General features: G+C 44.2%; 2 protein-coding genes across 5 annotated transcripts; one reads left to right on the top strand and one right to left on the bottom strand.

Annotated features, from left to right (window-relative positions):
- Positions 1 to 17,754: 17,754 nt before the first annotated feature.
- Positions 17,755 to 41,186, bottom strand: ABHD4 (abhydrolase domain containing 4, N-acyl phospholipase B). 3 transcript variants are annotated; one of them, XM_030318666.1, is made up of 7 exons: positions 41,134 to 41,186; positions 26,874 to 26,962; positions 25,490 to 25,862; positions 25,178 to 25,332; positions 23,115 to 23,226; positions 20,052 to 20,238; positions 17,755 to 19,316 (listed from the first exon to the last, which is right to left on the bottom strand). In XM_030318666.1, the coding sequence occupies exons 2-7, from the start codon at positions 26,911 to 26,913 to the stop codon at positions 19,227 to 19,229; spliced, it is 957 nt and encodes a 318-aa protein (XP_030174526.1). In that variant the 5' UTR covers positions 26,914 to 26,962; positions 41,134 to 41,186; the 3' UTR covers positions 17,755 to 19,226. The 3 variants fall into 3 exon arrangements, with proteins under 3 accessions (XP_030174526.1, XP_030174524.1, XP_030174525.1); XM_030318664.1 differs by lacking the exon at positions 41,134 to 41,186 and adding an exon at positions 30,385 to 30,478; XM_030318665.1 differs by lacking the exon at positions 41,134 to 41,186 and adding an exon at positions 30,274 to 30,371.
- A 164-nt stretch (positions 41,187 to 41,350) lies between these two features.
- Positions 41,351 to 61,970, top strand: DAD1 (defender against cell death 1). Of its 2 annotated transcripts, XM_030318668.1 has the most exons (3): positions 41,351 to 41,633; positions 50,838 to 51,012; positions 61,728 to 61,817. In XM_030318668.1, the coding sequence occupies exons 1-2, from the start codon at positions 41,423 to 41,425 to the stop codon at positions 50,966 to 50,968; spliced, it is 342 nt and encodes a 113-aa protein (XP_030174528.1). In that variant the 5' UTR covers positions 41,351 to 41,422; the 3' UTR covers positions 50,969 to 51,012; positions 61,728 to 61,817. The 2 variants fall into 2 exon arrangements, with proteins under 2 accessions (XP_030174528.1, XP_030174527.1); XM_030318667.1 differs by lacking the exon at positions 50,838 to 51,012 and having other exon boundaries at positions 61,728 to 61,970.
- Positions 61,971 to 70,735: the final 8,765 nt, after the last annotated feature.

Raw genomic sequence — 70,735 nt, 5'->3', positions numbered from 1 at the left:
CATTGAGGACATTATTTAAGCTTTACTGCCATAAAGCCATTGAAGTGTTTTCCCCAAACAAGCTAACAAACACAGTCTAGTCCCCAGCTGAATTAGAAAATTACTGGTAAGTTTAAAAATAACTTGCCCTAGCTTCTGGTCATTAGATTTAAAAAAAAAATATTGTGGTTCAAGCTCATTAGAACACTCTGATACGTTTTTCCCCCTTTAAACATGTTTCATATCTTGTAGAAATAAGCAGAATAGTATAGCATTTAGGAAGAGAGTGGTGGTATCACCCAAGAGATGGCCTAAGGAGATCTGTCCTTCCCCCTTTTTAGAACATTTTTTTAATGTTCATTCATTTTTGAAAGAGAGAGAGAGAGAGAGAGAGAGAGAGAGAGAGACAGCATGAGCAGGAGAGGGGCAGAGAGAGGGAGACACAGAATCTGAAGCAGACTCCAGGCTCTGAGCTGGCAGCACAGAACCCAACTCAGAGCTTGAGCTCATGAACTGTGAGATCATGACCTGAGCCGAGGTCGGATGCCCTACCGCCTGAGCCATCCAGGTGCCCCTGTCCTTCCTTTTTGAAGGCCTAAAGTGTTTCTGGGGGTCGGTGGTTCATGTTTGAGAGGGAGTCACACTAACAAAAATGTACTAAAATAACGAACATTTCAGAATGACATTTTATTAATCTTTGTAAGAAATAGGACTAGGAGGCCAGAAATGCTCTGTCCAGTGCATTCACTCCCCCTGCCCTCTTCCTTGTCTAAACCACTCGCTGAGATATCTTTCACCCCTCATAACAGAGAAGAGTGTTCTTCCATCCCCAGTCTGTGTGCGTTTAGTCTGGAAAAGTCTCAGGAAACAGCCAGTACCTTAGAAAGAGAATCAAAATATGCTGCCCATCAGGGAGTAGACAGTGGTCTGCCTACCATATGAGCCCAAAGGCATCCAAAATTTCAGGAGCAGTCACCTCCTGGATAAAACTATCCTTCCTGGGGCTGAGCCCCTGGGAACCACGAGTCGACGGCCATGATGAGATGTACTTCCCTCCTCTACCGCCAGGGGTCTGCCATGAGCTGGTGAGGAAGGAGTCAGGAGCACAGCAAAAGGTTAGAGGACACTCAAGAGGTGCTGTAAGTACTTGGGTACTTGCCAAGAGCTCAGAAATGAAGGAAATGGATGGTCCCAAATCACTGGTTTTTAACCGTTTTGAGTCACAAATCCATTTGAGAATTTCCTTTTCCCCTTTTTCCCATTTCCCCTTGCAATCTATATAGATGCACTAGTTTGCATGTAATTTAAGGGATTTCCCAGAACACCCTGAAGTTCATCTATGAACCTTCTGCTCTAGACTATTAACTCTTGGAGGGCAAGGACTGGGCTTGTTCTCGGATGTGTGTTCAGTGCCTGCTAAAAGTGCCTGACATATAGGCGGTGTCAATAAATGTTTGTTAAGTGGTAAAGAATGGAAGCAAACCTGCACTTGCCTGTCAAAGGCCAGTCTGGGCTTTGCAAATGCCAGTGGCATCAGCACCTCAAGAGGCTTTTGTAGTGACTCCCTGTCCCTATTCTTGCTATGAAAGCCGGGGCTGATGGAGTGTGAGCCTTTTGCTTCTCTACCCTCTGATCCTGACCTAGTCTGGTGATCTGAGACATGTAGAGTCAATGGTGATTGCAGGAAAGAGGTGAGAAGTGAGACTTTCGAGTGTTCTCACAGTCCTACCCAGTTTTTACCATTTATTCTAAATACTTCTCTGAAGCCAATCTGAAGTTATTTATGCTTGCTGCATTTACTGAACACTTTAGGGTCTATTGTGTTGGAGGAGGGTTCTTGATAGATGTTGAAGTCTTTGAAGCTAAATGAGCATCTGGGGCGCCTGGGTGGCTCAGTAGGTTAAGCATCTGACTCGATTTTGGCTCGGGTCATGATCTTACAATTTGTGAGATCGAGCCCCGTGTGGGACTCTGTGCTGACAGTGAAGAACCTGCTTGGGATTTTCTCTCTGCCCACCCCCTCAAAAATAACCATTAGAAAAAATTAGCATCAGAGTTCCAGTCCCTTTTCGCCCCTAGGAGAGTTCTCAAATTTATATACACACTGATCTATGTAACAGATATGAGGGGGCACTTTTTGCCTCTATTTGTTGCAGAACTCAAGGCACTAGTGTAAGTGGGTGCTCTGAGAAATGGGTTCAGGGGGCATGCCAATGGTTCCAGGCTGGTGATGGATGCTCTCTGCTCTTCCCAGCTGCACTGGAACCCCAATTCCTACCTGGCCAAAATATGTGGCTAGTCCAGCTTAGTGGTAGACATTTTGCTCTGGTTATTTTTTTTTTTTTTCAACGTTTATTTATTTTTGGGACAGAGAGAGACAGAGCATGAACAGGGGAGGGGCAGAGAGAGAGGGAGACACAGAATCGGAAACAGGCTCCAGGCTCTGAGCCATCAGCCCAGAGCCTGACGCGGGGCCTGAACTCCCGGACCGCGAGATCGTGACCTGGCTGAAGTCGGACGCTTAACCGACTGCGCCACCCAGGCGCCCCTGCTCTGGTTATTTTTTTATAATTGCTCAATGATTTTTTCTCTGGTTCTCGTTCTTCATAACCTTTTCATATATTGGAACTACTGACACTCCTACCATCTTGGATTTTTCCTCCCCTGCTTGCTAACCCTGCATAATTCTGTTTCTGCTGCTTTGCTTTCTGACTACTCTTCTTGTTCCCTGTGGTGACACCTTCTTCTGCCTTTTAACTGAAGGCCCTCACTGAGGTTCCATTTTTTTTTTCCTTCTCTACATAAGCTTCCCCAGAGTATACGGTTTCAGATTCACTTGCTTGCTCCCTTACTCCTACTCACTCACTATGGAGTCCCTCATGTCTCTGATATATTACCAGGCTTAGGGAATACCAACGTTAATAAAATCTGCCTTCAGGGAGTCATATAACTGAGATCCTGGCTCTTTCTGCATGCATCCCAATGCTCATTGCTTTCTAGTGAAAGACTCTAAGTTATTTAAGCATGCTCAATTTAAATCTCATATCTTCCATGAATCCTTTGCCTGTACCTCCCAACTTTTACTGGTTTTCTTTCTATAAACTCATCAGGAGAGTTGGCTTTTATTCCTTCAATACTTTGTTACCTTAAGTGACTCTTGACTTGTGTTGGGCTTGTGTGTAGAATGAGGGAGCTTGTAACACTAGGACCCTTCCATCTCCAAACTTCTATGTTTTGATGATCACATACAATTGGAGGGAGGTGGTGGCTAATATAAAACAGCGATTATATAAGCTAATGCGTTAAGAAAACAAACAAACATAAGTAGCATCCTCCTGCTAGTGCATCATAGAATTGTTTCTTTGGTCTGGAAAATATTTGCCTTTGTCACTTATTATAGTTAGCTTAGTTGTCAGAACCATTAACATGCTCAAGTATAGGAAAAGCAGGCATGCGAGTGGCTGGAGTTTAAGCAGGATAAAGTGGCAGCCTGAAACTTCCTGGAAGGATTATCCTCATATAGATAATGTTGTAAAACCATTGACCTTAACAATAATTTGTGCCTTACTCTATAAATTTATGAATGTAATTCATGTTAAATAAATTTCTGTAGAGTAAGAATTCTGCTTTGGATTAAAAAAAAATCACTTTTGGCTAAAAAAGTGATATTGTTTCCTCAGTCATCATACTTTGAATTTAAAAAACAGAGGCCCACTTAAGCTAGATGACTAAGGGCGTGCGTGTGTGTGTGTGTGTGTGTGTGTGCAGGTGTGTGTGTATGGCAATGAAGATAAGTCACAAATAGCATGGTTGATTTTCTCAAATATAAGGTTGAGCAAAGATGTCCAACACAAAATAATACATGCTTTATTATTCAATTTATATGAATTTCAAAGAGAAGCAAAACTAACCCATGGTGTTAGAAATCAGGAGGAGGGTTACCTTTGGGATGGGGGAGGCAGCTTGAAAGGGACATCTGGGGTGCTAGTCCCATTCTATCTCTTGATCTGGGTGGTGATTACATGAGAGTACTCACCTTATGGTACTTCACTGAGCCTATGCTGTATATGTGTTACATTTAAATAAAAAATATTTAAAGCACTCAAGTTTTACATTGTGGATTCCTGATTCCAAGTGCAAGAAAAGTATGTCTAAAGAGGGACAACCCAATTTAGGCTTCAGCAAGAGGGACAAGAGCTGGGCTCTGGAAATGAGGTGCATGAACACTTTCCCAATGGTAAGACACATGGGGGCACAGGACCAGTTTGGGGCAGAGTGAAGATAATGGCTAGATTGAAGTAAATGATGTGTACGGAGTGTGTAAGGTGGGAGCTGAGGTTGGGTGGTAAGTTTTGGAGAGACTAGGCGTGGGGTTCTTGAGTGCCAGGCTCAGCAGCTTGGATTTTTTTCTTTTGGAGAGTGGAAAATCACTGAAGATTTGGCATTTTGATAGCAATACTTTAGGATGTTAGAGAGGAGGGTAATGGGTAACATGGAGTGGTAGTTGGACTCAACTGTTAAAATGGGGCTGGAGAGGGGGCAGATGGAGGACAGTGCACTGGAAGATTCTCTGAGATATGTCTGGTGGTATTAATCTTGTGCCTACTCTAGTTCTTGCTAGTGTAGACATGTTCGGGTTTGCTTTCTTTCCTAAGTGGGCTTCAGGGGCATTAGGTTCAGGTAATGGCAATTCAGAAACAGCTTTGTAAATTGTGCCCCCAAGGACCCCCCACAATTGGATCCTTCTCAGAAAGTGCATGCTCTTACCTGAACCAAACTTGCCCCACTTTCTCCCAGTGGGGTCTAAGCACGGGACCCAAATATGAGACTTTTCCATAGGATTGCCCCTTGTGGTCCTGAGAGTGCAGAGCCTGTTTGTGGGAGTAGAAACCTCAGCATGACAGTGCCCAAGCCTGGGCTGCCCTGTGCACGGGACATACTGAGGGCTGGCCAGTCTGCCTCATTTAGGCTAATGTGAGTATTGCTGAGTCCCCTCTGTGAGAGTTGTTCTGAGTATTGCTGACCCCTCTGTAGAATGCAGATGGTGGAAGACAGGGTCGATTCCTTATCCCAGGAATCCTAGGCAAGCAAGGTTGAGCAAAATTCCCATGTAGAGAGGTAGCTTCTCTTTGTCTTTATTTGCAGTAACTGACTAAGCCACCCAGGTGCCCTTATCTTTTTAAATATAAATTTTGACATGTGCCAAAGAATAAATTTAACACGTTAAACACGCGGGCCTAAAATGGTGTGTCATTTAGATCCAATCCCCAAACCAGGGCTTGATACCTAATCTAATTGCAATTTCAACCTCCCCCAGAAACATAGTCTTAACCTATCATTCAGGAATTTTTCCATCAGCGCCAATGAGTCTGGCCTGTGAGTCTTCTCCATGGCTCTAACGAAGATGAGGTAATCTGTACTGATAAGACCCCTTGCTTTTCCCCCATCAGGAAAAGTTGCCTCGCCTGGAACAATCCTTTTATTTTGCTAATAACTTTCTTTCCCTACCATTCTTCTATAAAAACCTTCCATTTTGTGCATCTCCTCAGACCCCTTCTTGTTGCCAAATTCATGAATTGTGTATTAAAGACAATCAGATCTTTAAAATTTAGTCAGTTGTGGGGCGCCTGGGTGGCTCAGTCACTTAAGCAGCCGAGTTTGGCTCAGGTCATAATCTCACAGCTTGTGGGTTTGAGTCCCCCTGTTGGGCTCTGTGCTGACAGCTCAGAGCCTGGAATCTGCTTCAGATTCCATGTCTCCCTCTCTCTCTCTGCCCCTCCCCTGCTCATGCTGTGTCTCACTTTCTCAAAAATAAATAAACATTAAAAATTAAAAAAAAAAAATAGCAAGTAGATTGGAGGAACAAAATGGAGGATCCAAAATAGATCCCATTATGTATGAAAGTTTCTCAAAAATAAATAAACAAAAAATAGTTTTAGAAAATTTTGCTCAGTTGATAAAAAAGTAAATAAATAAAAATAAAATTTACTCAGTTGAATATTTGTTATTTAACAAAATACATACTGGAGTCTAAATTATAAAGCTTTCTAATATACTGACTCCCAATGAACCCACTACCTGAATCCCAAACTGAGAATTACCCATGTGGGTTCCTCCCCTAGTGTATGCCCTGCCTCCCACCCCGGAGATAACCACTGTTCAGAATTTTGTGTTTATTATTCCCTTCCTGACTATTCTGGGCTGACTGCTGCAGGGGTTGTAGCTTGGTTTCCTTGCCTGGTTGCTTCAGAGTTTGTGGGCCAGATTCTACCATCGTATATGGTCTGGCTATTGGCCATTTCTATATTCAGTGTCTCTGTTCTTACAGCATTGCAAGTTCCTGTAACATTTTACAACTTAAGTTGATCGGCAATCCTCCCAAAGCTGACACCCATATCCTGTGGGTAACAGATGATGAAAGGTGAGCTCAGGTAAGTGGAATTTAGTTGGGGGTTAGCAGGCCAGGAGTGGGAACTGTAGAAACTGAGGAGGCCTTGCATGTACCGAAGAGCCTGCTCCTTCTGAGTGGACTCAAGCTCCAAGATTTAGACCCTTTGGCTGGGAGGGTCTGCCCAGGGCATCCCTGGCACTAGAGGCAGCTTACTGTTGCAATGCATCTCAGAGCAGTTAAGGCTCTGAGGCCCACGAGATTAGAGACAGCACAGGTGTCTGGGGTCAGATTAGTGGAGAGAAGGAAGGTAGGGCCCTCTGCTTTCCTGTAGGGCACGCACGGAGAGGGCCTCAGAATCATGTCCCCTCTGTGGAAAGTTTCACCTAAAACATCTGGACGTTCATGAGCTGTCAGTTGTCTTTCTTTCCTAGCTCCAGAAACTCTTTAAAACACTGACCAAAAGTTTTCTGGGTTTGGATTTAAAAATAGCAACACATTTCTAAGTCCCCACTGGGAGCTTTTAGCCAAGCACTTACATTCTCAGCTCACTGAAAAACCTTCTTTCTTTTAGGCCTGTTCATTCTTCGTGGGTTTGGTGTGCTAGTCTGTCTTCCCCAAGAAGATGAGTGCCACTGAGGGCAGAAAACGTGGTGTTACAGGTTTCTGGGTCCCTGGCCCTTTTTCTCCAGGAACCTACATTAAGGTTTCTCACACTAGATATGACCAATAGATGTTTATTGGATGTCTACTGTTATTATTTTTTAACATTTATTTATTTATTTTGAGAAAGAGAGAGAGAGACAGCATGAGCACACAAGCAGGGAAGGGGCAGAGAGAGACGGAGAGAGAATCCCAAGCAGGCTCCATGTTGTCAGCACAGAGTCCAATGCCAAGCTTGATCCCTCAGATGGTGAGATCATGACAGGAGCCAAGATCAAGAGTTGGGTGCTTAACTGACTGAGCCACCCAGGCAACCCAAGAGACGGTTTTTCTGCGTGAAAACTTTGCTTCAGTCAGTCTATATTTACTTTCACTTTTGCACTCATTCCATTTCTTTCTTTTCTTTTCTTTTTTTTAAGTAAGCTCTAGGCCCAACATGGGGCTTGAACTCATTACCTTGAGATCAAGAGTCTCCTGCTCTACCGACTGAGCCAGTCTGGTACTCTATACACTCATTCCACTTCTAAGACCCAATGGGAAGTAGGTTTTCCCCTTCCTCAAATGACAGAACCTTAAAAATGGCCTGTCATCTGGTCCCAGAAAGCCTGGGGATTGGAGAAGTGTGTCCAAGTGGGCCCCAGCAGTGCTCTCCATTCATTGATGTGACTTCCTTTTCCTAAGGTATTTCCACTGCCCTCATTTGCCTTGGGTCTCCATGAGTCCTCCTCCCAGCCCCAGAGGGCTGCTCCAGGCTGCAGCAGACAGAGCCTGGGGAGCTCCCAGGCCTCCAAAGATGTATGAGCCCATCTGATCACTTGGCAGCTGTTGGGGAAATATAATTAAAAACCAAGTCCCCTGCCAACCCAAACAGCCTCTCCACAAAGGTAGAAGAGAAAGAAAACGACTTGATTATTAAGTAAGGATGAAACCAGAATGAGATTTTTTTTTTAAGTTCACTTATTTATTTTTGAGACAGAGAGAGAGAGAGAGAGAGGCAGAGAGAGAGAGAGAGAGAGAGGGAGAGAGAGAGAATCCCAAGCAGGCTCCACGCTGTCAGAGCAGAGCCCGACCTCAGGAACCACCGCAAGATCATGACCTGAGCCAGAATCAAGAGTTGGACACTAACTTACCGAGCTACCCAGGCGTCCCGAAACCTTAATGTGATTGAAGGAGGACCTCTGCTGCCTCCATTTTGACCTCAAATTTCTAGTTGGGTTTGTCTTTTCAGCCTGTCTCTTGGCTCAAGTGGAAGATCCTGAGGGCAAAGCAACCCCTGATGGGAACAGAAACCACCCTCTCAAGTAACTAGACTGCCCTGAGCCACAAGTCACAGCCAGTGATTGACTCTGAGACAATGATTGATTTGACCTTCACTGCCCACCTGCAAGTATCCACCCACCTTTGCCTCAGGTTTTCCTTATATAAACTTGGAATTATTTTTGGCACTTTGGAGATAGTCTTTGAAACGCTAATCCACTGTCTTCCCGGTGTTGGCCCGATGGTAATAAATCCTTGTTTTACCTTCACTGGTCTCTCTGCCTTTGGATTTTTTCAGCAGCAAGTGGCTGAACCTAGTCTGTTTGGGATCCCCTGAATCAGGGGCTCTCACACCCTTGAGCCCTGGCTACTTGATGAATATCCCAGGCAATCCTCTAAAGAGACTGTGAAGAGAGAAATAAATTCTACCCTTTTATATAGCCCAGTAGGTTCAACGAATTGCACATTTTGTCAAGATAAAGAATGAGTGGGGAGCCTGGGTGGCTCAGTTGGTTAAGCTTCTAGCTTCGGTTCAGGTCATGATCTCACGGTTCATGGGTTCGAGCCCTGCATCAGGCTCTGTGCTGACAGCTCCGAGCCTGGAGCCTCCTTCGGATTCTGTGTCTCCTTCTCTCTTTGCCCCTCCCCCACTCACGCTCTGTCTCTGTCTCAAAAATAAATAAACATAAAAAAAAAAAAAGATAAAGAATGAGTCCTCAAGAGAACTTGACAGCTCCATTTGTCATGCATAGTTCATCCTAAATTCACTTGGTAATTGGGGTGACCATCTGTTAGCTAACTGGCTTTAATAACAGGAGGTAGTTTGGGAGTGAAGGAGATGGAGTGCTGACTTTCTTGAAGATTACACTTCAAGGAGACGGTTTCCAGGTCATTAAGAAAGACATTATGGGTGGGGTGCCTGGGTGGCTCAGTTGGTTGGATGGCTGACTCTTTATTTCAGCTCAGGGCATGGTCTCATGGTTTGTGGGTTCGAGCCCCACAGGGGCTCTGTGCTCACTGCGCGGAGCATGCTTCGGATCCGTCTCCCTCTCTCTGGCCCTCTCCTGCTCGTGCTCTCTCTCTCTCAAAAATAAATAAATGTAGGGGCGCCTGGGTGGCGCAGTCGGTTAAGCGTCCGACTTCAGCCAGGTCACGATCTCGCGGTGTGTGAGTTCGAGCCCCGCGTCAGGCTCTGGGCTGATGGCTCAGAGCCTGGAGCCTGTTTCCGATTCTGTGTCTCCCTCTCTCTCTGCCCCTCCCCCATTCATGCTCTGTCTCTCTCTGTCCCAAAAATAAAATAAACGTTGAAAAAAAAATAAATAAATAAATAAATGTCAAAAATAAAAAAAGGCATCATGGTTTACAAAACTGGCCAGAGGCTCATTTAGATTTTTAAAAGATTTGTATTATATATTTCAAAGAGACAGTGAAAGAACTTACACGTCTTTTTAAAGTAAATGTCTAAGAAAAGGGAGAAGGGAGAAGTCTCTTGGTTGATTTTCAGCAGGGAAAATTAAGCCTCTTTCTTTCTTTCTTTTTTTTTTTTTGCATTTGTCTTTACATAGCCAGCCCAGGGAGCCCAGTCCACAGTGCTCTCTGCTTCCATCTGCTCTGTCAACCCTAGGTATGTATTTGTGCTAGACCTTGTGTAAAACAAGGCAAGCAGACCTGCTTCCAGCCTCAAGGAGCTCACCCCTGAAACCAACAACACGAATGTAAGTCAAAATTAGGATCACCTTTGACTGGAGAGCTTTTTTGTCTTTAATCATAAAAGTACACACTCATTGCCAAATTTCAGCCAGTAGAAAAGTGTATAAAGGGAAACGTGAGAGTCTCACCAGCCAATTCCACTCTGTAGCAGCAAAAATTGTTAAACGTATTTTATGTTTATGGGACATACCCATAGTTATTCACACACAAGTAGCTTTTATTTTACAAAAATGGAATGGTGTTACATGAACTGTCTACAACTTGATATTTTCAAATATCTTTGCATGTCAGTACCTATAAAACTACATAATATATTTTTATTTTTTTCCATAATATAATTTTAGATGTCATTTTTATAGCCAATGGACACTGAGATTCATAAATGGTTCTAACATTTATTGGCATAAATTTTGACTATTAGGATTCATGGCTCCTAGTATATGCCCATTTTATTTATTTTATTTTATTAAAATTTTTTGTTAATGTTTATTATTTTTGAGGGAGGGAGACAGAATGTGAGCAGGCGAGGAGCAGAGAGAGAGGGAAACAGAATCAGAGGCAGGCTCCAGGCTCTGAGCTGTCAGCACAGAGTCTGACACAGGGCTCAAACTCACAGACCATGAGATCATGACCTGAGCTGAAGTCGGACGTTTAACTGACTCAGCCACCCAGGAGTCCCAATTTTATTTTATTTTTTAGAGATTTTATTTTTTAAGTAATCTCTATACCCAACATGGGACTCGTGGGACTACACAACTCATAACCCTGAAATCAAGAATCACATGCACCCCACATGCCCATTTTAAATTTCAGTAGATTAGGGGTGCCTGGGTGGCTCAGTCGGTTGGGCGGCCGACTTCGGCTCAGGTCATGATCTCGCGGTCCGTGAGTTCGAGCCCCGCGTCGGGCTCTGTGCTGACAGCTCAGAGCCTGGAGCCTGTTTCGGATTCTGTCTCCCTCTCTCTGACCCTCCCCGTTTATGCTCTGTCTCTCTCTGTCTCAAAAACAAATAAACGTTAAAAAAAAATTTTAAATTTCAGTAGATTAAAAAAAAAAGCTTAATGAGGAAACAAAAGGTTTGATAAGAAAAATAAATAAATAAATTTAACTATGCTAGATTCTGTTAAATTGTCTATAAAAATGTGGTAACAGGGGCGCCTGGGTGGCTTGGTTGGTTGAGCGTCTGACTTCGGCTCAGGTCATGATCTCACGGTCGGTGAGTTCGAGCCCCGCGTCGGGCTCTGTGCTGACAGCTCAGAGCCTGGAGCCTGTTTCAGATTCTGTGTCTCCCTCTCTCTCTGCCCCTCCCCTGTTCATTCTCTGTCTCTCTGTGTCTCAAAAATAAATAAATGTTAAAAAAAAAATTAAAAAAAAATGTGGTAACAATTTCCTCTCCCACCATTATATAAAAATGCCCATTTTCTTCACATTTGACATTATATTGTCAATCTTAAATTTTTTTGACAATATTCATGTAAAAAATAGTATTTCATTATTATTTTGTATTACTGTATTACTAGTGAGGTTGAATATCTTTTCATGTGTTCATTGGCTATCTGTGTTCCTTTTGTGAATTGCTTTTTCATATTTTTTGTCCTGTACACAAAGATAAAACATTTATTTTTCTTCTGGCTTGCTTTCCCTTTTCTGATTGTTTGGTATAAACTATTTTGGGGCTTATCAAAAACCTTAATATTCTGCATACCCTTCAATTCTACAATTTTATATCTAGGATTGGTCAAACAGGCAAAAATGAATATACAAGGTGCTTCATGCATTGTTCATAATCTAAAAATATTCAGAAAGAACTCTAAAATCCAACAATAGAGAAATGAATCAATACATTATTGCAAATCTACACAAAGGACTACAATTAAAATAATGATATATTTTTTTACATTCTTTACTTATTGATGTAAAAAGAGATTTATAACAATGAAGTTAAGAAAACATTTAATAAAGCAATTTGTCAGTATGCTTTTATCCTGGTAAATATATATTTATATATAATAATGTGTGTGCATATATATGTATATGTATCTAGAATATAAATACACACATATATAAACATATAAATGCATAAATATTCCAAAATGTTTAATGTGGTTATTTCTGGATGGTATAATTATGGCCGGATTTTTTTTTTTTAATGTTTATTTTTGAGACAGAGAGAGACAGAGCATGAGCAGGGGAGGGTCAGAGAGAGAGGGAGACACAGAATCTGAAACAGTCTCCAGCCCCATGGCTGGATTTTTAAAAGACTTTTCTTTCAGGGCACCTGGGTGGCTCAGTGGGTTGAGCATCCGACTTCAGCTCAGGTCATGAGCTCACAGTCCGTGAGTTTGAGCCCCGCGTCAGGCTCTGTGCTGACTGCTCAGAGCCTGGAGCCTGTTTCAGATTCTGTGTCTCCCTCTGTCTCTGACCCTCCCCTACTCATGCTCTCTCTCACACACTCTCTCTCTCTTTGTCAAAAATAAACAACATTAAAAAAAAATTAAAGACTTCTTTTTCCACGATGAAAATGTTTTGTTCACATAAAAAAGGAAAAATGTGGGGCTCCTGGGTGCCTCATTCGGTTTAGCCTCTGGCTCTTGGTTTTAGCTCAGGTCATGATCTCACAGTTGCGCGAGTTTGAGTCCCGTGCCAGGCTCTGCACTGACCGTGTGGAGCCTGATTGGAATTCTTCCTCTCTCTCTGCCCCTCTCCCACTTGCGCTCTGTCTCTCTCAAAATAAATAAACTAATTAAAAAAAAAAAAAGAAAGAAAGAAAAATGTTCTCAGAGTTGAACCTGCACTCAGATCAGAGAATAAGGGGGCTCACTTACCACACATTGCATTGGGGTTTTGGGTGGCTTCATCTTTTACTGCTGTAAACTGAGTTTCCAGCCCACTAAAACCTTCGTATTGGTTTAATGTTTTCATATGAACTGTCCTTGCTTTACCTGTTTGATCCATTTTTTGATGTAAGAGATGTGACCTTCATCTCGGCCCACAGTTTGATCACATCAGAAGACAGAGTGTGCAGCTGTTTCCTGATTGGTGAAGCCCTCCTTCCTTCCTCAGCAGGATCCTTTGGGGGAAAACTACTAGAACTTCACATTTGAGAACTCTCTGTCCCTTTTTGAGCCCCTTAGGTAATTTTCCTTGGATCATTTTAAGATCTGACCTCTTGAAATCTGTAAAAATTATGTCTGGCCATCTTTCTTCAACATTGTAGCAAGTGAAATTGTTAGTGGGCCAAAAACTTACTAGGTGCTCTGCTTCCAACAGAAAGAACTGATGTCCTGGCACGGCCATATCCTGCCTTGGATCACTTTTACAGTCTGAATTAAAAAAGCATCACCCATGTCCTCTGTTTATTTTAACATCTATTCTGAACTCTTACCAGGTTTTATTTCCTGTTCGTTTCTTCTTTTATCCACATCCAAAGGCTTCTTTTCAGAAGGTTTGTGATTTCCTTTTTGACATGTACACTACTGTTGAAAACTGTAATTAGATCTACTTCCTCTGAGCAATGTTATCTTTCCAGGGTCATCCACCAGTCATGAGCTCCATATAATCTATTTATCTTCTTCTGATAAAATTCAAGTTCCTTTCCCAGTCTGGTCTTCTAAAATGTAGCACTTCCCAGACTTTAGGGTTTTACTAAAATTAATTAAAATTTCAGGGGAAAAAAATCTCCCAAATTAATGTGTTTGGCAACAGGAAATGACATTTCCTCCCACCCCCAAACAATCTTAGACTATCATCATCTTTTCATAGGAGAACAATAATTTAATCCTGAAAAGGTTAGAAAGGGCATAATTTCAGAATTTAAAAATATTGAAAAAAATATTCTTTCATTATAGACCTGAAATCCTTTGTCATGGACCAGCTCCAGTCCACAGACCCATGTAGGAAAACCACAGCTGTATTATATGGTTTTGCAGCTCTATTTGGAAATCTTTCCCTTTCTCCAACAATTTTAGGAAGTACATGATGACCGGTTTTTGTGTTAGTTACCTTGACATTTATCAGAGGCCCATAAATCTTCTGTCATAAGTCACAGCTGTCCCCCAAATCCCGATCCGTGACACTACATGGGTTGTCAGGTGCTCTTTCTTTTCCAAAGCCACTCTTCAAGTTGAAAAGATGAACACATCGCCTGCAGCCACAGTCCTTCAGTCCTTTTTAGTAACTAGCATGTCTCAGGTGTATTTTGCCTGTATAATTTATGCTCATATGGATCAATTAATATACAATGTTGCCAAATTATAACAAAGTCTTCCTCCTGCTTCAGAATACACTGGAGGAAGGAGCTTAATCATTAGCAAGGCCAGGTCTGCTGTGGGCTCCTCTTACCACCTTATAGAATTACCAACTGAGAGAATGAGGTCTTATCTTCCTGAATTGGGGGGGAGGGTTCTGTACATCCATTGGCATCAATGAATCCTTCTTGGTAATCTAAGAATGCATGATTCCCATGAAAGTCAGGTTAGGATTGTCTTTTCTCCTTATCCTATTGAAGAGTGCTATTTAGTAGGATAAAGACAAAGACTTCTAGCATAATAATGCTGAATTTATGCCACAAAAAGCAGTCAACATTAGCAAGAGAAGAGATGGTTTCTTTTGAGCTATTTCGCCCGGATGGGGTTGGGACTGACCCTCAAAATCCCATGTTTGGCTTGCCTCTGCAAGACAGACTAGGACTTTGTGGGGAGGGCAGAAGAGGGAAGGATCCCAGAGGAAAAAGACCTTCCAGACTCTCTCCAGGGAGAACTCTGTAGGAATTGAAAGCTCACAGGATGAGAAAAGTGATGTTTCTCACTGTTTATTAGACATTGTGCTTATTATCAGCCAACAGGATTGTTTTCTATCTGGTCATGAACTGCACTTGCAGTTGTGGGCTTATAGTGTGATATGTCAGACGGGAGAGAGGTATTCATCAAGTTTTCACCATCTTTTTGGCAATGAAAGCAGACTGCATTTTTAGCACACATATTTTGGTGTCTATCCCAAGAAGGCAGTTAAATTTAGCGCATTTCCTGCTAGCCCCTGAATTGTGCAGGACCGCCCCAGTCTTGAGTTTATGTCTGTCTGTGGAATCTCTCCTTGCAAACTGCTAGGTCTTTGGGGAACTCACATTTATAGGGTGAACTGGTACCCCAAATCCTTAGAACCTACCAGGAAAGGTGCAGTCTAGTGGTATATACATAGTGGTTTCTTAGTCCTAGCCCTGAGAATGTTAGGAGTGTGTGTGTGTGTGTGTGCACAGGCGCCTGCATGAATCCATGTGTGTGGGCCTGGGAGTGGAAACAGGGCACTCTGGGTGACCTTTCTCAGACTCTTACATGTGGTCATGAGGAATGTATCTGCATCGTGTTGGGTTTGAGAAAATCAGTCAGCATGTTATGCAGGTTCCCAGGGAGAAGTGGCTCTGGAGCAAGCAGGAAATGGAACCCCCAGGGCCATAGGCCATACTTCTCCACATAGGGCCTTCCAGGTCTAGTGTCAGAGACACAGATTCCCTTAGATCAGTGCCTGCGGACAGGAGGCATCATAATCTCTGAGGTAATGTGTTTAAATGCATATGTCGTGGTTGGACTGAACCAAATTCTGGCAGAGACAGCCCAGGAATCTGTGCTAAAAAATATACTGCGGGGGCGCCTGGGTGGCTCAGTCGGTTGGGCATCTGACTCTTGATCGGGTCATGATCTCATGGTTTGTGAGTTTGAGCCCTGCATTGGGCTCTGTGCTGACAGTGCAGAGCCTGCTTGGGATTCTCTCTCTCCCCCTCTCTCTTTCCCCTTCTCCCGCTAGCTCTCCCTTTCAAAATAAATAAACTTAAAAAAAAAAAAATACTGCGGGTTGTGTTGCTATGTGAGCGGGTTTGGTGACCAGTGCCTGTCTCACTCAGTTCTCCATGGGGGTGGTAGCATCATTCAGTGTTGACATCAAGTCCCTTTGATTTTATCTCCTAAGCTTTTCTTGCAGCTCCCTCCTCCCGTGTGTCCACTAGCCACTAGCCAAGTCCAAACCACCAACATGTCTGGCCCGGACTGCTGCAGTAGCCTCAAGTTTCCCAGCAGGGACACGCCCCCTCTGATCTGTACTCCACAGAACAGCCTGGGCAGCGGGTTCAAGTCACAAATCAGATCCTGTCACAACCCCCACTCCACCCTGGCCCTCACTCCAGTTCTTTCCTTCCACCACTGTTCAGATGAACACAACATTCTTCCAGAGGCCGGAGCACCCAGATTCCTACTTACTGCCCCAGCCTCATTTCAAGCATCATCCCTGCTAACAGGCCTTTGCTCTCTCCAGACGCTCCTTCCCCCTTTACTGCCTTCAGACTCAGCAGTGGTCCTTATCTCTGCAGAGAGGCCTTCCTAACCTCTCAAGGGTGGCCCTTTCAGTGGCAATTTTGTATAGATTTACATAATAACTTAATTGTGTCTCTGAGTAGAGTCTGATGTGCCATGAAGACACATGTAACCCTAGTGCTTGGCATACAATAAGCTCCAAACACCAGCCATAGCAGCGGTTGGCCATCAAGCAATCTTCAGTCACAAAGACACAGCATCCTGGGATGGATCAGAGCTTTGTAATTATACCCAGGAATTCCGTTCACTTACTTATTCATTCATTTATTCCTCATGACAAGTGTGGGCTTCTATGCTGTTTGCAGTGAGGAATTCGGAGACTTGCTGGAGCCTGCCAGCCTGCAGCAGGCACTGTTGGTAGTGATTTGAACCTGTTTTTGAGCAGTTGGCATACCTTGTTTCTCTTGGCTCAATCAGAACTAACACTTACTGAACATGAACTAGGTGCCAGATGTGCTCCTTTTCCTTAAGTAGCTTCTGGTCTACGATGAAAAGGCAGACAGTAAACAAGTGACAAGTTCATGGGTCTTAAAGAGGCAGTTGGGTACACCATGGAGACACAGAAGAAGGAGTCTAAGTCTAGTGTAGGGGGTCAGTCTCGGAAGCTTCCCTGAATAAGGAATATTTGAGCTGAGACCTGGAGGATGAGTAGGAGGTAGGAACAGTCCAAGTACAGGCCCATGTGGAGTGAACTTTGGAAGACAGGGCTATTTTGTTAAAAAAAAATTTTTTTTAATGTTTATTATTGAGAGAGAGAGAGACAGAGCATCAGCATGGGAGGGGCAGAGAGAGGAGGAGACACAGAATCCAAAGCAGTCTTCAGGCTCTGAGCTGTCAGCACAGAGCCCTATGTGGGGCTCAAACTCACAAACTGTGAGGTCATGATCTGAGCTAAAGTCCGATGCTTAACCGACTGAGCCATCCAGGCGCCCCTTGGCTATTTTGTTTTTAATTTGAGAGAGAGAGAGAGAGAGAGAGAGAGAGAGAGAGAAAGAGGAAGGGCAGAGGGAAAGAGGGACTCCTGGATCCACACTCAGTGCAGAGTATGATGTAGGGTTCGATCCCATGACCCCTGGGATCACGACCTGAGCTGAAATCAAGAGTTGGATGCTCAACTGACTCAGCTACCCCGGCACACCAAAGACAGGGCTTTTTGATGGGCAGTGGGGAAGCACCCAGTTCTCCCAATTCTCCTCCTGTGACTTGGGGCTTGGCCTGTCCACACTCCTCATCCATCCTCTGAGGGGCTTGGCTGACATGACCCATGCCGACCTGGGTGAATGATACATTAAACAGGAGACAGGTGGCATGTAAGCAGATACTTCTTGGGCCTTCTTCTCCACCTCAAGTACCATCCCAGCACTCCTATCAGAGCAATATTAAACATCGCTGCCACCAGTTTTCACTCATTTCTTTATTAATATAGAAAAGGAGCCCAAGGCAGCCGGACCAGTAGTACAAAGCACCAGGAGTTAATACTATTCTGGTGAAAGGGTTGGCTTTACAAAACGGGAGCAGACAGGAGCTGCCCTGGTTCCGGGGCCAGGCCCAGCCTGCTGCCCAGAACCTCAGAGCAGCACCCGGAACCAGCCCCTGGGAGACAGTTGACAGGTAGTTGGGGGTTGGGATGGGCTGGTGACAGTGGGGACAGATGGCAGGGATGGAGGGCCAGGCAGTGAGAACCATCCTGTGGCTGACGAGGACAGGGAACTGCTGGCTGGAGGCTCTCCACTGGACCGTGGGCAGGGGCTCACGGTGGGCTTTGGCCCTGGGGACAGTAGAAAAGCCCCGCAGATACTAGGGGGAGTGAGGAATCCAGACACAGCCCTGGGGTTGAAGGGCCTTTCCCTGTCTCTCCACCAGGGGCCACCTTTGCTCTATACTACAGGTGGGGCTTCAGGGCCCAAGGCACAGAGGGAGGCCAAGAGGCCTCCCAGTTGGGAGGATGAGGGGGCAAGGGAAGGAAGCCCTGGAGTGTCCCCAGCTCAGGCATCTGGAACTGAGACACAGGACAGGACAGTGGCACCCCTGCACAATGGGGCTAGAATGTGGGACAGGGATGGGCTCACCTATGGCCAGTGACCAGGACCAGACTCATGGCAACGGTGCCTGCCTTAGACTTTAGCAAAATAGAGTCAGCAATGAGTCCTGGGTGTCAGCAGACCTGGGTTCTGGCCTTAGCTCTCCTGGAGCAGAGCTGTATCACCATGGGCCAGCCATGTCCTGCCCTGGCCTGCTCCTCATCCACTCATGAGGGCTTTGAATAGGACTTCTTAGGTCATGGCAGGGGGGGGTTGGGGGGGGGTGGGCGGCACTCGGCAGGTCAAGGGAGCTCTGGGACCTATTCTTGGTAGTTGAGAAGTTAGTAGTTAGTTGGTAGTTAGCTCCCAATCAGAATCTGGACAAAACAGGCAAGGAATGGAGACTAGGGGGTGATGGAGGAAGATGTTTTTGCTTGGAACCTACCCCCACAAAACACTCCAGAGCTGGGAAAGGCTGCTGGCAGCCTCTCCTTCACCCAGGGGAAGAGGCCGCCCTCCCTTTGGCTCAGGGAGGGAGCATGACTCGTGCGATCCCTTCACAACCACCATCTGGGGAACACTTGGCATGGAGAGAATGGGTGGCACTATGCAACCCTTTATGTTCTTCCCCGGGGAGGGGAGCTCAAGGCCTCTCATGGCTTCTGCCTCCAACCCTTAGCATGGGCTCAGGAGTGCGCTTTTTCACTGTGGTCCTGCGCTGGGGACAGCCCAAGACTGCCTGGCTGGCACGTGTTAGTCGGTGAGGAAAGGACACAGGGGCGAGTAAGCGGACAGGGAGGCGAGAGCGACTCTCTGGCTTTCTCCTCTTCCTCTACGGACAGCATCTCAGTCAACGGAGTCACAGATCTCTTCTACCACAGCATTGAAGATGTGTGGCTGGTCCGCATAGACGTGGTGCGACGCACCCTCAATCTCCTATGGAGAGAGGAAGAGCCCGCCAGGGGTGGAAAGGCCCTTTGTTCGGGGCACCGGAAACTGGTGTCTCACACCGATTCTTTTTCCCTTATACCTGCTTGCCCATCACCTATGAGCACTTACCAGAAACATCGGTCCACCTTTCTCCTAGAATCTGGGCACTTTCCCATGCAGGGGGAGGGGTCCATGAATCCCAAGGTCCCATTCATTTTCTCCTCTGGTTATTCATTGTACCTCCTTCAATGCCAGCCCCACCACTATCTGCTCATTTCATCCACAGGTCTGATGAACCAGGGCCCATACGTGGCACCCAGCCTAATTAAGCACTCATTAGCAAATGGGGGTGGAGAGGGATAAGAAAAAGGGAAGGCAGGAATGTGGTGGGAAGGCTTGCCGGCAGCCTTTACTACTTGCTCTACTGTTCATGGCTCTGGTTTTGGGTGGGACAGGGGGTCTGGAGTGGCATCATGCTGTCTGTGTCTGGCTACTGAACGAGAACCGGTCATTTCCCTGGACCGTGCTAAGCAACAATGAAAGCCCCTGATGACGGTATTACTGAGTCAGCCCTTTCAAACGCACTACACCATCCCCATCTGTCCATTCCTTTTTCCCCCCGACTCTCTGATCACCCTTCTCCATCCCAAGGCTCATCCATGCCCAGAGCTAATCACTGTGTGCGGGGATTCAACGCACCACATTTCCACCTCAATCCTGTGCCTTGGCGGGCCAACATACCATGTCTCGGACATAGGAATCCGGCCGCTGCATCTTTACTTTCTTTCCTGTGCTGGTATCTATCCAGGTGTTGGCCCCGTAGATCATGGTGATGGGCACATCTTTTCGAATCAAGTGAATTCGCTCCAACATGGGGCGCCGCGCCCAGCCGAAGGACTCCATCATGGCTTTGAATGCCGTCTCACCACTGAAGGAGCAAAACACGGTGAGGCAGTTAGTAGAATAAGCCCTGCAGCATAAAGTGTCAACATGTTGGTCTCTTCAGATGCTGGGGCAGTATCCTTGTCCTGTGTGTCCCTCTCAGGCCCCAGCACTGGGCGCCTTAAATCTTGATAAGATTAGGAGGTAGGCCTGAATCTGTGGAGGCCTCCCAGCACAGAAGACAGTTAGGAAGGGACACACGTGTGAAAACCCCAGACACTGAGAATTGTCCAGAGATGCAATGGTTAACATTTACTCAACAAATATTGACATGTCATGCCCTGGGCTGAGTGTAGGGACACAGGAGTCAGATTCACGTGGTGCCGGCCCTGCTGGAGCTCACGATTATCCCACATTTTGGGGAGGCAGGCGTTAAATAGCTAATCATATGATTATTTAACATCAGATTTCCCAAGAATCATGAAAGGGTGGTGGAGCAGGAAGAGAATGGACTAGGGGCTTAGCTTGCTAGGGGTGAAGGAGAGGGGCAAAGGGCTCATGTTAGAGGGGTAGTGAAGAGCAAATACTATGGCAGTGCAAAGGGCTTCCTGATGGGATTGTTACCAGTCTTGTGAGGACCTAGGGGGAGCCGTACTTTGTGAGAAGCAAGGCTCATCTAATCTACTTTGCTCCCCGGCCATCTCCTTAGGCAGAGAAGGAGCTGACCGAGAAGGAGCATAAGGGGTCTGCAGGGCTGGGGAGGAAGCTGACATTCTGAGCTGCTCTGCAGCTTTTGCAGGAGGTAGGAGGCAGGAGGCGGGGTGCTTCAGGAGACTGCTGCCCGTCAGGCCCAGCCTGTTCAGGTATTGTGTCCCCCCTCCTTTGGAGCCCCGGAATGAAGGCGGGCCTGAGTTCTGCACGGGCCAGCAGAAACAGAGTTCTTCTTCAGACATAGCAGCATGGTGGAAAACTATGGACTCTGAAGTCAGAGAGACACGAGTTCAAATTCTGGCTGTATTTTCTTAGCAGGTCATGTAACCAGAATACATTTTAATGTTTTCATCTACAAATTGGGGAATTATATCCTCTTTATTCCTTCATTGAAGAAAATGACATGTACAGGGCCCCTCAGGTTAGGTGGAGCAGAGTAGGTAGCCCCCACATATTTCTTCCTGGCCAAATGTCATGTTTTCCAAGGGACTGGTAAGAGTTACTACGGGCCTGTCAGGGTAACAACTCAGAAACACTCAGGTGGTTATAAAAGTGAGTGATGGTGGGGCGCCTGGGTGTCTCAGTGCACTGAGCGTCTGACTTCAGCTCAGGTCATGATCTCGTTGTTTGTGAGTTCGAGCCCTGCATCGGGCTCTGTGCTGACAGCTCAGAGCCTGGAATCTGCCTCAGAATCTGTGTCTTCCTCTCTCTGCCCCTCCCCTGCTTACACTCTGTCTCTCTCTCTCTCAAAAACAAATAAACATTAAAAAAAAAAATTTTTTTTTTAATTGAGTGATGGTGTTAGGCAGAGAGGGCTATCACTGATGTCATCTCTGCTTTCCCCAGGACACAAAGGAGCTGCGTGATTATATATTCTGAGGCTTAGATTGGGAGGCCATTCATTGCACACAACTAGGTCTGGGACTGGGGAAAGTTGTGAGGAGGGAGCTGGGGTAGGAGACTGGCACTGAGCCCAGTGGGGGCTGACAGAGGGGTCGAGAGCAGGAAGCAGAGGGCTACCTGATTTGACTGCAGAGCTGAGTTTCAATACTGCTGCTTCAGCGGGGCCCTTCAATTAGCTGAGCTCATGCGGAATGCTGGCTAGACAGTTCCCACGCTGCCCCAAAGCCAGCTGGGTGTGAGGCTAATGCTCAGACAGTAATGCTGGAATGCAACCCCCCACCGTCTTCACAGCTTTGGGCTCACGACGGGTGACCTGGACAGGCCTGGCATGAGGCGGGGCAGTGCTGCTGCTCCGGTGACCTTGGCTTCCCCCAGATGCCCCACAGCAAGCAGGCTGAGGCCTCCACAGAGGCGGTGCCACCCACAGATCCTCCTGTATCAGCCACTCACAGTGCACTGCCTGAGAGGAAGATAACCTCCCTGACTCTGCCCTGGCTCTCAGGTGCCAAGAATGCAGATCAGCAGGTTTGTGGGGCCTGCTGTGTGAGCAGTCATAGATAGGAACCTCTCAAGATTCTGGGGACACCCCAAAATGTCCAAAAGGCGTAGAAGGAGTTCCTGTCCCAACAGTAAGCATTTCATGGTGTACAGAATTTAGGTTTTAAATCACACTTTTCCACCAGCCATTCTACTTGTAGGAATGTACAGATCTAGTCACGTGTGTGCAAAAGAAGATGTGCAAAGAAGTTCTCTGAAGCAATGTCACATAATATCTCAGACTGGAAACAGCAAGGAAATTTGAGAACTACAGGCTGGGAGGGAGAAGATTTTCTTTCTTTCTTTCTTTCTTTCTTTCTTTCTTTCTTTCTTTCTTTCTTTCTTTCTTTCTCTTTTCTTTCTTTCTTTCTTTCTTTCTTTCTTTCTTTCTTTCTTTCTTTTTTTTTTTCTCTTTCTCTTTCTGCCTTTTAAAAAATACCATATATTCATATCACTTTTTCAGTTAAAAATCTTTTAAAATGTTTTCCAGACTCTTGCCTGTCAGGCTAACTGCCTATCTCCAGGGGAGAGTAAGAGTCTTCCTCTAGAGATGGACAGCATGCTTCATCAATCTATTATCTTCTCCATCCCTTTGGGCCCATCCCTGGGGAGGTCTCTGGAAATAATTGAGCCTACTAGTGCCTGCATTCCCCTAAGTGAATGAGAGCTTTGTGCAAGACGCATTGCAACAAAGTTCTGGAGTTTTTCTACCAGCTGGAGTTTCATCTCCAAACCCGTGCACTCCGAGCTGGCTCTGGGAGCCGCCCTCACCTGGGATTCTGTGCATTGCAATGGTAGATATACTCAGATATAGTATCATCTTCAAAGAAGTCTGCAAACTTGCGCTTGAAGTCCGGCCGGAATCGCTGTACCAAGCCAGGCCCTGGAGGGGAGAGAAAAACATGGGAGTGGCCAGTTTGGGGGGTGGGGGGCGGGGGTGGGGGTGTGCAGGAAGACTTCTGTGTTACATTTGCTTGGACAACTTTACCGAATGTTATTTCTCTAGGGGTTTGTTTGCTTTGTACATTTAACTCGATAGTGGCAGACAGAGTGTGTGAGCTGTCGGGAAGCTCCAGATGAGTACAAATTGAGAGTCAGTTGGTTACCAAAGAAGGTAGGCAGTCCAATATCACTAAGGAAGCAGGTTATTTTCAGTTCAAGGAAGTCCCAAGCTCTTTTCCTCTAAGGGTCTCAAGCCCAAGAATCCATGGCTGAGATGCTTTTCTCTCACAGTATGAACTAAGTTCTTTCTCCCTGAGACTCTTGGGGCCTTTTTTTTTTTTTTTTTTTTTTTTAAAGTAATCTCTACACCCAATAAGGGGCTCAAACTCACAACTCTGAGATCAAGAGTCTCATGCTCTACCGACTGAGCCAGCCAGGCACCCTGAGACCCTTAGGGCCTTTTAATATTCTGAAGGTTGCAGATGAAACCACCTGCCAAGAGGCCTCTCATGTTTAGGTCTGTAACAGAATACGAGTGGAGAAGTAAACTTAACTCTGGCATGTCAGACTTGGGCTGCTGTTTTAGAGCAATCTGTTCCCTTCACCTTACTTTAGAGCACACACATAAGCAGTAGGGCACCTAAAACAGGCTAAAAATTGGGCCTGATGGTCAACTTCTGATCTCTCGCTCTCTCTCCTGGTCTTCTCTCTGCATCTGAGGATCAAGGTGTTGAGATGGAGGCACAGCCAGGATCCTCTGGGCCCTGGTCCTCTTCCATGGCTGCCAGCCAACTGCCCAACCATACTGGCTCTGAGGCCCATGCGTGAACCTGGCCAGATGCAAGTCGAGAAATGGGGAGAGTGGTTAGAGCAGGACTTCTCTCTGGAAGAGGGCTACAGAGGGTCTGCTGGAGTCCAGAGTGCTGGGAACTCTAAGAGGGTCAGCTCTCTGCTCATTTACTCTTCTTTTGCACCTGTCTCTTGATATCCTTCCTTTCTTCCTAAACTCCTACCTCTACTCAAATGCTCATTTTTCTCTTTTATCCAAAGTCATTCTGTTTCTCTTGAAGGGCGTAGAGAGACAACTCTTATTTAGTCATTAGCAATCAATTTGTAGTAATTGGCAACTGAATATTACTATGTGTACATAAGCCGTCACTGCAAGATAGGGGGTCCACAATCTTTTCTACAGAGGGAATCTGCTTGTTACTTCATCAGATTAAAAAGCCCCCCAGAAAGGAAGGGTGCTGGCAGGATGAGGTCAGAAGGCCGAGACCTACGAATTTTACTTACTATGGCTGGTTTTCCCCAACTTCCTTTCCTCTCCTCACCCATTAAAATTTGCTGACAACTTCTAAGTGGGGAAGATGTGATACCTCACTGGAGTAGGCCATGGTTTAGAGGGGCTTGCCTGCCACTGTGGGTCATGTTGGAGGCTCTGGTTCTGACATCTCCCTCCCACAGGTGCTGGGTGAGCTGCAGAGATGGTATCCAGTGGTGGTTACCATACCGAATCACCAACATGTGATTGTATGTGCCACATACTCACATATGTAGCATAAGAACTCAGCAGAGGAAGAGTCACTTCATGGCCTCCTTCTCTCTCTCTCTCTCTCTCTCTGGGGGTCTAGCCAAGGCACAGAGTGATAGTTCTGCTCTATCTGTGCCCCACACAGGAAAGCTTTTTGCATGCAGATGAAGGAAAAAAAAGAACCTTCTGAAAATGCAGACAAAGAGATCTAGTTCAGATTAACAGCTTTAAATAACAATGCCAGGTCTATTCCCACCTCTCCTGGACAAGTGGGGATGGTGGGAGGCTGGATGCAATGGGGCTTCTAGAATGGGACAGCCTTGGGTTGAGGAGATAGATTCTTTCTTTGCAGGCTACTCACCCCAGGGCCCAGCTACTCGTAGAACAGCCAGTGGATTGGAACGCCCTAGGACAGACGCCACAGCCTTGAACCAGGTTGGGGGTGCACGGATCTCACTGGGGTCAGTCGGTCGAAGAGGAAAGCCCCATGGGTCTACCAGGATGAGGTGTTTAACTCTATGGGAGGAAAAAGGGAAAAACAAGTTGTATGTGCTTAGAGGTACCACAGCCCTTAAACTGCCCAGGAAGAAGAGACCCACTGGAAACTAATACTGTAAGGTTCCCAGTGGGAGAGGGAATTAGGTCATGAGCAAGAGGGGTGGCTCTTCCTTACCTTTCAGGGTACTTGATAGAGTAAGAGGTGGCCAGGAATCCTCCCAAACTGTGCCCGAGGAGGATCATACTGGGGATCCCCATGGTCTCCCGCCACGTCTCTATTGATGTCACAAACTCATCCTCAGCCCCCTCTGGGTCCCTCGGGAATGTTGGCCTCGAGCTTCGCCCAAAGCCAAGCAGATCAAAGGTGTGCAGGGTACGGCGGGCACTCAGTGAATCCATGTTGAGGATCCAGAGGCCCACGCCACCCCCGAAGCCGTGCACCATCACCAGGGGGGTACGTTCCCTCAGCTCGGGACTCACGGTTACCGTCCAGATCTTGTTCTGGTTTGGGAGGGACACATATCGGGCCAGGAACTTGTTCTGGAGGCCTGGGGAGACGGGAATCCAGGGCAGAGCAGTAAGACTGTTTTCTGACAGCACCATCACTTTGCCTGGACTACCATTCCTTGGCTTTCTCTCTCCACTGCCAAATCCCTCCTGACCTGCCTCACCTCCTTCCTTTCACAACCTTCTGACCCATATGCCCTAAGAGATGAAATCCAAGCACTATTTGTAGACCATCTAGTCTCTCACAGGGCAGTGCTTGCTCTGTGACAGAGCTGCTTGGGGGGGGGACGTTGCCTGGATCCTGAGTGGAGGCTTGAGAGCTGTGACTGCTCTGCAGCCCTACTTCCTCAGGCCCATGGGAAGAGAAGGTATCTGGCTGGGGCAGTGGATGCAGGGCAGGGAAGATCATAAAGGAAACCAGGCAGACGTGACCCAAGGGTCTTGTCTGAGCCTGTGGCTGCTGCCAATCATGGGATGCCTTGCCCCAACATAATGCTGCTCTTGATAGTTGATCTGTTGGAATCCCAAACTACCGTAGTAACCAGGTAGGTGGTGTGCCTAACTGGATAGAATACAAAGAGAGCAATATTAGAGAACAGAGGATTGCTGCTGGTCCTTGGGTAGAAGGTGGTAAAGCTGAGAAGGGCATGTGTGTTTGGAAGAAGAGAGAGGGAGAGAAGGAAGAAGGGAAGAATGGGGGAAGAAGGAAGGAGGGAAAGAGAGAATATATAGATGAGTGTGTGTGTGTGTGTGTGTGTGTGTGTGTGTGTGTGTTGTGTGTTGACAGTTGGTACTGGCTCTGAAGTGAAGTTATGGGATGTGTCAGGAACCAGCATGATGGACAGGAAGGGAGATGTCGAAAAATCACTATCACACAATATGGTATCCTCAGTGCAAATCTCTCCCTTCAAACCACTGACACCACTTACTCCCACCCCAAGCACTATTAATTAATCAAGAATCTGTGGGTTCTGTCAACTAGGCTCTGGGGAGATCCTGTATCCTCCTTGGGCCTCTTGATGGAGGTGGGATAAACCATCCCTCCTACTCACATTGGAGGATCCTGGCTTCCACATTCTTCAGGTGAGACATCGACGTGGGGCGCCAAGCAGGCAGCCAGCTACTCAGCCAGCCTTGAGGCCTGAGACAAGGAGACACGATGACAATCATTGGCAACATTGACACTCTCAGCCTTGCTGACAGTTACAAGAGTTATCGGGGTGTTTCCCAGGCTCAGAAGACCTGCCGCTGTGGCGGTCAGCAATTCCCTGCTGCCTGATAGACTGTTACTCTTCTCCAGCTAAGGGCTAGTAACAACATGCCCTTTGTTTCAACAGATACTCAGGATGCCGTGTGTGTATAACACTTTACAGTTTGCAACGCTCTTTCACATTTATTATCTCATTTGAGCTTTATAACTTTTGTTACTGGTTATCATAATGTTCAAGGAGATCACAAGAGAAAAAATACCAACTATTAACTAATGTTTCAGTTATCTTTATCTTTTGCCATCCCCAGGACCGGATGTTCCTTTAGGGTAGGACAAATTCCCATGCCATCTGCCCTCCTGGCAGGGCCTTGGGGTTTGTGCGTGCCCTTTTCTAAGCCCCTAGAAGAACAGAGCAAGGTCAGTGCCCAGCTGGGCTCTCACGTAATCAATCAGTCCAGCCTGGAACAATGAGATGGGACAGGAACAGAGAAGAAGGCAGGAGACCTGGGTTCAAGTCCTGCTGTGATTGCGTTCCCAGGTTGCCTCTGGCTTTGTTTTTCCAGATTATAAAATGTCTACAAAGTTCACATATGTCCTCACCTCCAATAGCATACGGTAAAATAAAGAAAATCCATCCTGCCGGCCCCTTTATGCCCAAGGAAATTGAAGTCATTGCAGGGTAGAGATTGAAAGCAGCAGTTTTGGAGGGGAAACAAAACAAAACAAAACAACAACCCCCTCTGGTTCTGCCATCACACTATCACCATTTACAAGCAGAATGGCTTTGGCCTGATAAATAACCAGTGTTGGAGCATCTAGATATGTTGAGAGACCTCATAACGTGCCTGGGACAAATTGGACACTCAACAAATGAGTTCACTACTCCTTTTCCATTGTATGATATTTCTCTTGAATTGTGCCTGAATGAAGGAATTACAAGGTGGATACCACCAGCTACAGGAAGGGTCTTTCAATATCGACATACTCAGGCAGGGGTATTTTGTGGGGGAACGAGGGCAACCATTACTTATCCCTCTTGGCCACACACACAGGACATCCTGATACACCATCTGAAGCACAGAATTTTAGATTAGGATGGTTCCTTAGGAATCATCTAGTCCAGCCTCTTTATTTTACAGATGAGGAAACTGATGCCCAAAGAGGTCATGCTGCTGGTGAGAACAAGCAGAAGTACAACCCAGATCTCAGATCCAGGGTTCTCCGTACCCTTCCTCTGGGCAGGTACCTCAGCTTTTCTTTTTTTCTTTTTAAAGGAGAATTAGGTTTAAAATTTGTTTATTTATTTATTTTTCAGTAATCTCCAGTGTGGGGCTCAAAGTCATGACCCCGAGATCAAGAGCTGAATGCTCTTCTGACTAAGACATTCAGGCCCCAGTCTCAGCTTTTCAAATTCACAATATATAACCACATCTTCACACGGTCTCCGTTTTCTGAAAGGAAGTGTGATCTAAAACCAGAAGCCAGAGTTCTAATCCTGGCACTGCCACTTATCAGCAGTGTGATTTGGGGCACATTATGTAGCCTTTATCTGTCAGTTTCCTCATCTTTAAGAGACAGGTAATAATAGTATCTACTTCATAGGGATCTCATAAAGATTAAGTGCATTTATGCACATAGAATAATGCCTAGCATAAGATAAATTTCCAATAAATGTTCTTTTCCCCCAGCTAAATCATAAGCTGCATCCATTCAACTCTTCAAGGACTGCCAGAGGCTTGCAAGAAATACTGAGGGTTCAGCCAAGAGTGGTGTATCAATGGCTTAAGCCAGATGAGAATTGTCAGCCTCAATCAATCAAATTCTATGGAGACTCTCAACCCTTTTAATACTCCGCTGGAATTCCTTACTGTGGGCTTAAAGCATGAGCACCAAGACCGCAGAATTTTGCCAGTCTTAAGAGACAGACTTTCTCTCCACATCAGACACTGTGACAAGTCAGACCATGACACGTGGACCCCACATTGCCTTGTATCTGCCCAAAGCAGTGCTCAGGAGAAATGCTGTCCAATGGAACAACACGATGGGCTGCTCAGAGGATATTCTTCAGGGAGAAGCTTTACTTTGCCTCTCTTCTTCACCAGAAATGTTCTAAAGCACTGGAAGTGATATCTGGCACACTGCATCTGCTAAATACTACTGGGGATGTGAGGGCTGGAGTGGGAAATTGAGGCAAGGGGCAGAGAAGTCACTTAGCCTTGAACTTGGCCTGGCCAGAGTGGTCTCTTCCCTCTAAAGGGCTTTTATCCTGTTGGGAGGTGAAGCAAAAGGAGTTCTGCGTTAGGTCAGAAGCCTGCTCTGGACCTCTGTGATTTGGGCAAGTCTCCTCTAACTTTCATGGGTGCTGGCTTCTTCATCTGTAAAAAAGAGCTGAATTACCTGCATCTCTACCAGCTCTAATCTGTGTTTCCCTAAGTCATCGTAACCATTGTAAATTTCCTTTTGGAAAAGTCATCTTCAGAAAGCAACACTCTTCCTGAGCAGTTCCTTCAAGCTCAGGAAGATACTATGGTCATAAAGTTAATTAGTTTTGCAGGCTGCCAGTTCTGCAGCTCTGAAAAGCAGGAACACAGGATCCAGGAGAGGCCCTGTTCTGGTGAAACCAAGGCTTGGCTGGGAGCTGAGTCATTCTGGAAGCAACTTTTCCTTGCTTCTATCAGACTGCGAACTGCTAGTCACACTACCTACAGGTGGCATACCGAACCTGATGCCCTTGAGACAGTGTCAACAAATCCCAAAAACGGTAATTCTGAAAGCACAGCATTAAGGATCTCGTGATGATTAAAAAACGTTATTAACTAGGGTGGGAAGCGGCTAAGTGTCTCAGTAGGCGAGAACTAAAGAAACTTGCGAGCCCATTACTCCAGACAATCCCAGCGCCGGCGCCCTCTCTCTTTTCTTCGCGAGCCCTTTCCCTGCCGGGCTAAGAAAGGCCCTTGCCACCCCCCGACCACCGTCCTGGGGGCAAATCCCAGTGAGCAGACCCGGCTGCTACCCCCGCGCCCGCATCCCACGAGCTGCGCGGAGGAGCTGGGCCATCACCACTAAGTCTAACCGCTCTGTACCAGAGGAGCGAGGAGCGATCGCGAAGACTAAGCGTGGAAAGTCAGAGTCCCCCGGCTCAGGCAAGCTAATCTACCATCGCTCCCCGAGCTCTGCTGCTGCCTCTTCTGGGCAGAAGCAGAGCAAGCAAACGCAACCCCGGGCCCTCCCATGAAGCCGACCTGGAAAAGGAAAGGCGGGAAGGTGTCTACAACTGTTCCTCAGTCACCGACAGTCCCGGGATCATGGCCCAGAGAGAGAGAGAGCAAGAGAAAGACACAGGATTAACTCACTGTTGCTCCAGATCATCAGCCATAGTAAACAAGCCCTGCCGGGTCGAGCCGAGCCAGCCCATCCCTCCGCCTGACGCCAGCACCAGCTGACCCAGGAAAGGGTCGGATAACAAAGTGGGGCGTGGCCAGGGCCGCCGGTCGGAGGCGCAGGTCCCCAGAACGCCCAGGCGGGACCTGAACCCGGCTGGTGGTCGAGCCGGGGTCTGCGTGCCGGCACAGGGGCCTCTGGGGTCTCACGGAAAAGGACGGGATTCCTGCTCACACATTTGGGGGACAGTGAGGGAGATGGGTAGTACTGAAACAACCGGGTCCCTCACAGCCCTCGTTCGGCCCTAGTTAAAAAGTGACAAAACTACCCCTGCACGCTCACACCAACTCTGGGCTTCCCGGCAGAGCTCCCTCTCCGCTGAAATCCTCCTCCTGGTGTTTCTTGTAAGGTGATGCTTAAGATGCTTGTGGAGACACTACTATTGGTTAAATGTTTCTACAAAGAGCCTGGGGGCCTGTAACTCAAGTACATTGCCACGTTTTGCAAATAAAAAACAGGATGCCCAAAACTGAACTTCAGATAAACAACGAATGCTTTTTTAGAATAAGTACATCCCGTGCAATGTTTGGGACATAACTGGGCATCCTGTATTTTATCTGGCAACTCTAAACCTTAGCGACATGTGCCAAGATGCAGTTCCTGTGCTCTGGAGATTTCTCAACCTAGTTCCCAGGAAAGATGTGCTCAATGCCAGGTCTCCCTCAGTTTGGGGAATCCCTGCCTCCCCTACCCTCAGGAAGGGCAAATGAAGTACTAACCTATAAGGCTGGGTCTGCTCTAGGTTGCTGGAATCCCATATGGGGCATGGGGGTGGGGGTGGCTGGCTTATCTCTTAGGTCCGGAGCTTACTTCAGGCTTGCTCAGCAGAGGAGCCAAATCTTGAGGCTGGCTCCAGAATTTACCTGAACTGGTAAACAAGTCCTAATGTTGAGGGAGTTGTCGGGGTTCAGGTCATCCCCTTGGTTAGATTAAAACCAAACTAAGGAGTGATGGAGGGTGAGTGGGAGAATGCTGACAGGGACGGGGTTTATCAAGGTGTTTTTCATTAGCCCTCTTGCAGGTCTTAGATTCTGAGATTTCTCCTTTCTTGTTACACAGTGTTAAATTGATCTGATGACCATTATAAGGCCTCAAAGTTTAAGAGAATGGGCATGTATAGAGTTTAGGGACCTAGGAATTTGCCAGATATGGGGCAAAGCAGTACAAAGAGTGGAGTTGTGGCATTCATTCTTTCAACTGGGCGCAGTGGTTCTAAACTTCAGTGTGTATAAAAATCATCTGGAGGGTTTGTTACAAATTCAGGATTCTAATCCCTAACCTCTGAGATTCTAATTTCGTTGGTTTGGCTTGATGCTAAAAACTGCATTTTTAGGAAGTCCTTTAGATGCTGGAGTTCACTGAGACTCATTGGTTAATTAGAAGCATTGTTTCTGGGGTCAGAAATCTGGGTTAAGGGTAGTCTTGGTTTTGCTACATATCCACTACATGCATTTGGGTAAATTACTTAGTGTCTCTTAATTTTCTTCCCCTGACTGTGTCTTGTGAGGATTAACCAAGATAATTCCAATAAACATTTAGTACATTTATGCTAAAATTTATTACTATTATTGTTACTGTATACCTATTCAAAGCCAAACCTTATGTTAGGCACTAAGAATACCGTTATCAAAAGGAAATAGACAGCCTGCTCTAGTGGTAAACATAGACTTTCTATCTGCTGCCACCCCAGGCTGTTTGTCCCTTTGCAGGGCTGGCAACTTTATTTTCGGAGCTCAGTTCAAACCTCCTGTCTTCTGAGGCCTCTCCTGACCACAGGGTCTAAGAGAGACCTCCAATCACTCTATTTTTATTTACATTTATTTACATCACTGTATTTTATTATCTTCATAACACTTATCACCATCTGAAATTATTGTGCCTTTGTGTTTACTAATTTATTATTAGTTTCCCTTCACTAGAACTGAATGAAGGTTGGGGAGAGGGTATGGGGGAGGGTTGTCTGTTTTGTTCTCAGCGTTGCTGCCAGCACCTACAACAGGGTGTGGCTCAGAGTAGATACTCAGTAATGACTGGATGAATAAATGGATAAAAAGTCCAGCTAGGAGGCAGCTGTGTAAACAATTACCTATAAACTAATATGCTAAGTGTCAAGGCTTTGGGAGCTGTATTTTAAATTGTACCTTATAGGAAATTCTGGGCTTCATCATTTCAAGATAGGACAACAAAATCTCTCCTTTTCCTGAAAACCTGTTAAGATGTAGCAGTTTTTTGAGGCAAGGATGACCTGGCTAGAACTGATACTGTATCTCTCTAGACCTCATCTCAGGAGGCAGTGTATTTTGTTTCTGTGTGCAAAACCATCTTTTGTTTGTTTGTTTATTTATTTATTTAGAGAGCACACATATGCACACGCAGGGGAGAGGGGCAAATATGGAGAGAGAATCCCGAGCACAGGGCCTGACTTGGGGCTCCATCCCATGAACTGTGAAATCACGACCTGAGCCAAAATCAAGAGTCAGATGCACAACCCACTGAACCACCCAGGCGCCCCACCAAACCATCTTTATGAGGTACTTCCTACTTGGAAGTAGGAAACGTGTACATGGAAAATGCCTTTTATAACCAAAGTCAATAGATTCCTTAAGGTGTCTCCAGAGCTGGGATAATTTAGGATTGGGCTGGATCTGCTAGAATTACAGACTGGAGAAGACTCTAAGTGCCTGTTCTAGGCAGGCCTCTGGAGAGAAATTTTCTCCTTACCTTCAAGACAAGACACACTATGTGCAAGTACAACATAATCTATTTTCCGTCTATTGCCATCATGTGTGATTTTATGTATGATTAAAGTTTAAAAACATTTTTAAAAATGTTTTATTCATTTTTGAGAGAATATGAGCAGGGGAGGGGCAGAGAGATAGGGAGACACAGAATCTGAAGCAGGCTCCAGGCTCTGAGCTGTCAGCACAGAACCTGACACAGGGCTTGAACTCATGACCCTGAGATCATGAACTGTGCCGAAGTTGGATGCTTGACAAACTGAGCCACCCAGGTGCCCCTGTATGATTAAAGTTTTAATATGGTCTTTATGGATGGAAACTAGTTTTGACAAACCCTCTTTCCTATGCCTATAAGTCACATTAAATATTCTAGGAGTTGGTGGAGCTGATAACTGATAGATTAGGTCTGGCAGGGATAGAACATTCTTTGGTTTCAAATGGGCGTGACTGTGTTCTGAATGAACTATGAACAAGGTATGACCCTTAGATTAAACATAGGAACTGAGTGGAATAGTTGTAAAGTTGTTTTGTCCAATATGATAGCCATTAATTATATGTGGCTACTTAGGTTTGTTAGAAAACAAAATTTAACCAAGTAAATTTTGCAGATCTAATTGCCTTTATTAAACAATTCATGAGGGGTGCCTGTGTGGCTCAGTCTTTTGAGCATCCAACTCTTTTTAAAAAATTTTTTTTAAACGTTTATTTATTTTTGAGAGACAGAGAGAGAGAGAGAGAGAGAGAGAGGCAAAATACAAGTTGGGGAGGAGCAGAGAGAGACACAGAATCTGAAGCAGGCTCCAGGCTCTAAGCTGTCAGCACAGAGCAGGACATGGGGCTCAAACTCATGAACCATAAGATCATGACCTGAGCTGAAGTCAGATGCTTAAGTGAATGAGCCATCCAGGAACCCCAAGCAACCAACTCTTTATTTGGGCTCAGACCGTGATCCCAGGGGTGTGGGATTTTCTCTCTCTCCCTCTGTCCCTTTCCCCTACTCGTGTTCTCCCTAAAAATAAACAAACAATTCAAAATCTGGCAGTGTCTCCTCTAGCAAATAGAGGGGAAGAGTTTTATGAAATGGAAGGCTTTTATAAAAAGAGGGTGGGCAAGAAAGCTATTAGCAAAAGAAAAGGATTGTTCAGGCCACTTTTCCATAGTAGGGGAAAGCAAGGGGTCTTCTCTTCCTTTGGGGGAGGGAGAGGGCCCATGTGGCAGACTCATTGGCACTGATGGAAAAATTCTTGACTAACCTGTTAAGACTACATTTCTGGGGAATGTTGAAACTACAATTAGATTAGGTACTAAAGCTTGGATTTGGGAATGTGGTGTAAGTGAAGCCATTTTGGGGCTTTGGTTTTCTTTTTCTTCTTTCAGATTTAATTTTTTTTTTAAGTAATCTCTGCACCTGACCTGGGTCTTGAACTCATGACCCCAAGATCAAGAGTCACATGCTCTTCTGACTGAGCTAGCCAGGCATCCCTGGGCCTGTAGTTTTCTTTTTAACAGATTTAAATTAATAAAAATGAAAAAGTTTCTTAGTTACAACTGGCTACATTTGAGTGCTCAGTAGTCACAAGTGTTTGGTGGCTGCCATACCCAACAGCACAGACACATCTGCATCATCACAGAAAATTCTATAGAACAGTAACAGTGTTCCTCAAGCAGTGATAAGTTCAGTCCCATGGTGTGGAGAGTGTTCTTGCCTTGCACAGCACAATATAGTAGACTCCTGGGCACTAGGGAGGAAAAGTGAGGGGTTTTCTTTAAAGATTTGGGCTCCCAAAGATTATGTCAAGGAGGAAGAATTTCCAGGGCGCATGGGTGGCTCAGTCAGTTAAGCATCCGACTTCAGCTCAGGTCATGATCTCACAGTTAGTGAGTTCGAGTCCCGCCGCGGGCTCTATGCTGACAGCTAAGAGCCTGGAGCCTGCTTCAGATTCTGTGTCTCCCTCTCTCTCTGCCTCTCCCCCACTCGCACTCTGTCTCTCTTTCAAAAATAAGTAAACATTAAAAAAAAAACAACAACAAAAAATGAGGAAGAATTTCCTCTGCTTTCTAGCTGAAGAATCAAATTGACATGACAAAATAAACAGGAGAATATCAAGTCCAGGTTGTCACCTGTGCTTCTTCCAACTGGCTACAAATTGGAGATTCCCATGACCCCCTCCTGAGGTTCAATAATTTGCTAGAATGGATCACAGAACCCAGGAAAACAGTTTACTGTATTACTGGTGTTAAAAAGAAACACAAGGTCTAAAATGGAGTCACTTTTGCTAAAACCTCACCAAGACTTAATACCTAACCTAACTGCATTTTCTGCCTTTGGAACTTCCTGGTCAGCTCTGGTGAGGCAATCTGACTGAGACCCCAGGGACTTAATCTATGGGAAGGTAACCTTGCCTGGAATAATCCTTTTAGCTTCCTTGTCCCACCCTCCTCTTGCCTACAAAAACCTTCCATTTTTGTACAACTCCTTGGAATTCATTTCTATTTGCTAGATGGGATGTTCCCTGACTCATAAATTCTTGCATAAAGTCAATTAGATCTTTAAATTTACTCAGCTGAATTTTTTTTTTAACACTGATTTAGTGTAAAAGGATACAACTTAGGCACAGCAATATGGAAGAGATGCATAGGGCAAGGCATGGGGGAAGGGGCACACAGCCTTCATGTTGTCCCCAGTTACACCACTCACCCAGTGCCCAGATGTGCTCAGCAACCCATAAATTTGCCAAACCTCTCTGGTTAGGCAAATTTTTCCTTTTTACTTTAATGGAAGTTTCATTACAGAGGCATGACTGATCAAGTTATTGCCCATCGGTGACTGAACTCCATCTTCAGCCCCTTTCCTCTCTAGCATGGGGCTTAAAGTTCCTACCCTGGAATCACAGAGTTAGTTTCCCTGGCAACCGGTCCCTACCCTTGAGGGCTTTCCAAAAGCCATTTCATTAACTTAGATACCAGTGTGGTTCAAAGGGGCCTGTTATGAGTAACAAAAGATGCTCTTTTCACCTTTATTGCTCTGGAGCTATTACAGAAACTGAGGACAAAACCAAATATTATAACAAAAGATGCTCCTAGTGCTCTTATCACTTAGGAAATTACGAGAGTTTTAGGAGCTCTGTGCCAGGAACAGGGGTGAAGACTGAATACACATTTCTTACATTAAAAAATATAAAGAAGGGGGTGTTAGCCAAACTGGGGCAAATTTAAAAGGTGGAGCTGTTATATACAATACTTAAGAAAAGCAAAAGGAGGGCTCTGAAGGACAAAATATACAGGGAAGAAGAATTGGAAAAAACTCTTCTTTCCCATGCAGAGATTTTCTTTAGAAGAGTCCTTTTCTCTGCAAGATTTGTATTTTGATAAAGAGTGTCATTTCTTACTGTACAGAGACACTGTAAAGTCATGGCCTTTGCCTGTAAGGGGACCCTCTTGCCCCTCCACTTTCCTATTGTTTTATGATGTTGAGTGTTGAATAGCAGAACATGCCACCCCAAAATATGTCACTGTACCATAAAGATTATTTTCAGCCAAAGGCAATTGAGAAGAAGCAGATACAAGAAAAGCTCTCAGCCTCCTCCTATTTGTGTAAAAGTAAGACTTAACTTTGTAGATGTGCCTTCTCCCTCCCCCGCCCCCCTTACAAAGGAAGAACAGAAGCATTCTAGACCTTATCAACCCAGAGAGGGCACCAGAGGAATCTACGTAACAAACTCTCCTAACTAACCCTTATTTTTTATTAATTCCCTCATATATTTTTACCTTCCCACAATTTGCTGCCCTAGAAACTCAAAGTCTTTTTTCTTTGTCATTTCTCCAAAAGTGTATTCCTTTTTTGTTAAGGTGATGTTGTTACAAACAAGACAATAGGCTCTAAGTGGAGTCACTTATACTAGGCTCTACATCATCAAATATTAGTTTTGACTTTCCCAGAAATGGTAACAATCTGGAATTACCTAATTAGCCTTAATCAGTTAGTGTGCCTGATAGATCCCTGCCATCCCCTGAAGGAAAGTGACCTTGATATAACCAATCTGCTTTTTGTCATTATAACTTCCTAGTCCCAGCTCCCTTCTGCCTATAAAAGTCTTTCATTTTGTATAGCTCCTCAGAGCTCCTTTCTGTTAGATTGAATATTGCCTGATTATGGATCATTGGATAAAGCCAGTAAGATCTTTGAAATGTACTCAGCTGAATTTTGTTTTTTAAGGTGATATAAGCCCAAGTTCTAACCACCCCTTTGAGTTACTCATAAATGGGTACTCCCATGTGTATATACGATGCATATGTTAATAAACTTCTGTTTGTTTTCTCTTGTTAATCTGTCTTTTTTTAGTCTAATTTACAGGGCCAATAAAACTAAGATGGTTAGAGGGAAGAGTTTTTCCTCTCCAACAGTGTTTTTGTAATAAAACCTCTAAGGTCTATTCTGACTTCAGCTTCAATTTATAAATTTGTAGTCTTTCAGTGCCATCTCTCGCGTGCCCAAAATACTGGGGCTCTGTGGTTTGCCCAACTTGTAATTATTCAGAGAACTAGAGGAATCATAGTTAATCACCAGTACTAATGGTTGTTAAGAACAAACATTTACTGAGTGTCAAATACTATGTTAAGTGCTTAGTGTCAACATCTCATTTAGTCTTCACAACTGTTAAAAAACAAGTCAACCAAGTAAAATTTGAAGACTTAATTGGCTTTTTAAAATGATTCATGAATTGGGTAGCATTTCATCTAGCAAATAGAGGGGAATGCTGAGGAGTTTTACAAAATGGGGGGTTTTTATAGAAAGAGGGCAGGGCAAGAAAGTTATTAGCCAAAGGAAAGGATTGTTCAGGCCACTTTTCCATGGTGGGGGGAAAGCGAGGGGTCTTATCTTCCTTGGAGGGATGGAGAGGGCCTGTGTGGCAGACTCACTGGTGCTGACTGAAAAATTCCCGACTGGTTAAGACTACATTTCTGGGAGATGTTGAAACTGCAATTAGATTATGCATTAAGCCCTGGTTTGAGGACTAAGCCTAAGCAGTGCCATTTTGGGCCTATGGCTCTCTTTTTAACATAACATTCCAATGATCTTGCTATTGTTATTTCATAGAAAAGGAAAATGAGCTGCCAGACTAACTTATCATGAATTAGACAATTAGTAAACAGCAGAATCAATGTTCCAACACAGGACTGGCTGACTGGGAAGCCTGCACTCTTATCCATTATTCTGACCCTGAATTTTTACATACATTAACATTTTGATTTTAACTATTAAAATCAGATCGCCTGGGTGGTGCAGTAGGTTAAGCATCCAACTCTTGATTTTGGCTCAGGTCATGATCCCAGGGTCTTCTTGGGCTTGAGCCCCATGTCGGACTCAGCACTGAGCATGGAGCCTGCTTATGATTCTTTCTCTCCCTCTGCCCCTCTTCCCCACTCATCTGTGCTCTCTCTCTCTAAAACAAACAAAAAGAACATTTAAAAAAATGAATAAATGTACAAACGATTGAAATCAATACTAGTATTAGCAATTTCCTATTGGCAGAGAAGTCAAAAATGTTTCCGTGATTATAGAATCATAAACTGAACACAGAACAAGACCTTTTCTTGATGTTTTAAGTAGTCCAGAACAGCTTTAGTTTATTATATTGGTGTTTGACTTTGCAGGTCTCAGAAAAGAATGCACTTGGTAAGTGAATTTGGTATTTTTCATCTCTTCTGCTTTCCCCCTTTGGGAGTTCCTGTGGAGATGCTAATGATGATAGTTGACATGGATCAAAGGCAGACAAAGCATAAGGGAGAAACTGCTGGAAGGAGCCTGGCTGATGGAACAGAAACCCCTTGAGAAATTCACTCCTGAATGATTAAAAGGCATCAGCCTAGCCTTTAAAGTCTGAAGTTGAATACTGGTGAGAAAGCTACCCTCCTACTTGCTGATGAGGCAGGGAGAAAGGTTCAACTTGTCAGAGAAACTGAAGGTTCCTGCTTTATTATATTGAAATGGGAACCAGCCTGGTTATTCACACTTTTTTTCCCTTTTCTTCTCAGCAACATAAGAGAGTTTAGACTGCACTTAAGTTCATATAGCAGCAGTGCAAATCTCTGTGGGTGTGAATATGAATATACCTCTTCAAATAGATTGCAAAGCTTTCTTTCTTTCCTTTAATTAATTAATTCATTATTTTTCACAGCGGTTAGGAGCAGAAGGAGAGAGAGAATCACAAACAGGCTCCATGCTTGGAGCCTGACCCTGGGGTTGATCTCAGGACTGTGAGATCATGATCTGACCAAAATCAAGAGTCTGACGCTTAACCGACTGAGCCACCCAGGTGCCCCATAAAGCTTTCTTTTTTTTTTTTTAATTTTTTTTTCAACGTTTATTTATTTTTGGGACAGAGAGAGACAGAGCATGAACAGGGGAGGGGCAGAGAGAGAGGGAGACACAGAATCGGAAACAGGCTCCAGGCTCCGAGCCATCAGCCCAGAGCCTGACGCGGGGCTCGAACTCACAAACCGCGAGATCGTGACCTGGCTGAAGTCGGACGCTTAACCACTGCGCCACCCAGGCGCCCCTAAAGCTTTCTGAGGACATGAATTATTTCTCTTTCTAGAACATGACCAAGGTTTTCCTCACCACTGCTAAATGGCACATTTGTTGATGGTGATATAGCTTCCAGTTTAACAAGTAAAAAATGAAAATGCAGAACCCTTGTCTTTACTTGCTGCTTTAGGAATTTTGATTGAGTACCTAGGATAGCTCAAATTTGTTAATAAGCTTAAAAAGCACCTGGTTATGTACAACCTGCAGCTGAAAGATGAGATGAACTTGAGCTGGAAGGTCAGATTAATGTGAAATTAAAAGTGCAGCAAAAGCCAGAATTTATTAAAGTGGATCTTATTTTTTTAAAAAGTTAAAACGCTAAGTAAAAATAGGCAATTCCACTTGTTAAATACAAAACCACAAACCTTCAGTTTCCCCTGCAAAATGAGTTGGTGGGGGGGGTGGTGGTGGTGGTGGTGGTAGGGTTTGAACCAAGCAATGCTCTTATGGGACTTTTGACGCTGATATCCTGGGATATAACACAGGATTCAAGATGCTAGCTTGGAGTAAAAGGTTGTTAAACTTGATCATTTATTGTCTTCACATTAATTGACTGTTTTCTCTTGCTCCCCGCCCCAAACACAGGCCCCTTTAAGACCGCATCTGAAGGGCCCCTGGGTGGGTCAGCGGGTTAAGCATCCGATTTGGGTTCAGGTCATAATCTCCAGGTTCCTGAGTTCAAGCCCCACATCAGGTTCGCTGCTGTCAGCGCCGATCCTGCTTCGGATCCTCTCCCCACCACCTCTGCCCCTCCCTCACTGGTGCTCTCTCTCTCTCTCTCTCTCTCTCCCTCAAAAAACAAACTTAAAAAAAAAAAAAAAGAGACCATATCTGATTGGCCCAACGGTACCTACAATTTAGCACAACGCTACGAGGAGGCGACCAGTAAATGTTAGCTGAATTACAATGTCTGTGAATTTAGGTTCTACTGTGCTTATTCGTAAGCGCTCCCAGAGCCATATCTCAGTCCAGTTCAGGACCAGGTAGAGGTCAAGCTCCCTCCCTTCTCCATCCATCCCACACTTCCCTCCGCCCATAACCAAGTGTAAACTGGTGCTTGCGCAGTGATTAGCAGCGGTGTTTCTCACTGAAGGGGAACTTAACTTGCCCTAGTGATCTGGGACAGGCATCTGCCCTTAACAGCTAGGGCGGCTCGGGTGCTGAACCCCGGTAGCACTAGACATTGCCTCACTTCCTATCCAGTTAATCTTTGAAGACGCCAGTGGTCCAAAGAAAGCCCGAATCCTAGGGGAGCTACGCCTTCCTTTGTAAAACCTGTCCCCCTCTTCCTCTCACGCTATCCTGTTGCTAGAGCAACTGTGGGCGTCACCAACCTGACCGCGGAAGTAGGACAAAAAGAGTACACGTCTCCAGGCCACGAACAGATCCATTGCGCAGGCGCATTAGCTTTCTCTGGCCGCAGCGCTCATTCTGTGGATGTATTCTGCGTCTGCGCATTAGTTGTTTCGCGCCCTGGCCTGCGTGTACGCCTGCGCAAAGTGGCAAATCGGAAAGGGCGGAGCTGGGCCACAGCGGTGCGCAGGCGCTAAGGCTACATCCGGTGTGGCCATCGGTTTCGCCAGGTGTTTGCGGAGGGCAGGTCGGAGGACCGAGTGTGTAGTCATGTCGGCGTCGGTAGTGTCCGTCATCTCGCGGTTCTTAGAAGAGTACTTGAGTTCCACTCCTCAGCGTCTGAAGTTGCTTGACGCGTACCTCCTGTACATACTGCTGACCGGGGCGCTGCAGTTCGGTTATTGCCTCCTCGTGGGGACCTTCCCCTTCAACTCTTTTCTCTCGGGCTTCATCTCTTGTGTGGGGAGCTTCATCCTAGCGGGTAATGATTCTATAAGTAATCTCAGTAATAATGTGTTTACTTTGGCGCACTGCTTTTATTCCCACAGCACTCTCTTTTGTATCAGCTCCCCGCCTCGTGACGTTATGAGAGGAGCTGCATTGCCCTCTTGTGAATGGGGAAATTGAGGCTCGGAAAAGTTACCACAAGCCTAATGCCAAACAGCCGCCTAGGAGCTGGAATTAAGTCTCTAGAAAAACCCTCTTCATGCTGCTTCTGAACTTGGTGATCCAGTACACTATGTTCCTATTGATCCAGGAAAACTCCATTTCAACTTTCACTTAGCTTTAACATATCTTTAAAGTTGGTAGACCTTTAAAATGGAAACCCAGCTCTGAAAGCATCTCTCTCAACTTGGCCTAATCACTCCTAACCGCCAGTGAAACATTGCAATGAACAGTGTAAGAAATATAAATACAGGTGGTTTGCTCATTGAATCAACCTTTACTTGACTTTGGCTTTTAGCTGCTTCTACTTATTTCTTGTGGATGAAACTGTTATTTCATTAGCCTGAACTCAGTTTTTATTCACATAGTTCTGTTTTAGCTTTTATTCTGATTCCCAGCATTTGATACCTTGTAGACAGTCATATTTAACAAGAGTTGACTGTCCCGTAAATTTTTGCCAAAATCTGACCTTTGTTGCCCAGTAGGAACTGTATGAATGCCAAGTTCAGGCTTGGCCCATGAGTGTTAGGCAGTCCACTTTATAGATGGCCATCAGATGGCCTTTCCAGTCCCTGGTATCGCCTTCTCTCTGACTTTGAGAACATGCCAGAATTAATTTTTTTTCCCACTGTGATTATTATCAGGCCATCAATTGCATTTTGAATCAAATACAAATACTGTGATAAAAAGCTTTGGAGGTGCATCAGGTTTATGTTCCTTGTTCTTAATGAGTGTACAGTTTAGGTGGGGCACAGACAAAATAGAGGATTAGAATTGTTAATTTATAGTGGTTCTCTGCTTATAGGTCTATAGAATGGCTTTTATACAAATGCTACTTCAGACTCAAACCAGAGATACTCTGCTTTCTCTCTCAAAACTTTAAGCCTGAAGACTTAATGACTTGTGCACTAGCTTGGTCTGGAGTTTGAGAGTTAATAGTCTGTTAGTTGGATGTTTCATTATGATTTTGAGTTTTGTCCTAGAGGACCAACACTAGGTTCTTTGTGGCAGCATCCTGGCTATCAGGAGTTCAAATGTTACCACCATCATATACCCCAGATGCATTACCCTTTTTGCTCCAGATTCCTGACCTATCCCATCTGCCCTCACCCTGCCCCCGACTTTTTGTGACTAGGATTTTTATTATCTAGGCTGGAGAAGGAATTTTGAGAACCTCCAGTGACTTTTGTTTGATGATTTTTGCCTTCCAGGTCTGCAGGAGTAGGAATAGGGTGGGGCCCAAGCTGATTAAAAAGAAAGTTTATTGCTGAAGTCTCCCTGGTTTCATAAGCCTCTTAAGGTTAAGAATGCTTCCTTAAGGCTATATGGAAGAGTGTGATTTACTGAAGAGTAGGTATGGACTACAGTTGTAGATTATTAATGTGATAAAACCAGAGCAAATTATTTTTATTTTTATTTTATTATCTTTAATGTTTATTTATTTATATGTTTTTTTTGGGGTGGCGGTGGGGAGAGAGAGACAGAGCATGAGCAGGGGAGAGGCAGAGAGAGAGGGAGACACAGAATCTGAAGCAGGCCCCAGAGTCTGAGATGTCAGCACAGAGCCTGATGCAGGGCTTGAAGCCATGAACTGCGAGATCGTGACCTGTGCTGAAGTTGGATGCTTAACCTACTGAGCCACCTAGGTGCCCCGGGAACAAATTCTTAAAGATGTTTATTTATTTTGAGAGTGAGAGTGGTGTCCATGTGAGATTGGAGACGGGCAGAGGGAGAGCGAGAGAGAATCCCAAGCAGGCTCTGTGAGATCATGATGTGAGCTGAATCAAGTTAGATACTTAACCAACTGAGCCTCCCAGGCACCCGAAAACCAGAAGATTTTTTGAGCAGATAATTTTTCCTGTTTTTGAAGCTATTGTATCTACAGTTGAGTTGGCAGACTCCCTACCCACCTCCCTAGTAAGAAGTCATAGCTTGTCTTTGAAGAGAATGTCTGTGAAAGGGCACTTTATTAGTGGAGTCAATATGGGGGATTGGGATTTCCAAAACTGTTAGATTACAGGTAATTGGGCCAGAGAAATGAAAGTTGCTTCAGGAAAAGAAAGCATTCATCACAGTTCATAGTTACCATCAAAGGGTATCATCTGCATTTCTTTTGACAGCGTTGCCCTTATTAAATGCCCTTACTACCTCTCTGCTCATTGTTAGCCCAGATCCTCAACAGGAGAGGTTTTAAAGTGTGTGTGTATGTTTAATATTTATTTTTTGAGAGAGGGGGACAAGGATCTGAAGCATGCTCCACACTGCATACAGTGAGCCCCAATGCGGTGCTCAAACTCAAAAACTGTGAGATCATGACTTGAGCTGAAGTCATGCTCAACTGACTGAGCTGCCCAGGTGCCCCTCAACAGGAGATACTTTAATGGGAAATTTGAAATTTGGAGTTTATCCTTTGTTGTGATTGTTGGGAAGGGAAGCCTTGTACCTGTTTATGGTGCTGGGTTGCTAATTTTCCTGTGGTTTCCTGTTGGAAGAGGAGGGAGGAGGCCATTTAGCTAGAGAATGGGATTGTAGGAGGTTATGTTGAAAGTTTAGGTAGTGCGGATGCTAGAGCTTTGAGTGCCAGCCCAAAGATTTTATTCTGTAGGTAATGGGAAAGCGTCTCAGGATTTAGATTTTATTTTATTTTACTTTATTTTATTTTTATTTATTTACTTAACTTATGCAATCTCTACACCCAGTGTGGGGCTTGAACTCAAAACCTGGAGACCTAGAGTTGCACGCTTTTCTGACTGAGCCAGCCAGGTGCCTCCCCCTCTACTCCCTGCTTTTTTTCTAAATTTGAGTAAGGGAGAGACTTACAATTGGTGTTAGCCTACAGTGATGAATTGGAGGGAAAACTTACTTTGTCTGGTTTCCTAATTTCTTTTTGGCAGCCTGTTTTGTTCCATTCCTTCTATATGTGTTAATTTAACATATGTTCTTTGGAAATTGATCAGTATATTTTTAACTAATATAGAATGCTATCATACTTTTTTTCTTTTTTCTTTCTTTTTTTTACTGTCACGTTTTTAAAAAACCTGGTGTTATTTGGTCTCAGTGAAAATAGTCTGTTTTCTTCTATTCCCTTATGGCTAGGAGACTTACCTGTGGTTTCAAGGAGCCAGAGGTAGAAAATTGCCATTGAGAAATCTTTTTTTTTTTTTTTTTGGATCAACAGTGTAAAGTATAGTAAGCTTGAAAAGACAGATTTCAAATTTCCTTAGCAGCTGACTGTTTATCTTATGGTTAGATATCTAGCTGAGGACATCTGTCCCTTTGTTAGAGTAACATTCCCGGGTTGGCAGCCCTTCTAGTTTCCTTTTTTACCCTAAGTGAAATCCCTCTTTCTACTCATTCAGAGTACTATTTAGGAGAGATAAGCAGAAAACATGAAGATTTTTAAAAATAAGTCTTTGATCTTGAAATCAGTTTTTAAGTCATTTTACAACTTTGATTTATTTTATTGTCTAATCCATATGAAACAGTTTTGGATTAAAAAAATAGTTCGTTTCTTCCAGTGTACAAATCCAAAAGCAGTTTGAATTTAAAGGGCAAGGAGGCCTAATCCAGAGTATTTATCTCATGGGAGCTATTGGGCCATGTGGACTGGGGTCCAGCATTTCTTTGGGAATTATCTGTCAGATTTATGGGCCCTAATATTATCTACCATAACTGCTATCCCAGAGATTGGAAGTTTGCTAACCTTGTGCCTGTTTCTAAATCTCTTTCATATCTGTAGCTAGCTCTCCATCCTCAGTGACCAAGGCTCTCAGTATCTCTTGTTTATTTAGTTTTTATTAAAAATTTTTTAATGTTTATTTTTATGAGAGGGAGGGACCGAGCATGAGCAGGGGAGGGGCAGAGATAGAGGGAGACACAGAATTTGAAGCAGGCTCCAGGCTCTGAGCTGTCAGCACAGAGCCTGATGCAAGGCTTGAACTCACGAACTGCGAGATCATTACCTGAGCCACAGTCGGATGCTTAACCGACTGAACCACCCAGGCACCCCTCAATATCCCTTATTTAGACCACTGTAATCTTCCTCACTTGTCTCCCAGCCTCTGGTCTCTCTCCCTCCAGTCTGTCTTCCACTTGTGTTTGTGGGCTCGATTTGACTTGCAAATCAGATCATTGCACTCCCTGCATAAAATTTATCAGTGTCCCAGTGAGAAATCAAAAACCTTAAAAAAATTTATTTGTTTGTTTGTTTTTGAGAGAGACAGAGACAGTGTGAGCAGGGGAAGGGCAGAGAGAGGAGACACAGAATCTGAAGCTGGCTCTAGGCTCTGAGCTGTCAGCATAGAGCCTGACATAGGACTCGAACTCATGAACCATGAGATCATGACCTGAGCTGAAGTTGAAAGTTTAACCAACTGAGCCACCCAGGTGCCCTTAAAAATCTTTTTCACGGCACCAAGCTCTTTCATGATCTGATCCCATCTATATCTCCAGTTTCACTTCTTGTTTCTGCTTCCTCTGTACTTCATACCCTAGCATTAGTTACTTGATATTCTCTGAACGTGCTGTGATGTCTCAAGCTATTTTACTTTTGCTTGACTGCCTGGGAAATTCCTTTGTTTCTTAGCTTAGCTCAAGTGCTGCTTCCCTTTGGAACCGTTCCCTGACTCCTCCAGCAGATTTTGGTCTTTTTTCTATATTCTTATTTCACGTGTGTGTGTGTGTGTGTGTGTGTGTGTGTGTGTGTGTGTGAGAGAGAGAAAGAGAGGGTGGGAGGTAGGTGTGGCACTTTGATACTGTGCAGTATATATTTGTGTGTCTGTCTTCACTCTGGAAGATGGGCCTCTTGAGGAAAGGGACTGTCTTTTCATCTGTTCATCTTCATTGCTTAACACTGTATATGTTAAATCGTGAGTGTGCCCGTAATAATTAAGTGGATACTAAACAGTTATGTGCCAGATTCTCTGCCATATACTGAGGATGAGCTGTGAGACCCACAGACATGGTCTCTGCTGTCCTAGAGTTTATAATCTAGTGGGAGATACAGACAAGTACCTGGATGGAGTGCTCTGATGGAGAAGTATGGTGAAAATAGGCACATGGGCACACATACAGGACCACTTACCCAGTGGTCCTATATTACTCCCTTAAATGTTTGCTTTTCCAAAATAATGCATCATAACTTCTCTCTTAACTCTCTTCTGTATATCCTCTTTTCCTTTATTCTCAGTTGATGATCTTGTTTTATTTACTTTTTTACTAAAAAGGTAGACAGGAATCCTTTCATCTTCCCAGCAAGGAATCCTAGCAGCACATCTGCACCTGTACCCTTACTCTTTGACTTCCCATGATAATGGTTGATGTGTCTCTTTCCTGTCCAATGCCAGCTCCTTCACTTGGGTAGTGTTCTCTTGTTCCCTCAGGGACTCAACTTCTGCAATCATCTTTTCATTCTGCATTATTATTTCTCTCTCAGCAGTTCTTCCTGCCCACGGGTCCTGTCCTCATGCTTTAATAAAATCACCTTTTTGCACCAAAAACAAAACAAAACAAAACAAAACACCCAACCCCTTCCCCCCTCCCCCCCCCCCAAAAAAAGCCTCTCTCTCTACTGGATCATTTCCATCATATATGCAGACTCTAATATTATCCAATTAAGGGCAGCCTGGGTGGCTCAGTCAGTTAAGCATCCGACTGTTGATTTTGACTCAGCTTATGATCTTACAGTTTGTGGGTTTGAGCTCCACATCGGGCTCTGCACTGATGGCATGGAGCCTGCTTGGAATTCTCTCCCTCTCTTTATCCCTTCCCCTGCTCACACGCTCACATTCTCTCTCTCTCCCAAGAATAAACAAATAAAAAAAAAATTTGGCCCCAGAAACCCCTCCAGCTGCCATTCCATTTCTTCCCCATCATCACAGAATGCCTTGATAGAATAGTTGCTGTTTCTTTCTCACTTTCCGTTCATTCCTTACCCCACTCTTGAGGTGGTCTATTCCACCGCTCAGTGAAACTGCTTGCTATCTTGCCAAACTTAATGGCCATCTATTTCACTTTGCCTGAATGCGCAACAACATTTAGTATTTAACATGGTTGGCTGCTGCCTCCTGTTGGAAGTACTTTCTTCTTGAAGCTTTTATAGCACTACACTCTCCTGGTTGTTCCTTCTCACCTCATTGGTTTTCCCTTCCTACTGTTTGTGCTAGGTACTTCTCTGTCTGAGGACATGATGCTAGATACCTCCTGTTCTCCAGTTTCTTTCCGTAGGTGAGTTTAATGTCTATATAACTACAATTTACCACATTGATGTTTTTAGTTCTGACCCATTCCCTGCATTCCAAATTAGTAAATCCTCTTGCCTCATCTTCACGTGATGTCTGGTCTGAAACTCCAAATTGAACCTTTCCTTGTTTTATTTTCTTCATAGCACATAATCACTACCTGATATTTCCTTGTTTATTTGCTTACTTATTATATGTTTCTATTAGAGTGTAAGTTTCTTGGGAGCCAGACTCTTGTCTGTCTTGTTCTGTGCCATGTTCCCGGCACCTGGGGTGATGCATGGCACATAATAGGTGCTCAGTAAATAATTTGCTGGATGAATGAACATTTAAGGAGATAGATTGAATTAGGACTGCTTAAATGAAGTTGTCTGCCTTAGGAGGTAGTAAATTTCCATCTTTGGAAGTGCTTAGGGAGAGACTGAATGATCATTTGTGGAGGAGCTTTTTGAACAGATTTTCTTTGCCATGTTTGTATCCCAGTGCTTATGAGGGATAGGACACCCCTATCAGTAACACAGGTTCTGGAAGGTTTGTAATTCCTTACCTAGGGATGGCTTATCAGGTTCTAGTAGTGGTGAGTATACTTTGGAAAACTTCCCAGGTGATCATGCACCTTCCGCCAGTATGCCCCCCCCCCCCCTTCTTGGGCATTTTATGTATCAGATGGGTATTTGCCTTTATAACTCCAAGGTCCTTTCTGTCTCCATGGAACTCTGATTCTTACGTTGTCAATAAAATAAGGTGGCTTACTGTGATTGTAGTAATGAAAACGCATCAATTCATTACCTTACCCACCTTCACAGGGAGCTTCTCTTTTGTCCCATATTTTCTGAAACAGAACTCTGTCCCCACCCTCCATCTCTAGAGCCACTGTTACTAGTTTGATATCTATTTCTCCATATTTTTTCCCAGGTTCCAACTAACCGAAATGAGAAAATATCTTTTTCTTAAGAGAAATGGAGAATGGAATAATTTTTTGGCTTTTTTTTTTCTTTCACTTAATATATCTTGGTTGTCTTTACTGTCAGGATATAGAGAATTTATCTCTCTTTTTTGAAATAATTGCATAGGATTTCGTTGTATGTCTGTAGTGTAATTTATTGAAATAATCCCCTTGATGACATTTGGACTGTTTTCACTTTTTTTTCCAACTTTATGAACATGCTGTTAGAAATTCTTTGTTCTGCTAGACAAATTCCTTATTCAAAAAGTAAAAACATTTAAAATTTTAATGGATATTGCCAACTCTCCCAAATGGTTGAACCAGTCTGTACTCTCCACAGCGGGATTTTAATTGGTTGCCCTTGCTTCAGTCAGTGTCCTTCATATTTTGAAGAGTCCAGGTGCTTGAAAAGATCAGTAGTGTTTCACAGTATTTACATGTTTAAGCATAATGAAAACTGTTGCCATGGTAATGGCCTCTGGAGAACTAATCTGGTAGTTTTCTGATCTTTGGGTTAGATCTCAGTTCATTTCGTTTTCTTGGTTGGTGATGTAAGGGCTGTTAGCCTGAAGCAAATTTAGATTTTCTTAAGTAGTGTAATTATTTAACACAGGCATAAAGATATTTTGGAAAAGTGTACTCGTAGAGCTTCCATTTCATGTCAAATGGTGACTGTGGCTAATGTATCAGGTTGGCATCTTCAAGGATCTAGAGTGTGGCAGTGGAGAGTTCTCTGTCAACGTTATATAGTTTAGATCTCTTGCCTTTTTTTGAGACAAGCAGCTGCTAGAACTTTAATATCAAAGATGATAACTATGAGGTCCTCATGGATAAGCATCTTCTATTTATGGTCTGTGCTATCCAATATTATGCACATTTTATTAGAAAATAATTCACAGTTTGGGGTGCCTGGGTGGCTCAGTCGATTAAGCATCCGACTCTTGATTTTGGCTCAGGTCATGATCTTGCAGTTTTATGGGCTTGAGCCCTGCATAGGTCTCTGTGTACTGACCGTGTGGAGTCTGCTTGGGATTCTCTCTCTCCCTCTCTCTCTCTGCCCCTCCCCTGCTCATACATGCACTCTCTTTCTCAAAATAAATAAATGAGCTAAAAAAAAAAATTCACAGTTTTATAACTTTTTGTCATTCAGCCCGGCCTCTTTGTTACTGCCTCACCTACACCCCAATCGAGGTGTAATTATAAATTTAAGTCAGGAGATAGGAGAGTTCTGAAGATATGTTAGTAATATATATCTTTTTCTGAGTGAGCTTTTGGTTTTTAACCTGAAACATCATATTTTTTTCTTTTAACTTAAACATGAACATAAAACTGAGTTGTACCATCATGAATTCTTAAATTCACCTGTCTGGCCGGCACCCAGAGCAGAACATTACCAGCACCTAGAGCCCTCCTTGCACCTTCCCAGTCATTCCTCTTCCTGTGAAAGAGGCTTATATGGTTTATGTTTTCGTGGATTGGTTTGCCTCCTGTTAAACTGTATATAGATGGGATCATACAGCATGGGTTTTTTGGTGTCTGGATTGTGTTGCTTAACATATTTGTGGGAGGTCTTCATGTTGTGAAGTTCTTTTTCACTGCTGCATGGTACTTTATTGTGTGCATATGCCATAGTTTATCCATTTGCCTGTTGAGAGACATTTAGTTTGTTTCTCGTTTGGGGCTGTCCTGGGTATCATTCCTGTATGTGCCTTTGGATGCACTTATGCATCATTTCTGTTAGAATTACTGGGACGTAGAGTATGGGTGTGTTCATTAGCAGTCATATTTGTGTTTTTTTCTAGATAATCATTTTCATGTTTTGCTTCTTGTGCAGTTTGCCTCAGGATACAGATCAACCCACAGAACAAAGCGGATTTCCAAGGCATCTCCCCAGAACGAGCTTTTGCTGATTTTCTCTTTGCCAGCACCATCCTGCACCTTGTCGTAATGAACTTCGTTGGCTGAATTACTCCCATTTACTTAATTGAGGAGTAGGAGGCTAGAAGAATGTAAGTAGTGATCATAGCCCTTGTGCCATAATGTTGATTTTAGGCATGGAAGTTGAGTGTGGCTGGTTTTGATTATAGTTGCCTGGTTTCCCATATTGCTGATAAGACATTTGCAGAATTTTCTATTGGAATGCAAAGCATTAATCTGATCGTGAGTCTTCAGTGCTGTCTCTCTTGGTCATTGCCTTCTCTTCTCACTGTTTTGCAAATCATTAAGATAACAGAAAGTAAGACTTTGCCTGTAGCTAATACCTAAGTTTCTGCATCAGTAACTTCATGAAAATAATGGAAATCTTGGAAGAGACATAAATTGTAGGTTCTGCCTAGAGATTTGCTCTATAATTTTTTTCTTTGATCTCAGGTAACTTTTAAATGCTGGGCCATTGTTCCCCTAGTAGAGTGCTCACATCTGGTAGACATCCAGTATATGCTGAATGAAGGACTGTGGCCATTTGCTAATAATGTGTGCTAAAGTGGAAATAAATGGGGAAATTGGATTAGCTTGGGGGAAGACTTTAAAATATATGATGAGATGTCATTTGGTTCGTTTGCCATTTTCCCTTTATTAGCGTAGAACTCCTTTTTCTCTAAACTCTGATGTAGAATCTCAGTATATAAAACAGCAATGGAGCTGGAGTTGTTTTGATTGACAGAATTGAAAAGCCCTCTCTGCTTGGCCTTTCTTCCTCCCAAGCAGAATCCTAAATCTCTAAGAAGCACATGAGTGGTTTCCAAACTGTGTGTTGACACTGTTATTTTATATATGAGAAAACAGAGGCCTTCTGTGGCCACACAGCTAGGTGGTTGCAGAGTGGTGCCTTCCCTAGTGGTGCTCTTGGCCCAGTGCTCCTCTAGTACCGTACCTGGCTTACGATGAGTGAATGCGCTCTTTTCTTTGCCTTTCCATCATAACATTTAGTGTTGCTATTGGGTGGTAGGAAAAAAAAGAACCTTAGGAAATGTTATCCTTTTTGGGGGAAAAATATCCTAGGACTAGCCTATGTCACTAAGAAATCTGTCATGTTTGTACTAATCAGCAGTATAACACAAGAGTTAGTGACTGTGTCCAAAGTGTATGCAATAATGCGACAAGGACTGTACATTAACTTCTGGCATGAATGAATCAGTTGCTTACAGTGTTCCATGGATTCTTTTTGTTATTGATAACTGCTTCAAAAACAGTTCTGTTAATTCAGGTAAGGTTTCATTTTTGGTAGTGGTAAGTTGACAGAAATTGTTTATTTCAGTGAAAAAGTTTGAGAAGTACTTCTTTCTACTATTCTGATACAGTTTAACTCTTTGGAAACCTGATCAGGGCTTGAGTTGTCCCCCTCCCTCCCCTTACCACACCTTCTATGTGGCAGTCAGTGCCTTGTTACTGGGAATACAAACAAAAGTAAAATGTGGCTCTTAACTTTTCTAGTAGAGGAGAAGGCCTATAAACATAGCAGTTAAAATTCAGCATAGTTAGAGCCACACCAAAGATCTGAACAAAGTACTGTGGGAGTCCAGAGAAGGGAGCTATATGCCATTTGGGAGCAGAGGCAGCAGACAAAGTATCTGAGGATGATAACTCTTTGAGTACAGCTAAAAAAACCAAACCACCAACATTGACCTTATACTTGCAAACCTCATGAGTGACTCTTGGGCTCTCTGATAGTAACCTTGCTGGGAAAGTCATAAGTGTTTTGACTGATTTGCTTTAGATTACTAAAATTATTTTTTCTAGAGGAGTCATGTGTATGATTAGGAAGGGAACAGAGCAAACAATTCAAGGGTGTTCTTTAGGCTCAGGGAGATACCAAATCATGGAAAATGATTTCCTATGGCCGACGTGATTGGAAGAGGACTCTGCTGCAGAGAGCTTAGTATTTCAAAATTATGACAAAAACAGACAAAAAAGCAGGCTCAGCAGGAATTGCATACTGCAGACCATATTAACAACGTAGGGCCACTTGTTCAACTGGGAATTAATGGGCCCAAGGTAGAGCAAAATCTTCCATTCCCAGATTACAGTGGTAAATCATTCTGTAGAGAGTATGCTCATTGAAAAATCCTTTTTTCAGACATTGCCCAAAAGATTTTTCACAGAGATCATTTGTTTGACACAGGTTATACTCTCCTACTTTTAAACCTGTATCTATTTTCCCTTTTTATGTGCTTCTTTTTATTTTAGCTTTTTTTTATTTTTAAAAAGTTTATTTTTGAGAGAGAGAGCAAGCAGGGAAGGGGCTGAGAGAGAGGGAGACACAGAATCTGAAGCAGACTCCAGGCTCTGAGCTGTCAGTACAGACCCTGACGTGGGACTAGAACCCACAAACTGTAAGATCATGACCTGAGCTGAAGTTGGATGCTTAACCGACTGAGCCACTCAGATGCCCCTAACTCTTTTTTTAAGTTTATTATTTATTTTGAGAGAAAGCAGGGGAAGGGACAGAGACAGAGGGAGAAAGATGCTTTCAGTGCAGAGCCTGACATGGGGCTTGAACTCATGAACTGTGAGATCCTGACCTGAGCCAAAATCAAGAGCTGGATGCTTAACCAACTGAGCCGCCTAGGCACCCCTTCCCTTTTTATGTGTAGTGTGCCAAAACACTTTTAAAATATTTTCCAAGTAAGTTCTCAATATTTGTACCAACTCAGAAGGTAGAACAAAACAGATTGAACATTCTCTATACTTGCCAAGTACATTGAGGGTTGGGTATAAAAAGAATAAACATCTATAGTGTACGCTCTTGCATGAATTTGAGGATGACATTTAAAACTAGCAGCTACTCTGAAAAAAGGCAGATCAGAAGAAAATGGCATTGAGTTGAAAAAATAAATATTCAAGAAGTAACTAAATTAACATACAGATAGAGCTCACCATAGGTCAGGATTTAAGTGCTTCTTGTTCTGTGTCTTTTATTTATTTTTTATTTTTTAAAAGTTTATTTATTTATTTTGGGAGAGAGTTCGAGCAGGGGAGAGAGGCAGAGAGGGAGAATTCTGCGGGGCTTAATCCCACAAACCACAAGATCATGACCTGAGCCGAAATCAAGAGTTGGACACTTAACTGATTGAGCCACCCAGGCACCCATGTCTTACTTTAATTTTAAAATAACCTCATGAGGGGGGCACTTGGGTGGCTCAGTCAGTTGAGCATTTGACTTGGGCTCAGGTCATGATCTCAGGGTTCGTGGGTTTGACTCCCTGCATTGGGTTCTGTGCGAATAGCTCAGAGCCCGGAGCCTGCTTCAGATTGTTTCTTTCTCTCTGCCTCTCCCCTGCTCATTCTCTCTCTCTCTCTCTCTCTCTCTCTCTCTCTGTCTCTCTCTCTCTCTCTGTCTCTCTCTCTCAAAAATAAATAAAACATTAAAAAAAAAAAGCCTGATAATCCACAGTGACTTCAAAAAAGTTTTCTTATACCCCATTTTTGCTTGTTTGTTTACTATAGAGTATTTGGCAATTGCAGAGTTAAAGAAGTGTGTTTAAAAAGTCAGCTATGGGGGCGCCTGGGTGGCTCAGTCAGTTAAGTGTCCATCTTTGGCTCAGGTCATCATCTCGCGGTCTGTGAGTTCGAGCCCTGCATCAGGCTCTGTGCTAACAGCTCAGAGCCTGGAGCCTGCTTCGGTTTACGTGTCTCCCTCTCTCTCTGCCCCATCCCCTGCTCACGCTTTGTCTCTCTCCATCTCTCAAAAATGAATAAACGTTAAGATTAAAAAAGAAAATCAGTTATTTATCACTGTGCTTTCCTTATTATTTTCTTTGCTTTTATTATAACAAGTTTAAAAAATACAGAAAAGTAGAAAGAATAACCTAGCCAATCGATGCTGGGAATTAAGATTTTGAACAGATTAGGGGTGCCTGGGTGTCTCAGTCAGTTAAGTGTCCAATTTTGGCTCAGGTCATGATCTCTTGGTTCGTGGGTTCAAGCCCCGCATCAGAGCCTGGAGCCTGCTTCAGATTCTGTGTCTCCCTCTGTCTCTGCCCCTCCCCTGCTCGCACTCTGTCTCTGTCTCTCAAAAATAAATAAACATTAAAAAAAAAAAGATTTTGAACAGATTAGACATTGTAGATTCAGCTGAAGTTCCCTTCCCTCTGCTGGAAGACCTGAGCTTCATGACAATTTCATTCAGCTAGGACTAAGGTAAAACCTAGATCTATTAACACAGCCTTTTCCAACCTTTAGCCAGCCTATGTGGTCTCCCGAAAACCCATCCTGTGCCACTCAGTTGGCAGTACTGGTTATATAGTTGGCTAAAGTTTATTTATTTTGAGAGAGAGAAAGAGAAAGAGAGAATCCCAAGCACGCTGCACACTGTCAGCGCAGAGCTCGATACGGGTCTCAAACTCATGAACCGTGAGATCATGACGGAGCTGAAGTCTGACGCTTGACCACATGAACCACCCAGACACCCCTTACTTTATTTTTAGGCAAACTCCACACCCAACGTGAGGCTCAAACTCAGTGACCCCAGAGATCAAGAGTCGCATGTTCTCGGGGCGCCTGGGTGGCGCAGTCGGTTAAGCGTCCGACTTCAGCCAGGTCACGATCTCGCGGTCCGTGAGTTCGAGCCCCGCGTCGGGCTCTGGGCTGATGGCTCGGAGCCTGGAGCCTGTTTCCGATTCTGTGTCTCCCTCTCTCTCTGCCCCTCCCCCATTCATGCTCTGTCTCTCTCTGTCCCAAAAATAAATAAACATTGACAAAAAAAAAAATTAAAAAAAAAAAAAAAAAAAAAAAAAGTCGCATGTTCTACTGACTGAGCCAGCCAGGCATACCACTCATGATAGTTTTTAGATGATCCTAAAAATGAAAATGCAAAAGTAAAAAATGCTCCTAGTGACCTTCGGAGTTGCTGATTAGTGTCTGGCACTTAGGTGGCTGTAAATTCATTTTGGATGAATTTATGACACAGTTCAGTAGATTTGAATATTTTAAAATTTACATACTATCTGTAAGTATTTCCTGTTTGTTTCTTTACGTCTGTGAAGTTCTTTTCAAAATTTGTCAGCTTCTCTGAGGTGTTCTGAAGGGAAATTAAGAAGAGGGACACAGCTCCATTGGATCACAGTTCGGGAAGGGAAGTTCCTGATGACAGGGTCCCTGGATCTGAGGGAATGTGAACTGGGCACAAGGGACAAACCTGAGCTTGGAAATGTGCTCAGCCCCTGGGGAGGTTGTTTGCAAAATGCTCCAATGCTCATGCTAAAATCTTATTAGTGTTGCTTTGTTTTTATAATAGAGACCATTCTCCCACAGATCTTTAAAAATTCATGGTGTTTAATCCTGGCTGGAACAAGGGGACTAACTGAGCTGGGCAGAACAGAATTCTGACAAGCCGTGCTATTTACAAACAATTGCTATTGGCTTTTTGAATTTATCAGGGGAGCACAGTAATCCCCTATTCTCTGTGGGGGATGTGTTCCAAGCCCCCCAGTGGATGCCTGAAACCACCAATAGCTCTGAACCCTATGTATACTATTGTTTTTCCTATATACATATACCTGTGGTAAAGTTCAGTTCATCAGTTAGGCCCAGTAAGAGGTTAACAACAGTTACGAATCACAAAATAGGACCATTATATACTGGAATTAAAATGTTGTGACTATATTCTCTCTCAGAACATCTTACTGTTCTGTATTCACCCTGCTTGCGATGATGGGAGATGATAAAATGCCTATGTGATGAGATGGAGTGAGGTGAATGATGTAGGTGTTGTGACCTAGTATTAGGGTACTATTGACCTGACAGTACTTTAGAAGGAGGGTCATCTGCTTCCCCTGTGATGGACTGCAGTAACTATGGAAAGGGAAACCTTGAATAAGGGGGTACTCCTGCGTAGTGTCCTAGAAAATTTCCTCTGGACGGGAATCTAAATATTCTTTAGGCTCTACTGCCACCTAGTGGGTCGTACATTTCCTGCCGAGAATGTACTACTACAAAGCAAAAGTTGAGTTGGGTGGGGGCTGGGTGGGGGTGGGGAACACTGATACCTTTGTGATAAAATCTAGTTTTTTTCCAGTCACAGGAGGGCAGCAGAGGTCCAAGTGGGCTTACATGCTAGGTGGGGGTTGCTTTACATTCTGACCACTGGTGGGCAGTGTGGAGTTAGGCTCCAAAGGTCATGCAACTTTAATGTGGCTTAGGGATTTTGTTATCCAGGGAAGACCTCAAGTGCACAGAGACCCAGAGATTTTCCCTTTATTTCCTTTTCTTGTCAGTTGAAGAGCACCTTTTTGGTTCATTCTAGACCTGTTTTTGTTCCCAACATGACCTCCACTGGTAATAATCTTTAAGTTTTTTGAACGGGGCGGGGGGGGGGGGAGGTGAGGGGGGGCGCTGTTCAGTTTTTATTTCATTTTCTCTTTGACACTTCCTCTTATTGAATTAGAGCTAGCTACCAAGTAAGTTCTCAAAAAAGGAACTATTCTAAATTTGTAGACTGTGTTTTGAGCTAAGCACACAGTATAATCTTTTTTTTTCCAGCCCCCTTTTTTCACCAGATGGAGGGGGAGATTCTGTACCCATTATTAAGGCCCTAAATCTGCTTATTTTATTTACTAAAAAACACTAGTTAACGACTAATTGGTGATTGAACTCTGTTTTGTATTTGGTCTGTTTAAAACTCTCAATAAAAAAAATATATTAAGTAGAGTTGTGTTTATGAAGTTCATTGCTGCCCTAACTCCTTACTCCATCCTTTCAGCTTGGATAATTCCTACCCAAGTTGTATAGGAGTCTTTTCTGGGGCCCATTGTGCATACCTGTAGTGCTGCATTTAGCCAGTAGTTATGAAACTGTTCATTTGCTTTCCTGTCTCTCCCACTGAACTCTTAAATTCCCTGAAGGACCTCAGGGCTTAGCATGAGGGGAACAGTCACTGTGCATGTTTGTTGAATGAGTGTATGAATAAATAAACCCTTTCAACTGTAAGAAAATGCTATAAAAATAGCTAAATCATTAGTTACATGGATGCTAAGACATGGAAAGTGCTGTGGAAGAAAGAAGCCAAGGAAACAATTTGTTTGAAGGACTGTAGGGTAGAACACAAGCATGAGACTAGAAACTGGAAGGCCTGCATTGTAGAGTTTGCTCTATTAACTAGTTGATTGGACAAATAAGCTTGTTTCTGAGGCCCAGTTTCCCTATGCACATCATCTGGATGTTCATCACTCTCTTGCAGCTGCTATAGCCTGTGATTATTAGAATTCATGATAGTTCCCAGTGTATTTCAGGGAGATTGTGCTGTTTGTGTGGATCCTCATTTGAGCTTTGCTTTTTTTTCTTCAGTTGCTTTTTATCCGTGTTACCAGATTTCCATCATCCATCCACAAGAGGTAGAAAGTTAGTGTCAGTATATACAACAAAATGCACAATGTTTGCATAAGACCTTCTACAAAATTAGGTAACATTTGGAAATGTTTTACGGTTATCATATTATCAGGCTTGTGGGACTCACATATACTCTTAGACACATTAACCCATGTGATCCTGTTGCCTCTTCCTGCAATGAGGTTGATGAATGATAGTATTCCTATTTTACACATGAGGTAATTAAACCTTAGTGAAATTTAATTTTTAAAAAGTAATCTCTACACCTAATGTGAGACTGGAACTCATGACCCCAGGATCTGGAGTCCCATGCTTCACCAACTGAGCCAGCCAAGTGCCCCCCAACCTTGGTGAATTTTAAATTAACTTGTCCAGGCCCTGGAACTGTTAAGTGACTGAGTGGCAACTTGATAACAGATACTTGACTCTAAACTTTCATATTCCTTCTTCTCTATTTTGTTCAGAGACTTTTGGATGACGAATTACATCTTCTTGTTAAAAGGTTTTCATTAAAAATGTTAAGCTTCTTTTTTTTCAATGAGAAAGCTTAGGAGAGATAAGAAAAGATGAAGGTAGGCTCTCTAAAATATTTCTGCTGGGCGCCTGGCCACCCATGTTGAGTGTAGAGATTACTTAAAATTAATAAATAAAATATTTCTACAAAGTTGGTCATCTTGGGTCCAGAAGACATGCTAGAGAAGGCAGATCAGGAGACCTTACTATCCAGAGGGGATGACCTTGGTGCAGTGCCCTCTAGTAGAACTCTGCAACGTGGAAATAGTTCTAAGTCTGTACCATCTGGTATGGTAGCCACTAGCCATGTGTTGTTAATGAACATTTGAAATGTGCCTGACTGAGGCACTGATTTTTACATTTTATTTAATTTTAACTAAGTTTAAATAGCCACGTATGGCTGGTGGCTTCAGTGTTAAAGACAGCACGGCCCTGGAAAAATCTATTAAACTCCCAGTACCTACTGCTTTCCTCATCTATGAAATGAGAGGATCAGACTGCTTGATCTGTAAAGCCCCTCTCATTTTTAGAAACACATGATTTGTGCCTTCTGAGATTGTAGTGATTCACATTGAGCTCGGAACCTAGAATTTCTGCAGAATGGCCTTTATTCACATTTTCTTTAATTTCACTGTTAATTGGGTGACCGGGATCCAGGATGAGATGGGTTTGAAGGAAAATCAGTATTTGAGCCTATCTGCTCAGTGCTAGTGTCTGAATAGAGATGCTGCTGGAGAAGAATACGGATTCCAAATGGAAATGACCCTGTCTGGCATTATCTTTTGTGTCTATACAGAGAATAATTATTTTTAACTTTGTGTTGTGCCTGGCTTTCTTTTAAGGTGATTAGAGCAGACTGATCAGATGGCACTGTCTTTTCTGCATGGGTGACATAGACTGAAGAAGTCATGCTAATTTTTCTCAGTAGGTGCCTTCCATTTTGCATGTCTTGATACTATGGGAAGAAATTTGATTAGTTTCCTGAAATCTTCATCCCCTGGTTAGCAGTTGAAGCCATTCTTCTGAGCTGTTGAATAGTCCAGTTTTGTTAACATTTCAAAGAATCCTAGCTCCTCTGCTTTTAGAATACTATCTGGTAAATGTAGTTTTGTCTTAAAAGAAGGAAGCAGATCTTTGTTAAGTAGAATTTTCTGAAAACCACTATCATGAGACTTAGGTCCTGAGTCATTTTTGCCTTCTAGATGGACCAGCCTTCGTGTCTTAGATTTGTTTGACTGTTTTAATACCATAGAAGCTTAAAACTTGACTTTTGTACTAAACTAGGATTTCTTTTATAATTCTGTCTCAAGGCTCCTCACTCAAATGATCCTATGTTCTAGTCTGCTCTCACCTGGGCCATTAGAACTGATGCATTCATAATTCATAGTCTGTGGCCAGAGTGTTTTTTTTTTTTTTTAATTAATTAATTATTTTTTTGAGAGGGAGAGAACACGAGCAGGGAAGGGGCAGAGAGAGAGAGAGGGGAACAGAGGATCCCAAGCAGGCTCTGCTGACAGCAGAGAGCCCGACGTAGGGCTCAAACCCACCAACTGTGAAATCCAACTGACCTGAGCTGAAGTTGGATGCTTAACTGACTGAGCCACCCAGACATCCTGAGAGAGTTTTTGCTTTAAGAAATTTGATGGAGTGGGGCACCTGGCTGGCTCAGTTTGTAGAGCATGTGACTCTTGATCTTGTGGTTGTGAGTTTGAGCCCCACATTGGGTGTAGACATTACTTAAAATTTTTTAAAAAAAGGAAGTTTGGTGGAGTGAATAGGTGAGTTTTAACAGGTCTGTTTGTTCACTGTGAACACTTTTCCCTGGTTTTTTTTTTTTGCTCTTTTATGCATTTCTCACAATTCTATTGATATAAGAATGTTCTACAGTTCTGTATCATGTCTCTAAGTACCATTGTTACTGACATAAAAGCACTCTGGCTAGAAGTCTAATATCTTTCTATTAAGCTCTGATGCTAGAATCTCCAGGTCACCTTAACCGGTATGCAAAATAAGGTGATGCCCTTTTACCTGCCAGGATGGCTCAGCTCTTCTGAAAGGTAGTGTTTTCAAGCCCTTTTCAAGTCGTGGCAGCCAAAGAGGATTGCAGAATTTTAATGGCACACTGCAGGAGAAATGGCTACTGACGGCTCAGTGTGTTGGAGCCCCTAAATCTAAGGGGCCACTTTCTGGCTGCACCCTTAGCGCAGCACATGAGACGCTATGGGAACCCATCTCACAGCTTACAGCTCGCATCTCAAGTGACTAGCAGTAGGGCGGCTGCTTCTCTTGGAGTTATCCTCCACCTTCTTGCCAAAAATAACCTTATCTGTCAGTGCAAATTATTTCTTCTCTTTCCGTGTTAAATTTGAGATTGGGAGTTTTTCTCTTTTTCTTTGGGAGTTTTTCTTTTACTTTTCTTTTACTCCCTGTTCTTCCAGCTGAAATGTAGTGCTTTGTAGGCTTTCTAGATCCAGAAAAGCCCTGGAGGCTCAATTGCAACCCCTTCCCCCCCCCCCCCCCCAAAGAGTTTGTGAGCCAGAGAGGTCAGAGTGACTTCTGTTAAATCACGTAGCTTATTAATTCTAGAGCGGAGTTGAAACCCACGCCTGCAACTCTTAGTAAGTTTTGCCTTGGTGTGCTTGGGATTCAGATTTGAACATTCCTTTTTATGGATATCTCTGTAAAATGTTCTGTGAAGAATATTTGCTTTATTCTGGTTCTTCTGGCCTGGCTTAAATGCCATCCAGAATTTGGGAACCCCATAGTTGTCTTTTTCTTTGTGGGTTTAGAATTTTGTTGGAAGGATTTGGGGCCCTGTCTTGTAGTGTTTTAAGACATTTTTAAAAACCTTGGATATCTCTCTTACCTTTCTGCTTCTCTCTTTTAGGTTCACTTTTTGCTTTCCCCTGGATAAGAGCTTTTGAGATGGCAACTTGGACACGTGGATTTTCTTCCGATTTATACTTCCTACCGACTCTGATTTGGAATGTAGGTGGAGACCCCAGAGAAGTTCCCTTGCTTCTGTGTTAGAGCAGTTTTGTAATGAGCATTTATGAAGATGGCATCTACTTTCCATTAAGTGGGACCTCCTTTTTGCCTTTCAAATTAATAAACTCCATGCCACTCCTTCCTCTGCCTGTGGCTTTTTTTTTTTTTTTTTAATTTTTCTTCTTTACTGGTATTAAAATCCTTCTTTCCCTTCAGTCCTCTGCAGAGCTCTTTAGGAGTTGATAACTTGCAAATGTGAATCTGCTTCCTTGTTTTCATTAAGTATATCTGAAGTTAATGACAAAAGGCAGTGCTGAGGACCCTGGGAAATGACAGTCCTTTGTCTTTTCCCTGAGGCTGGTAATCCTTTACTAATCCCTCACTTGTTACAGGTGGTTCCATGCTTATGACACAATGCATTCCTGGAACTGCATCATTAAGCACTTTGTTAGAAATTGAACTAAGCGGGTACTTCCACATTTACATGTTTCAGCTTGCTTTGGTGGTGAAAAGTGGAATGTAACTCTTAGGCAGTGTTAATGGAGTGCAGGATGTGAGGGTTGTTTATGTGTTTGCTTATAGGAAATGGTACTCTTCAAACCACTTGCACAAATAATTCTCTCGTTTTGTTCTTTCAACTGTCTCGGGGGTTCTAATTCTCATGACACACGCGAAGAAATTAAAGATCAGTTTTGTCACTTGCTTAAGATCAGAAGTCCTGACACAGCTTGCGTAGAGCAATAGATCTGCTGGTTGAAGTGTAGGCATATTTATGTGTATCATGCTAGCAACTCTGTTTCCATCTTGGGTGCTATATATAGGAACTAAGCTATGCTGAGAATTCCACCATTTAAATTTAGCTGACTACTGAGATGAGGGGTTGTGCTCTAGAGGTTTTCCCAACTTGGCTGTACATTAAAATTGCTTGAGGAACTTCAAAATGAGAGCCCAGTGCTCAGGTCACACCCCAGACCAATTAAAAATCTTTGAGGGTGGCATCTGTACTAGGTACAGCTGATCCTCCTATACAGCCAAGTTGGAGAAGCCCTGGTCTGCATTCTTGCTACTCAAAATGTAGTTCTCTGACCAACAGAATCACCTAGGAACTTTGAAAAGGAGAGTCTCAAGCACCCGACCCCCCCACCCCAGATCCTATAGCAGCAAAATCTTTTAACATGGTTCTCATGTGATTCATGTGCATATTAAAATTTTTTTAAATCTTTAATCTTTATTTATTTTTGAGAGAGACAGAGTGCAAGCAGGGGAGGAACAGAGAGAGAGGGAGACAGAGAATCTGAAGCAGGCTCCAGGCTCCGAGCTGTCAGCACAGAGCCCAACGCGGGGCTCGAACTCATGAATTGTGAGATCATGACCTGAGCTGAAGTTGCTTAACCGACTGAACCACCCATGCACCCTTTATGTGCATATTAAAGTTTGAGAAGCACTAAGCTAGAACAATGGTTCTCAAATTTTGGTATATCTCACAATTCTTAGAGATACTGGTTCACTAAAATTATCATTGAGCAATTTAATTTCCTTTAAATGGTATACCGATAAGCTTTATCAGGAGGCTTCTATTTTTAGCCTAGATTGATAAACAGGTATTTTGGATAAAAAGTCTGAACTTTGAGGCAAATGGGTCATAGTTTAACTGGAAATATAAATTTTATCAAGGAAGAACATCATAATTTTCAGAGACTTTAATGTACAGGTTTTGATGAGGGGAGCGTGAGGCAAGCTGAGGGCAAAGTACAGGGTAATAGCACCCAACCCCTCCCCCAAAATGGGATAGCCCGGCTACCCAAGAACAAAGGAAAGGGGTTTAAGTACTTGGCCATGGTGATGTGGGAAACTAAGGCAAATGAAAAATCAAATTCCCTTACTGCTTATAGCCCATTGACAAGTTCTTGAAACCGGCAGAGTGACCTCCCTCCAGGAGCTCAGCTGCCTCAATGATGACACTTTGCTAGGGGCAAAAGGGAATTTTGCCTTAACCTCCTGATCCCCCAGGACCCTGTAACATATAACATGTTATTTTTAACATATAAAAATTCCTTCGGAAGCTTCCTTTATCTCAACTCCTCCAAGATACATGCTGGCAATCATACTCCAAGCTTATGGCCCCCTGATATACATCTGAAGGGTCTCATGACTGAGGTTTTACTGAACGGAAATAAATGGCATTTTCCTAACAGCAGCTAGCCCCTCAAGGTCCTGGAAACCTTGCTTCCAAAATTCCTTAGAGACTTAAGCTGTCCCTAACTCCTTCCCAACCTGAGGGTATATAATCAGTTACCCATCACAACCCCACTGCAGCCCTTCCTGCCCACGGGTCCTGTCTCCATGCTTTAATAAAATCACCTTTTTGCAGCAGTGTCTTCAAGAATTTTTTCTTGACTGTCCGTTCCAAACCCCACCATCACTCCCAAAACTTCAGCAGGTTTTGTTTAATGCCTTTCAATGATCCTGTGATAAATAGTTAATCGGGTTAGCTATTGTTTCAGAGGCCATTTAACCCACACCAGGGACCATCAACTGGAAACATTCATCTTTGAAGTGTCTTTTTCCCCATATGTAATAGGGCAAAATGCCTATAGAATGCTTTTGGAGTTCGGGTTTTTAAATTTAGTTAAAAACTCATTACAAGTGACTCACTTGTTTGACTTGCTCGGTGGTTCTCAGCTATGCATATACAGAAGAGTTAGCTTTGGAACTATTCCTTCAAGCTTAAAAGAATGTGTTACCCCTACTCCACTCCCCTAAAGGAGTTTCTGACTCTTAGGTGTTTTTTTTTTTTTTTTTTTTTTTTTAGCTGAAGTAGCTAAAGACATGGTAGATGAGAGGCACTGAACCAGGATAGGTAATCTGTTCATTAGATGCCTCTTCTTATTTCTGGACCTTTCTTAATACCCACCAGTGGTGTTGCGATAATGTCTCTCCACGGGCCTTACACATGGGTGCTCGATACAGCATGTGGAACGAGTGGATTTTGAGTACTACGGTACAGAGAGTAGCAGCATTTCCTGCTGCTTCTAGCTAGACACCTTTTATAAGGTGGGTTTATTTTTATTTTCTGTTCTCTTTTGTGGGGCCGGAAGCCATTTGCCACAACCACTGTACAGAGTCTGTTCCCTGCCATTCTCTGCAGCCGTGGGAAGCCCAGCCCTGAGCACCTCCTGCCCACACATTTCCTGTGCCCTATCACATGGAAACCATCTCATGTGTTTTCTTCTCTTAGCAGCCTATACCTTTGGCCTCTTTGATCATACCCTTTCATCTCAGGCTTCAAAATACTTTTGTTATGATGGTTGGAAAATACTTGGCGAGGTCACAGAGGCCTGTTCTCTGGTTGTGGAAGTTCAGAAGTGAGCACTGGCCAGTTACCAGAGGCTTGGGCTGTCTAAAGTTTGAGTGCTCTATGACTTTGTACCTACATTTCATTTAAAAAAAAAATTCAACAAATATAAAAAAAATGGATCTCTCCTGTGAGGGGACCAGAACACTTCTCGGAACAAGGATTCTCAGATGAGGGAAATGAGAAAGAAGTAGGAGGAAGCTTCTGCAAAGCAAAATAAAGCACATTGGCTGACATTGAATTAGTAAGCAGGTCCATGCGTATTGCAAAACTTCTATCGATGGGATGAAAAAGAGATGTATTTTCCAGCCACCCCTTCCCCCTCCCCCAGGCAGCCTGGTGTTGCAGAAAGCATTTTGTTTGACTGGAAAGTGTTGATTTAAGAACCTGTTCTGCTGCTTATTGTCTGTATTGACCTTTTGTGCTGTCTCTAAAATTTAGCAAATAATTAGGCACCTAGGTACTGCACTGCATAGTGCACAGGGTTCTAAAAGGTAAGAACCCTTGCTGTCCAAGAGTGAGTGATTTGACATGGAGTGTCTACCATGTGCCTGCAATGGTATTAAGTGCCCTCCTGCTGTTTATGTTTCCCTATAAATCCCATGAGGAAGGGGGTGCTATTCCTTGAGATGAGGAAATGGAAATTCAGTCTGCAAGTGTTAGGGTTTGAATCTTATTTCTGTCTTATTCCAAAGCATTTAGATTAGGCTTTGAGTGCAATAAATAATAAAATAATAAGCATGGGGATAATAATACTTCACATGTTGTCCCAACAAAATGTAAGTGAAAGTACCTTGTTAATGTAATTGCTCTACAAATGTGTCCGTACTCTCATGGCTGTCATCAGAAACGCTGAGGACCATTTCACACATATTGCTTTTTTCCCTCAGCTGCACATTCAGTTTTACTGGCTTTAGGCTATAGGACTATGGTGGCCAATGGCAGGCCTTCCTCTCCCCAGAGGAGAGAGCCCTCGCTGCCAGGAGCCCTCATTAGGTCAGCTATTCAGGCTTGCTCTGCTTAAAAAAATTTTTTTTAAATGCTTGTTTATTTTTGAGAAAGAGACAGAGCATGAGTGGGGGAGGGGGGGGGAGAGAGAGAGAGAGAGAGAGAGAGAGAGAGAGAGAGTCGAAGCAGGCTCCAGCTTGATGCGGGGCTTGAACTCATGGTCAAGTGAGATCATGCATGACCTGAGCCGAAGTCATATGCTTAACCAGCTGAGCCACCCAGGTGCCCCTGGCTTGCTCTGCTTTTTAAAATTCAAGGATGAACACTTAGGTTTTAACTTTTTATTATAGAAATTTACACACACACACACACACACACACACACACACACACACACGACTAGTAAACTCCCAGATGCTCAACACTCAGCTTCAACTATTAATATTTTACCCCAATCAAGTTTCAGGATCTTAATTAGTAAGACATATCTGGTAGGAGAGCTCTTTCTTTCTATTCATCATTTAGTTAAAAAAATATTTGAGTGCCTACTCTGTGCCAGGTATAATAGATACAGAGGTGATCAGAACAGACCAGGTGCCTCCCACTCAGAGCCTTAAATCCTAGCTGGGAGGAGAGCCACATCAGCACATAAATAGAATCGAGAGCCACATCAGCACATAAATAGAATCGTGTTGTTCTTTGGGGAGTGGAGGACATAAACAATGTGAGGTGGCTGTAAATGGAGCTGGGGAGGGAGCTCCTCAGAAGCAGTGGTCAGGAAAGCCCTCTCTGAGCAGGTGACATTTAGGCTGAGATCTGACAGCTGAGAGAGCCAGGAGCCCAACCAGCTGAGTGTGTCTAGATATTACTTTACTAACTTGTGTTGCCATATGAATGAGTAGTGGAGTTTGCGTGTGCAGAAAGTATTGCCTCGGGGGGCGCCTGGGTGGCTCAGTCAGTTGAGCTTCTGACTTGGGCGCAGGTCATGATCTCACAGTTCGTGAGTTCGAGCCCCGAATCAGGCTTTGTGCTGGCAGCTCAGAACCTGGAGCCTGCTTCGGATTCTGTGTCTCCCTCTCTCTGCTCCTTCCCTGTTCATGCTCTGTCTCTCTCTGTCTCTGAAGATGAATAAACGTTAAAAAAAAAAAAAAAAAGAATGAAAGTATTGCCTCGGGAGACTACTAGGAACAATGTGCATTGGACGAGTGCTTCCTAAATGTGTGGGCGTCTGTTTTGCCTTCTAGTCTGATTCTAAAGGGGGGATCAAGTAGGTGCAGAGTCTCAGAAGAGGGGAGGACATCCAGGCAGAATACAAGACTTGTCTTGGGCAAGTCCAGAGACCCCAGGCCTTTCCTGCTCCTTCCCCTCTGATGGCAGCTTCTGGAACCAACTGGGGCTTCATGTCCACAGTTGCTTCCTGGAAAGCCAGGGGGTCCTGATGTGGGCCTAGTGCTCTGTATCCCCAGCAAGCCACTTAACCTAAGCTTCCTCACTTGTGAAAGGGAGAGATAGTACTCTGTCTTAGGCTTAGGTTTACCATGAAGATCAGAGGAGACAATGTTTGCTTTGGTGTGGAACAGGCTATTATGCACTAAAGATTCTAGACAAGGACGTTGCCGCACCCATGTTGCTTGGTAAATCTCTGGAATAACGGGTCAGCCAGGAGAAGCAAGGACACCCCAGAGTTTGCTAAAAATAGTGTCTTGAAGTCTCCACTGGAGAGAAGTCCTTTTTAAGGTTAACCCAGTTTCCCCTGATCAAGGCTGGAAGCATGAAATGGAGGCCAGTTTCTCACCACTCTCTAAACCACATTCCTTCATCTCCTTAAGCTCTCTTAAGTCCTGCCAGCCTTGTCTTACATTTATGTGCTCTTCCCCTAATATTTTCTTTTCTTCTCCTTGGCCAGATTATATTTGGGTGGTTCAGGGAAAGGGTAGACAGGCACTCTCCTCTGCCTCAGTGGGATTTTCAAAAGGTTTTGAACATGGGAGGGATCTCTCCTGTGGACCCTACACCTGGAATGGGAATGTGCTCCCATTTCCAGAGCAAAGAGGAAGACTGGGCTCTTCCCAAAGGTGGTGAAAGCCCCCTGGAGCCATTAAGGGTGTTCTGGCCTGCAAGAAGATGGCTGCCCCGAGAAGCTGTCCCCTGGAGGGTGCTGGAGAAGTCTGCCTTATGCTTTCAGATCTTGTGTCCTGTGGGGCTCCCAGGGACCTTTCTGGGGGCACAGAGGCCCTGGAGGGTGAGAGGGGAGATAAGAACCAGAAGTGTTCAGGGTAGGGGATCAGGGAGGCCTGGAGTGCTCTGGGGCCAGGAGTAGTGGCTTTTGTTAGAAATGGGGCCACAGCCTTGCCAGTGTTTCTGGCAGGTTCTCCATCAGGAGGTTCTTTCCATCCAGGTTCTTCCTGGAAGCTGGAAGCCATGGAGGGAGCAAGACATGCATGCTGGTATAGTTAGAAGCTCCCACGGCCATGGTGAAGTGAGAGGTGGTCATCTGCTATGGGAAACAGCACATGCTAGTGGGACCTGGGAGCCTGGAGCTCTCCAGGGGCTGTTGTTGGTCAGCATGGTGGGCCAGCCTGGCAATCAGCATGCGGGGCCATGGTCCTTCCTCCCAGGTATTTCCTTATGCAGTAAAATCTTGCTTTGTGAGCATAATTAGTTCTGGAAACATGCTTCTAATCCAAAGCACTCGTATATCAAAGTGAATTTCAAGAACATTGGCTTAGTTGTGATCGTGTGACGTTCAGCGTCACATACTACTCATTGCAAGATACCGCTCGTTTATCAAGTTAAAATTTATTAGAATTGTTTGCTCATCTTGCAAAACACTCGCAGAACAAGTTACTCTCCATCCAAGGTTTTACTGTATATGCATGTGTGTTTACTAAGCTTGTGCACCCTTACCGACAGCATTGAGAAGTAGGTGGGCTACTTTATATTTTATCCATATGACTGGTGAAAAATTGGGACTCAAAAGTTGAAGACTAGTGAGGCTGTGAAGCTTACAGATAATCGGTTCTCCTGACTCCTGCCCAGGACTCGTCCCCAAAATGTAACAGAAACCTCCATCATGAAAGTACAGAAATTGACACATCTCTTTCATGCTTACATAGTCACTGGACTGTTAGCTCCTTGAGGACAGAAACTGTGTTTGCATTTAATAGGAAGGGTCCTTTATTGAAATTTAATTAATATACACAAAAATGCACAAGTCCGAGGTGTAGATTTTGACACATTTTGACAGATGTACACATCCATGTAACCATCACCCAGATCAAGATACAGATAGCTTTCACCACCCAGAAACTTCCCTCATGGCCTTTCCCAGTCAATCCTTCTACCTCAGAGGCATCCACTGTTCTCATTTCTGTCACTGGTGATTGTTTTTGCCCATTCTTGGACTTCATCTGTGTGGAGTCATGCAGTTGTACAGAGACAACGCCCAGAGCCTGGCACAGGGTCCGGCACGTGGCAGGAAAGCAATGTGAAAGAAGGCGTTGGTTCTTAAACTACCCTGTGAGAGAGCACTGATCTCACTGGGAAACTGAGGCTCTGGGCATTTGCTGATCCAGGCACCAGGCCAGGGTGAAGGTGGACCCTAATGCCAGTTCTGAATCTCCTAAGGCTCCCCTTAGCTCCTCCCCCTAGGCTCCCCTTTTAGCGCTCTGCCTGAGCGTGAGTGAGCGAGCCTGATGATCCTGGGCAGGTAGTGCCCCCTGCCGCTTGCGGGGCCTGACCCAGGACCCACTTCCCTCTACGGGGAGGTGATAGGATCACAAAAGCTCTGGAGCCCCGTGCAGCGACTGGCAATGATCAGGGGCTCCGTTCACGGAATGAAAGTCACCTGCCCTTTTATTTTCTTCTGAAGGAGGTTTTCCTAAGTTTTGGGGGGCTTCCCTTCCTCAGAATAAGCAGCCTAAGGGAAAGAGGCCTTTTTTGGTGGAGCGCTGCTGCCCCCCGGTGGGCGGCGGGGGACACTACCACCGAGCGGGACGTCCAAGCCCTGCGTTGCGTCTCGGTTTCTGGTCTTAGTTCTGAGGCTCCTTGCCTATTGGTCTCCTGCATCCTGGGCTGTTGGTCTCTGAGAGGCAGATGTCCGTCAGGGCCATCACCCAGCACTTCAGCCTCGGCCTGGAGTAAAGGTCTTCTTCCGAGAACCAACCAGCTCCAGCTGTGTGTGGGGCCAGATGTGGCTTCAGGGAGGGTGGGCTGGACGTAAGCCTTGAGGGCCTGCCCTGTATTAAGCAAATGTTTAATCAGGTGTGGTCAAGGTTTGATCTTAGTGCTTGGTTCAGAGGAGGGGCAGAGGCGGGCGGGGGAGGCTTCTCTGCAACGGGGTGTGCAGCACCTCCCCGGCCTGCTGCCCTCCAGCAGCCCTCCCCCCGCCCCGTCCCCTCCCTGCTCCGCGCCCCTCCCAGCTCTCCGTCCTCCTGTCGCACCTGCGGTTGGTGGCGGTATAACGGCCCAGCCAGCCTGGCCCCGGCACGTGGCCTGGGGCGATGCTATCTCGCACTCAGTATTTTTAACTCCTGTTTGCAGAGGATGTGGCTTTTGCGGGAGAGCTTCAAAGGGTGCCCCATTTGCCCTCTCGGCAACCATGAC

Source organism: Lynx canadensis, chromosome B3, assembly GCF_007474595.2.
Source record: "Lynx canadensis isolate LIC74 chromosome B3, mLynCan4.pri.v2, whole genome shotgun sequence".
NCBI lineage: Eukaryota > Metazoa > Chordata > Mammalia > Carnivora > Felidae > Lynx > Lynx canadensis.
Note: the sequence above shows the minus strand (reverse complement) of the source record. Positions and strands in the feature narration are given on the sequence as shown.

Bases quoted from the DNA above. Each gene is read 5' to 3' on its own strand.
- ABHD4 (XM_030318664.1), bottom strand. From the start codon at position 30,446: ATGGGCTGGCTCGGCTCGACCCGGCAGGGCTTGTTTACTATGGCTGAT. The intron at 25,863-26,873 runs GTGAGTAGGAGG...CCGTCTCCCCAG, and splicing joins GGAAGCCAGGATCCTCCAAT to GCCTCCAGAACAAGTTCCTG. The intron at 23,227-25,177 runs GTGAGTAGCCTG...TCTCCCCTCCAG, and splicing joins ACGAGTAGCTGGGCCCTGGG to GGCCTGGCTTGGTACAGCGA.
- DAD1 (XM_030318667.1), top strand. From the start codon at position 41,423: ATGTCGGCGTCGGTAGTGTCCGTCATCTCGCGGTTCTTAGAAGAGTAC. The intron at 41,634-61,727 runs GTAATGATTCTA...TCTCTCTTTTAG, and splicing joins GGGGAGCTTCATCCTAGCGG to GTTCACTTTTTGCTTTCCCC.